Source organism: Salmo trutta, chromosome 32 (assembly GCF_901001165.1).
Source record: "Salmo trutta chromosome 32, fSalTru1.1, whole genome shotgun sequence".
Lineage (NCBI taxonomy): Eukaryota > Metazoa > Chordata > Actinopteri > Salmoniformes > Salmonidae > Salmo > Salmo trutta.
This window is the reverse complement of record NC_042988.1, coordinates 37,575,002-37,647,090: the sequence shown is the minus strand read 5'-3', so window position 1 is coordinate 37,647,090 and position 72,089 is coordinate 37,575,002. Positions and strand designations below refer to the sequence as shown.

Sequence of the window (72,089 nt, the reverse complement as noted above, 5' to 3'; positions counted from 1 at the left end):
TTATGTGTAACTCGGTGTTGTTTTTGTCGCACTGCTATGCTTTATCTTGGCCAGGTCACAGTTGTAAATGAGAACTTGTTCTAAACTGGCCTACCTGGTTAAATGAAGGTGAAGTAAAATAAATAAAAAATGTTGCACAATCCAGGTGTGGAAAGCACTTAGAGACTTACCCAGAAAGCCTCACAGCTGTAATTGCTGCCAAAGATGCTTCAGCAAAGAATTGACTCAGGGGTGTGAATACTTATGTAAATTAGATATTTCTGTATTTCATTTTCAGTAAATTTGCAAAAATGTCAATATGTTTTCACTTAGTCATTATGGGGTATTGTGTGTAGATGGGTGAGAAAATGTTTAATGCATTTCAAATTCAGGCTGTAACATAACAAATTGTGGAATATGTTGAGGGATGTGAATCATTTCTGAAAGCGCTGTACATAGGCCTACAGTACATGTGTTACCCAACATGTCATCTTGGCACCCAGAACCTAATCCCCCATGTGCACTACTTCATCTGTCACAACACAACCAGACATGTTCATTTAATCATTTTTTTATCACAATGTAAGTGTCACAACTTGCGGTCACCTCGGGACACGTGTAATCTGCTGTGCAAGATAAACTGGCAGGATAAGACAGGACATGCACATGACAGGCTCATCCGAGCAGCGGGATACCTCGGGGCAAGGCGGTGCCAAGGTCAACTCTCACACCACCTCTCCTATGGTCGTGTTCATTAGGGCATGCAATGCAATGTTTCATTCAGTTTTATCCGGTTTAGTGCCTAATGAACACCACCCTGGTCCTCTCACCTCCAGGGACTTCCTCTTTGGTTTGCATGACGTTCAAACCTCAGGGAGATCCCAAATCAGGGGGAAATGCATGCTGTGTATAGAGGCCAGGAGTTTTTCCTGTCCACATGACCTAATTAGAAGATAACTCCTGGTCCTAGTTTTAGGCTATACCTATGGCGCAGAGTTTTAGGCTATACCTAGAGCCCAGAGTTTTTCCTGGCCAGGTCACATAGTCAGGAAAAACTCCTGCCCCTTTTCTTGCACCAAAACCAATAACACACTATACAGCTGAACCCAAAACCAATAACACACTATACAGCTGAACCCAATACCAATAACACACTATACAGCTGAACCCAATACCAATAACACACGATACAGCTGAACCCAAAACCAATAACACACGATACAGCTGAACCCACAACCAATAACACACGATACAGCTGAACCCACAACCAATAACACACTATACAGCTGAACCCAAAACCAATAACACACGATACAGCTGAACCCAAAACCAATAACACACGATACAGCTGAACCCAAAACCTATAAAATATTATACAGCTGAACGCTATAGTGATCCAGCCTGGTCTCAGAGCAAAACGTATTATACAGTGCATTCGGAAAGAATTCATAACCCTTTACTTTTTCCACATTTTATTACGTTACAACCTTATTACAACCAGTGGGGCTCCCGAGTGGCGCAGCCGTCTAAGGCACTGCATCTCAGTGCTAGAGGCATCACTACAGACCCTGGTTTGATTCCAGGCTGCATCACAACCAGCCATGATTGGGAGTCCCATAGGGCGGCGCACAATTGTCCCAACATTGTCTGGGTTAGGGTTTGGCCCGGGGTAGGCCGTCATTGTAAATAAGAATTTGTTCTTAACTGACTTGCCTAGTTAAATAAAGGTTACATTTAAAATTTAAAAAACATTTCTAAAATGGATTAAATTAAAAAATGTCCTCATCAATCTACACACAATAACCCATAATGGCAAGTGAAAACAAGGTTTTTAGAAATGTTTGCAAATGTATGAAACAACAATATTTGACACCTTATTTACTTAAGTATTCAGAGCCTTTTCTATGATCCTCAAAATTGAGCTCAGGTGCATCCTGTTACAACTTGATTGGAGTCCTCCTGTGATAAATTCAACTGATTGGACATGATTTGGAAAGGCACACACCTGTCTATATAAGGTCCCACAGTTGACAGTGAAGGTCAGAGCAAAAACAAAGCCATGAGGTTGAAGGAATTGTCCATAGAGCTCCAAGACAGGATTGCGTTGAGGCACAAATCTGGGGAAGGGTACCAAAAAATGTCTGCAGCATTGAAGGTCCCCAAGGACACAGTGGCCTCCATCATTCTTAAATGGAAGGAGTTTGGAACCACAAAGACTCTTTCTAGAGCTGACCGCCTGGCCGAACTGAACAATCAGGGGAGAAGGGCCTCAGTCATTGAGGTGACCAGGAACCCAATGGTCACTGACAGAGCTCCGGAGTTCCTCTGTGGAGATGGGAGAAACTTCCAGAAGGACAACCATCTTTGCAACACTCCACCAATCAGGCCTTTGTGGTAGAGTGGCCAGTCGGTAGCCACTCCTCAGTAAAAGGCACATGACAGCCCGCTTGGAGTTTGCCAAAAGGCACCTGAAGGACTCAGACCATGAGAAACAAGATTTTCTAGTCTGATGAAACCAAGATTGAACTCTTTGGCCTGAATACCAAGCGTCACATCTGGAGGAAACCTTGCAAATCCCTAAAATGAAGCATGGTGGTGGTAGCATCATGCTGTGGGGATGTTTTTCAGCGTCAGGGACTGGGAGACTATTCAGGGTTGAGGGAAAGATGAACAAAGCAAGGTACAGAAAGATCCTTGATAGAAACCTGCTCCATAGCGCTCAGGACGTCAGACTGGGGTGAAGGTTCACCTTCCAACAGGACCACAACCCTAAGTACACAGCCAAGACAGCGCAGGAGTGGCTTCGGGACAAGTCTCTGAATGTCTTTGAGTGGCCCAGCCAGAGCCCGGACTTGAACTCGATCGAACATCTCTGGAGATACCTGAAAATAGCTGTGCAGCGACGCCTCAAATCCATCCTGACAGAGCTTGAGTGGATCTGCAAAGAATGGGACAAACTCCTAAAATACATGTGGGCCAAGCTTGTAGCATCATACCCAAGATAGACTCAAGGCTGTAATCTCTGCGAAAGTGCTTCAACAAAGTACTGAGTAAAGGGTCTTAATACTTACAAATGTCATATTTCTGTATTGTTTTTGTTATAAATTTGCAAAAATGTCTAAAACCTGTTTTTGCTTTGTCATTAGGGGGTATTGTGTGTAGATTGATCAGAGGAAAAAAATATTTAATCCATTTTAGAAGGCTGTAATGTAACAAATTGTTCGAAAAAGTCAGGGGATCTGAATACTTTCTGAATGCACTGTATTTGACTAACATTTGTGCCACGCCATTTAGTATGATATGTTGCTTTACGTTAGGTTACATTACATTGGCCCATGTAAATCCGATACACTCATTAGTATGATATGATACGTTTGTGATGACAGTAGGTTACTTAAGGCAAAAACGAAAGGAGGGTGATTGGTTGGGGTGGATGGGTGGGTGTATTACACCAACATCTAGCAACCCAAATGTTGTGTGTTTGAATCTGATCACAGACAACTTTAGCATTTTAGCTAATTAGCAACTTTGCAATTACTTACAACATTTTAGCTACTTTGTAACTACTTAGCATGTTAGCTAACCCTAACCTTAACCCTATAACCCAACTCCTAACCCTAACCTTAACCCCTAACGTTGCATATCATACTACAGCAGTTGAAGATGATATATCATACTGTACTAAACGGGTTAAAGCAAACTGGTGCGATCAAGACGTAGGATACTATACGTCCTACAATTCGTATTATGTTATATTGTATGGCCGCTATTACATTGTAGGCCAATGTAAAGTAACATATCACTCTAAATGGAACGGCTCGGATTTTGGTCAAATTTAATACGTTTTCGTCTGAGACAAGGTTGCAGCGGCTATGCCTCGGTAATTCACATTCAGATTGTTGGTGCAGTGTGTTTATGTCCTCATAATTTTTTATTTAGGTACTGTGTGTGTTTTATGAGCTCACAGTCCTGCAGTAGCAGTGTTTGCATACTGTAATATCCTCCCTGTTCACAACATGAGGGTATACTTGCAGAGTTACACACCGAGAAGCCCAGGACTATTATACTGTTTGACATGACACGTTGGCAATGTTCTGTCCTGACAGTCCTGCACTAAAAAGGAGCAGAGTGCACTTATGAGTGGAAGAGCTAAAAAGATGTGGGCTTGTATCAAGGGAGGAAATGTGGATGATTGGAAGGAGCTCATATTTGGAGTTGGATGATACAGAAGTGCAAGAGATTTAAAAAAAAACACATTAAAATCACAAAATGAAAAGGATCATTAATCTGTTGACTTTGTGTGTGAACCTACTCTGTTTTTTCTGATCCTTTATATCCTATCTATGTCGGTGGAGGTCGGTGCCCTACTCCTTTAAAAAGAGAGAGATATACTCCAGAATAGTCAGCTTTCAGAGAAGCTCTATAAGGAAGAACTCATCATCCTAAATGAATAGGATGTCTAAAGCTTCGGCCTACAAGACATGAACCAGCGTACCTACCCTTAACCACACAGCCCATTTAGACAAGGCCAGGGATATAAGAATAGCACTGTCTTCTGACCAGGTTTTGTGCTGTGAGTCCCTGAGCTGTGTAACACTAGAGGAGAAGAGACGAGAGACAGACAGTTCTTTAATGAGCTGTCACATCACTGCTGTGTCCATGGTTCTCCTGCAAATCACCTTTGAGTGTAAATGGCTTGTGAGAAGAGCTTGTAATCATCGTCATTGTAATGCCCTTCGACTCCGAGCCATGGCATTCTATTCTCAACTGTCTTTTTCTCTTTTATTTCCCTTTTGTTGTTGTCTCGGTATAATGGATCAATAAAGTTTGTTGTGTTGTATCATTATAGGTGTGAGCATCTCAGCCAACCAGGATGTGGAGACAGACATGGAGACCTTCCAGATGGAGATTGATAAGGAGAGCAAGAAGTGCATGTTTAGGACCAACGGCGGTAACTACTGGACACTGGTCTCCCACGGAGGGATCCAGTCCACAGCCACGGAGGTGTAAGTAGATCTATTTTACACTCACTAGTTTGTCATGAGAATGCACACCACAGAGTTGGCTACAGACGGCTTCCCAATTCATTCTTTTGGACATTCTTGCTAACATTATCTGTTGGACATTCAGATGTTGTTTTGCCAGAACAAGCACACCTGATTGAACTTGTCAATGAATAAACCAAATGAATTTAATCTTAGTGAGCTTGTTCTGGAATAGAACAAATATGTGCCACAGTTTAGGGTGCCTGAAGAACGGATAGGGAAACACCTCTACTAAAACAGATCTGCTACCAGAGGATATGAACAGTTTTATGTAATGTCGCATATGAGCGCATAAATCAAAACACTTTGGTTTAAACAATTATACTAGATTTAAACAACCTTCCATTAAATTCTTTTCAACTTAACGCCCCCTCTTTTCATTCTTCTCTTTCATCCCCTTATCCGGACAACCACAGGGAGGCCAACACAATGTTTGACATTGAGTGGCTCGGCCGCAGTGTAGCACTGAAGGCAAGCAATGGGAAGTACGTGTGCACCAAAAAGAATGGGCAGCTTTCAGCCGTCAGCGATTCAGTAGGTAAGTGCTTCGAGATCCAAATCTCTGATGTGATTCAGTTAGCATAGAGATCACGTTGAATGTGTCACATGGAATGTGCTCAACACGACTGAGGGACGAATGAGCACATGTCATGTGTAAAGAGAATTGGCATGTGATCAGAGGACGAAAGAGAAGAAGAATAGAAGATCAATGGTCAGAGGACAGGGATGGACTGGGACCAGACATCAGCCTGGGAATTTCTCACACTGGCCCATTTTTTTCCTTTAGGGCCCCATTTCAAAAAAGGACGTAGGAAAATTGCAATTGGCTCAGAACAAGGCAGGACGACTGGACCTTGGATGTGCACAGAGAGCTAATATTAATAATATGCATGTCAATCTCTCCTTGCCCAAAGTGGAAGAGAGATTGACTTCATCACTACTTTTATTTATGAGAGGTATTGACATGTTGAATGCAACAAGCTGTCTGTTTGAACTACTGGCACACAGCTCGGACACCAATGCATACCCTACAAGACATGGCACAAGAGGACTCTTCACAGTCCTCAAGTCCAGAACAGACTACAAATAGAAATACTAGCTCAAAAAATATAATTCTGACAGGTCCACTGGGCTAAAATCCAGAGTCCCATCTGGCATTTGACCCTACTGCCCTATTTCCTTACTGCCCTATGGCTTTACTGCCCTATGTCTCTACTGCCCTATGTCTCTACCGCCCTATGTCTGCTCTATAGCCCTATGTTTCTGCTGCCCTGTGTCCCACCCGTCCTATGGCTCTACCGCCCTACCCCTTTGTCTCTACCCCCCTATGTCCGCCCTACCCCCCTATGTCCGTCCTACCGCCCTATGTCCCTACCGCCCTATGTCCCTACCGCCCTATGTCCCTACCGCCCTATGTCCCTACCGCCCTATGTCCGTCCTACCGCCCTATGTCCCTACCGTAATATGTCCCTACCACCCTATGTCCCTACGTCCTATGTCCCTACCGCCCTATGTCCCTACGTCCTATGTCCCTACCGCCCTATGGCCCTACCGTCCTATGGCCCTACCGCCCTATGGCCCTACCGCCCTATGTCCCTACCACCCTATGTCCCTACGTCCTATGTCCCTACCGCCCTATGGCCCTACCGTACTATGTCCCTACCGCCCTATGTCCCTACCGCCCTACCGTACTATGTCCCTACTGCCCTATGGCCCTACCGTACTATGTCCCTACCGCCCTACCGTCCTATGTCCCTACCGCCCTATGACCCTACCGTACTATGTCCCTACCGCCCTATGACCCTACCGTACTATGTCCCTACCGCCCTATGGCCCTACCGCCCTATGTCCCTACCGCCCTATGTCCCTACCGTACTATGTCCCTACCGCCCTATGGCCCTACCGTCCTATGGCCCTACCGTCCTATGTCCCTACAGCCCTATGTCTCTACCGCCCTACCGTACTATGTCTCTACCGCCCTATGGCCCTACCGCCCTATGTCCCTACCGCCCTATGTCCCTACTGCCCTATGTCCCTACCGCCCTATGGCCCTACCGTCCTATGTCCCTACCGCCCTATGGCCCTACCGCACTATGTCCCTACCGCCCTATGGCCCTACCGTCCTATGTCCCTACCGCCCTATGTCCCTACCGCCCTACCGTACTATGTCTCTACCGCCCTATGGCCCTACCGTCCTATGTCCCTACCGCCCTATGGCCCTACCGTCCTATGTCCCTACCGCCCTATGGCCCTACCGTACTATGTCCCTACCGCCCTATGTCCCTACCGCCCTACCGTACTATGTCCCTACCGCCCTATCGTCCTATGTCCCTACTGCCCTATGGCCCTACCGTCCTATGTCCCTACCGCCCTATGGCCCTACCGTACTATGTCCCTACCGCCCTATGGCCCTACCGTCCTATGTCCCTACCACCCTATGGCCCTACCGCCCTATGTCCCTACCGCCCTATGTCCCTACCGCCCTATGTCCCTACCGCCCTATGGCCCTACCGTCCTATGTCCCTACCGCCCTATGGCCCTACCGTCCTATGTCCCTACCGCCCTATGGCACTACCGTCCTATGTCCCTACCGCCCTATGGCCCTACCGTAATATGTCCCTACCGCCCTATGTCCCTACCGTACTATGTCCCTACCGCCCTATGGCCCTACCGTCCTATGTCCCTACCGCCCTATGGCCCTACCGTCCTATGTCCCTACCGCCCTATGGCCCTACCGTACTATGGCCAGTCCGTTTCTGTCAAAAGACTGTGTTATTAAAGCCTCACCTGGCCGTGACCCCACTGTCAGGGGGAGCTGGGATATGCAAAAACCTAATTTCCCACTGGGCAAAAAACGGCTGACTCAACGTTGTTTCCATGTCATTTCAACAAACAAATTCAAGGTGATGACGTTGAATCAGCATGGAAAACTGATTGGATTTGCAAAAAGTCATCAACGTAAATGTATTTTGTCATTTTTTTTCTCAACTTTTAAACTAAATTCAATGTCATGGTAACATTTTTGGTTGATTTCAAGTTGAATTCATGTTAGTCAACCAAATGTAAATCAAAAATAGATGTTGAACTGACGTCTGTGCCCAGTGGGTTCCAGTTTATTATTTATTGTTATTATTTTATTATTGTTATTGTCATTATTATTGTCATTATTATTATTGTCCTTATTATAATTATTGTTGTCATTATTATGTATTGTTATTATTATTATTGTATTATTGTCATTATTGTTATTGTCATTATTAATTTTATTGTGATTATTATTATTGTCATTATTGTTATTCTACCTTCCTGTCGTTGTGTTGCAGGTGATGATGAGCTCTTCCTGATGAAGCTTATTAATCGGCCCATGTTGATCCTGCGAGGGGAGAATGGTTTTGTGTGTCATCACAAGAGCTCCAACACGCTGGATGCCAACCGATCCGTCTATGACATCTTCTCACTGCTCTTCAGCAATGGCGCCTACCACATAAAAAGTGTGTGTGTGGGTGTCTGTGTGTGCTTGCATGACACATGTTTGCATTTGTGTGCATGTTTTCATGTACCATGCATGTGTAAATGTTCTATCTGCATGTGTTCTACTGTCTTAGAGTAAAATGTGGCATAGTTCTATCAGTATTATTGTGTTCTACTGTCTCAGAGTAAAAGGTGGTATAGTTCTATCAGTATTAATACAAAGTACACCAAACGAAGTATGTCACTCTTTATCTCTAACTAACAATAACGTTGTCCACTCAGGCGTGGGTGGAAAGTTCTGGTATGTCTCCTGCAGTGGCCTGGTGTGCTCAGACGGAGACAAGCCTGAGGACTTCTTCCTGGAATTCCTGGAGCACGGGCGGGTGGGCATCAAGGGCAAGAACGGCAAGTACCTGCGCGGGGACAGCGGCACGCTGAAGGGCAACGCTGCAACCGTGGACCCCTCCTGTCTCTGGGAGTACTAACCTGACGCGACCTCCGACGACCCCTGAAGCTTGTGGAGGGGTGGAGGGAGAAGGAGAGAGGGGGAGTGTGGAGGGAGAAGGAGAGAGGGTGGACCTGGTTCCCACCTGGGTTCACAGCTTAACCAACAACGATACAGTACACAGACTGACTGGGGAACATTTTCACTACTCTCTTTTCTACTTTAGCTGCAAATGAGAGGCCGCTCCCACTTCTTTGTTTTGTTTTGGCAAAAAGTGAAAATGTATAGAAAGTTATTTCTTTGTGTTTATTTTATTATATTTTATTTGTTTTCCAAAAAAAGCATTGGTTACCTAAATGTAGTTTTTTTCCAAGTGACATTGCCAACATCAACAACAGCGAATACGTAATGAAATCTGCTAATTTTGGTCACTCACACAGCCTATACAAAAAAGCATCAGATACTGTATACCGGTACTTAAATTATTATCTGGATGCCTGAATAAAGGCAGCTTTTCACGTCAATATGTCTTTGTTGTGATGTTTACTGTTCTCTTTAACAACAGTGTATCAGTACAATGATTGCCCAACACTGCTCCCAAACATACTCACTGCTTCCAAAGAGGACATGAATCAGCTTCCAAAATGCCCAAATTAATGGTGTAGAATACCAGATCCAGAGTAGCCCAAATGGCCCTGTTATGAGTAGCCCAGAGTAGCCCAAATGGCCCTGTTATGAGTAGCCCAGAGTAGCCCAGAGTAGCCCAAATGGCCCTGTTTGAGTAGCCCATAGTAGCCCCAATGGCCCTGTTATGAGTAGCCCAGAGTAGCCCAAATGGCCCTGTTATGAGTAGCCCAGAGTAGCCCAAATGGCCCTGTTATGAGTAGCCCAGAGTAGCCCAAATGGCCCTGTTATGAGTAGCCCAGAGTAGCCCAAATGGCCCTGTTATGAGTAGCCCAGAGTAGCCCAAATGGCCCTGTTATGAGTAGCCCAGAGTAGCCCAGAGTAGCCCAAATGGCCCTGTTATGAGTAGCCCAGAGTAGCCCAAATGGCCCTGTTATGAGTAGCCCAGAGTAGCCCAAATGGCCCTGTTATGAGTAGCCCAGAGTAGCCCAAATGGCCCTGTTATGAGTAGCCCAGAGTAGCCCAGAGTAGCCCAAATGGCCCTGTTATGAGTAGCCCAGAGTAGCCCAAATGGCCCTGTTGGAATCATCTTACAATGCAATTCCTTGAAGTAATCACTGATTTGACATGACTGATGTAAGCAACCATGCATGTCAGATCAGTGATTACTTGGAGGATGTATTTAAAGAGTAGTCTAGCAGGGCCAATGTCTGGTCCCGCTACAGATTATATAGCTAATTTGAATTAATTATAACAAAGAATAATAAATATGTAATAAATATGTGGAACTCAACATCCGCTGCGCCTTGGTGTTCACCAGGTAAAGGAGTTTTGGACATGGGAAGAAGTGATGGGTGGATGCAAAACCCTTCCTTGGCGGCAGATGGAAGGTAATAATGGAGGACAGCGACGACGCCAGGGTTCGCGGCCACAGAAAGCCCAAAGACAATCCCAAGATTGGGGGGGGCACAAGAGGTGGCCGGTCGAGCCGAGGAGAGTGCCAGATCCCAAATGGCAAACTCTGGAGGAGCGTGTCGTCAGACCACGGCCACAGAAACCCCAAGATATTTTGGGGGGGGGGGGCACATGAAGCTGGCGGCTGAGCCGCGGGAAGAGCCAGAGACTGTCAGGGAGGCAATGGAGAAGTTGGGAGAGAGAGTGATGAGAGAGATGTTGTGCAAGTGGGTTCTGCTCAACATTCGACCAGAAGATCCGGTTAGCAGTCTGGTGAAACCTGTGTCGGCTCTACGCATCAGGCCTCCAGTGCGCATCCCCAGTCCGGTACGTCCTGTGCCTATTCCCCGCACTCGCCCTGAAGTGCGTGTCACCAGTCCGGTGCCACCTGTACCGGCTCCACGCACTAGGCCTCCAGTGCGCATTCACTGTCCGGAGCTTCCGGCGACGGTTCACGGTCCGGAGCTTCCGACGACGGTTCACGGTCCGGAGCTTCTGGCGACGGTCCACGGTCCGGAACCTCCGGCGACGGTCCACGGTCCAGCTCCAAGCCCGGAGCCTTCCTCTGCGCCGGTGCCCAGTCCAGGCACGGCGTCCAACCCAGCTCCAGGGCCAGAGTCCTCCTTTGCGCCGGTGCCCAGGCACGGCGTCCAACCCAGCTCCATGGCCGGAGTCTTCCTTTGTGCAGATGCCCAGTTCAGGCACGGCGTGACTAGGGGGTTCTCTAGTATGTCTATTTCTATGTTGGTGCTAATATGGTTGTCAATTAGAGGCAGCTGTTTATTTTTGCCTCTGATTGGGGAACATATTTAGGTAGCTATTTCCCCACCTGTGTTTTGTGGGATATTGATTGATTGTTTTGTGTTTGTGCATGTGCACCACGTAGTCATGTTTCGTTGTTCGTTTATTGATTTATTTGCTTTTGCTTAAAGTTTCACTTTGAAATAAATATGTGGAACTCAACATCCGCTGCGCCTTGGTCCGCTCATTTCCAAGACTGTGACAGTGTGTATAGTCTAAACAGGAATAATGCCAAGGTTGGTGATGTTTGCTGAATAGTCTCATTCATTGGCTGATTCCTCCTGCTGCCCTGGATGGAATTCTGTGATCTCCCTTAACCCATTGGAAGTCCCACCCATTTGACTACTTAAAGATTGTTAAAACCTTCAGTGGCGCTGCCCATGCTAAACTGGCTTTGTGGCAAGTGTGCCCTCTATCCGTCTCTATGGATGCCCTCTAGTGTGCCCTCTCTCCCATCCTATACCCTCTCCTTCAGCCTCTATCCTGCAATCAACTCGCCCCAAAGACTTCCAGTTCTACCATTGAGGTACCACATCTGCAACAGTTTACAGTCTGAACCAATGAAGACCAACGGTTCTGTGACGAGAGTTTGTGATCAGCACAGTCCATCCAGTAGGTAGTAATAGTGTCACACTCTAGCAGCACAGTCCATCCAGTAGGTAGTAGTGTGTCACACTCTAGCAGCACAGTCCATCCAGTAGGTAGTAATAGTGTCACACTATAGCAGCACAGTCCATCCAGTAGGTAGTAGTAGTGTTTCAGTCTAGCAGCACAGTCCATCCAGTAGGTAGCAGTAGTAGTGTCACACTCTAGCAGCACAGTCCATCCAGTAGGTAGTAATAGTGTCACACTATAGCAGCACAGTCCATCCAGTAGGTAGTAGTAGTGTATCACTCTAGCAGCACAGTCCATCCAGTAGGTAGTAGTAGTGTATCACTCTAGCAGCACAGTCCATCCAGTAGGTAGTAGTAGTGTATCACACTCTAGCAGCACAGTCCATCCAGTAGGTAGTAGTAGTGTCACACTCTAGCAGCACAGTCCATCCAGTAGGTAGTAGTAGTAGTGTATCACTCTAGCAGCACAGTCCATCCAGTAGGTAGTAGTAGTGTATCACTCTAGCAGCACAGTCCATCCAGTAGGTAGTAGTAGTGTATCACTCTAGCAGCACAGTCCATCCAGTAGGTAGTAGTAGTGTATCACACTCTAGCAGCACAGTCCATCCAGTAGGTAGTAGTAGTGTATCACACTCTAGCAGCACAGTCCATCCAGTAGGTAGTAGTAGTGTATCACTCTAGCAGCACAGTCCATCCAGTAGGTAGTAGTAGTGTATCACACTCTAGCAGCACAGTCCATCCAGTAGGTAGTAGTAGTAGTGTATCACTCTAGCAGCACAGTCCATCCAGTAGGTAGTAGTAGTGTCACACTCTAGCAGCACAGTCCATCCAGTAGGTAGCAGTAGTAGTGTCACACTCTAGCAGCACAGTCCATCCAGTAGGTAGTAATAGTAGTGTCACACTCTAGCAGCACAGTCCATCCAGTAGGTAGTAGTAGTGTAGCACTCTAGCAGCACAGTCCATCCAGTAGGTAGTAGTAGTGTAGCACTCTAGCAGCACAGTCCATCCAGTAGGTAGTAGTAGTGTTTCAGTCTAGCAGCACAGTCCATCCAGTAGGTAGTAGTAGTGTTTCAGTCTAGCAGCACAGTCCATCCAGTAGGTAGTAGTAGTGTATCACTCTAGCAGCACAGTCCATCCAGTAGGTAGTAGTAGTGTATCACACTCTAGCAGCACAGTCCATCCAGTAGGTAGTAGTAGTAGTGTTTCAGTCTAGCAGCACAGTCCATCCAGTAGGTAGTAGTAGTGTATCACTCTAGCAGCACAGTCCATCCAGTAGGTAGTAATAGTAGTGTCACACTCTAGCAGCACAGTCCATCCAGTAGGTAGTAGTAGTAGTGTATCACTCTAGCAGCACAGTCCATCCAGTAGGTAGTAGTAGTGTATCACTCTAGCAGCACAGTCCATCCAGTAGGTAGTAGTAGTAGTGTTTCAGTCTAGCAGCACAGTCCATCCAGTAGGTAGTAATAGTAGTGTCACACTCTAGCAGCACAGTCCATCCAGTAGGTAGTAGTAGTAGTGTATCACTCTAGCAGCACAGTCCATCCAGTAGGTAGTAGTAGTGTATCACTCTAGCAGCACAGTCCATCCAGTAGGTAGTAGTAGTAGTGTATCACTCTAGCAGCACAGTCCATCCAGTAGGTAGTAGTAGTGTATCACTCTAGCAGCACAGTCCATCCAGTAGGTAGTAGTAGTGTATCACTCTAGCAGCACAGTCCATCCAGTAGGTAGTAGTAGTAGTGTTTCAGTCTAGCAGCACAGTCCATCCAGTAGGTAGTAGTAGTAGTGTTTCACTCTAGCAGCACAGTCCATCCAGTAGGTAGTAGTAGTGTATCACTCTAGCAGCACAGTCCATCCAGTAGGTAGTAGTAGTGTATCACTCTAGCAGCACAGTCCATCCAGTAGGTAGTAGTAGTGTATCACACTCTAGCAGCACAGTCCATCCAGTAGGTAGTAGTAGTAGTGTTTCAGTCTAGCAGCACAGTCCATCCAGTAGGTAGTAATAGTAGTGTCACACTCTAGCAGCACAGTCCATCCAGTAGGTAGTAGTAGTAGTGTATCACTCTAGCAGCACAGTCCATCCAGTAGGTAGTAATAGTAGTGTCACACTCTAGCAGCACAGTCCATCCAGTAGGTAGTAGTAGTGTATCACTCTAGCAGCACAGTCCATCCAGTAGGTAGTAGTAGTGTATCACTCTAGCAGCACAGTCCATCCAGTAGGTAGTAGTAGTAGTGTTTCAGTCTAGCAGCACAGTCCATCCAGTAGGTAGCAGTGCAATGCATTGATTTAGTGTTGATATTGTGGTGTAGATATGGCTCTTATTACTATTCTACAGGTGTTTGTCTCCCCATATCTCTATCCCACTCTGGAGGTATCCTGAAGAGAGATATATAACCCCTATTTTAAGACATTATAAATGCTAAAACATGCTTATAACAAGTTATAAAATGTTAGATCTGCAGCAGTGGTTGAAAAAGTAGCCAATTGTCATACTTGAGTAAAATTAAAGATACCTTCATAGAAATTGACTCAAGTAAAAGTGAAAGTCAACCAGTAAAATACTACTTGAGTAAAAGTCTAAAAGTATTTGGTTTAAAATATACTTAAGTATCAAAAGTAAATGTAATTGCTAAAATATATTTAAGAATCAAAAGTAAAAGTATGAATCATTTCTATTCCTTATATTAAGCAATCAAGAAGGCAACCTAAATAACAGAATTGTATTTGTGGATAGCCAGGGGCCCACTCCAACACTCAGACATCATTTACAAACTAAGCATGTGTATTTAGTGAGTCCACCAGATCAAAGGCCATAGGTTCTCAAAATGAAACTTACTTTTGATACTTAAGTATATTTCAGCAATTAACAGTAAATTATTTAACATTCTTTATATTTAGCAAACCAGACAGCACAATTTTCTTGTTTTGTTTTTCAAGAAATAGCCAGTGGCGCAGTCCAACACTCAAATATAATTTACAAACGAAGCATGTGTTTAGTGAGTCCTCCAGATCAGTGTCACGCTCTGACCTAGGAGAGCTGTGTTTTCTCTGTTTAGTTAGGTCAGGGTGTGATAGGTGGGTGGGCATTCTATGTTTTGTTTTCTATGTTTTGGCCGGGTATGGTTTCCAATCAGAAGCAGCTGTCTATCGTTGTCTCTGATTGGAAGCCATACTTAGGCAGCCTGTTTTTCCCTGTGTTTTTGTGCAGCTGTGTGTGAGCAGCCCCAGAACGTCACGTTTGTTTCAGTTTTCACCTGTTTTCTTGTTTTGTTTGAGTTCACAAATAAAAGATGTGGAACTACCGGTACGCTGCGCCTTGGCTAATCTATGACAGGGAATATGAAGATAGCACACGTGACAATCAGAGGCAGTGGAGATGACCAGGGATGTTCTCTTGATAAGCGTGAGTTGGACCATTTTCCTGTCCTGCTAAGCATTCAAAATGTAACGAGTACTTTTCGGTGTCAGGGAAAATGTAAAAAGTACATTCTTTTATTTAGGAATGTAGTGAAGTAAAAGTTGTCAAAAATATAAATAGTAAAGTACAGATACCCCAAAAAGTAGTACTTTAAAGTATTTTTACTGAAATACTTTACACCACTGATATGCAGGCTTGGTTTAAAGTGTCACCGGAGGCACATCTGTCCAGCATGTTCTAGAAGCTCACACTAATGTGTCCAGTTGATTGTGTTTTTAAAGAGTGGATTTCCAATATATTTCGACAGATTTAACAACTCAGAGGCTTTGTGGTTAGTGTCCGCCCTGAGATTGGAAGGTTGGGGGTTTGATTTGATACTCAGCATTAAGGAGATGAATTGCGGATAAGGCCCTGCGACAGACGAGCATCCTGGGGGTTGTACATCAAGCTGCATCAAGCTACAGAAACAGGTAACAGGCTGCTGCACTAGGGCCATTCTGGCTCAGAGAAGGCTTACTTCTTTCTCCTTAGACAGATTTGATTTACAGGGGGATATAGATGAGAATGGAAGGCACAGTAGAAAAAGGTAGACAGGGATTGAACCCTGGTTCATTTTGTGTCAAGAGTGTTATCATTTGACATGGCTCTGCATCAGTTGATTGTTAATGTAGTTTGAATTGGCTGTACACTCTTAGAGAAAATGGTGGAACCTAAAAGGGTTCTTTGGCTGTCCCCATAGGACCCTCAAACTCAACTCTGGACCTCAAAGCCAGTTCCACTGCATTTTTTTATTGTTGCCCTCTAATCAGGGACTGATTTACACCTGGGACAACAGGTGGGTGCAATTAATTACCAGATAGAACAGAAAACCAGCAGGCTCCAGACCTTGTAGGTTAAGAGTTGAATACCCTTGCCATAGGAGAACCCTTTTCGGTTCCAGGTAGAACCCTTTTGAGTTCCACGTAGAACCCTTTACACAGAGCGGTCTACATGTAACCCAAAATAGTTTTACCTGGAACCAAAGGGGGTCCTACCTGGATCCAAAAAGTGTTATCCTATGGGGACAGCTGAATGAAACCTTTTGGAATCCTTTATTCTAAGAATGTACTAGTTCATCAAACAAGGCTGTACTGGTACATCTACACTGCTGCGACACAACTGACCACTGTAGGAGCTATTGAAGTTTCTTCATCCATTATCTGTTGACCAATTGAAATCAACAGGGACTTGTAGTAACACTTGATGTTAAAGCCTAAAGGGTATAATGCATTGTAAGACTTGCCATGGGCACATATGATCCCCTTACAATCATCTCATAATAAATCCTGACTGAATACCTTCCATTTTGAGTCAGTTGACACAAAGGAAGACAAAACATAATTATAAGCCTTGTTATAATGCTCATTCATGTTTATACCATGTTATAAAGCACTATATCTGCAGGCTATATTTAGATTGTTACCAGACTTGCTACTCTTATTAAGTTATTTTTTTAAACTAACATGGCTGTTTGGTTGAGGTTTGTCTTTGAGAGTCACACACCATGTAATTCCTTTTTGATCATGGCCCTGAGCTCTACAATCTCCATTAAACAGAATGTTTCTGCAGATTAGGGTTTTGACCACGCTTCTGTGATCATCAAATGGAACACATTTTGACGCTGAAAGTTAATTAAAAATTGTAAGTGAAACATCCTATTGACCTTCTTATTCTTTATGTAGTACTTTAGTATCTATAAATCAAATGCACAGTTGAAGTCAGAGGTTTACATACACCTTAGCCAAATACATTTAAACTCAGTTTTTCACAATTCCTGACATTTAATCCTAGTAAAAATCCCTGTTTTAGGTCAGTTAGGATCACCACTTCATTTTAAGAATGTGAAATGTCAGAATAATAGTAGAGAGAATGATTTATTTCAGCTTTTACTTCGTTCATCACATTCCCAGTGGGTCGGAAGTTTACATACACTCAATTAGTATTTGGTAGCATTGCCTTTAAATTGATTAACTTGGGTCAAACGTTTCGGGTAGCCTTCCACAAGCTTCCCACAAAAAGTTGGGTGAATTTTGGCCCATTCCTCCTGACAGAGCTGGTGTAACTGAGTCAGGTTTGTAAGGCCTCCTTGCTCACACACGCTTTTTCAGTTCTGCCCACAAATTTCAAATAGGATTGAGGTCAGGGCTTTGTGATGGCCAATCCAATACCTTGACTTTGTTGTCCTTAAGCCATTTTACCACAACTTTGGAAGTATGCTTGGGGTCATTGTCCATTTGGAAGACCCATTTGCGACCAAGCTTGAACTTCCTGACTGATGTCTTGAGATGTTGCTTCAATATATCCACATAATTTTCCTCCCTCATGATGCCATCTATTTTGTGAAGTGCACCAGTCCCTCCTGCAGCAAAACACCCCCACAACATGACGCTGCCACCCCCGTGCCTCACGGTTGGGATGGTGTTCTTCGGCTTGCAAGCCTCTCCATCTTTCCTCCAAACATAACGATTGTAACGACTGTCGTAGAGAGGGGACCAAGATGCAGCGTGGCACGTGTTCATGATTTTTTTATTTGAATCAAACAAACACTCGAACCAAAACAAGGGAAAACGAAAGCGCACAGTTCTGTCAGGTACAGAAAACTAAACAGAAAACAACTACCCACAAACACAGGTGGGAAAAGGCTGCCTAGGTATGATTCCTAATCAGAGACGACGATAGACAGCTACCTCTGATTAGGAACCATACTCAGCCCAAAACAAAGAAATACAAAACATAGAAATAAACCATCTCTCTCAGGTCAGGGCGTGACAACGATGGTCATTATGGCCAAACAGTTCTATTTTTGTTTCATCAGACCAGAGGACAATTCTCCAAAAAGAATGATCTTTGTCCCCATGTGCAGTTGCAAACCGTAGTCTGGCTTTTTTATGGTGGTTTTGAAGCAGTGGCTTCTTCCTTGCTGAGTAGCCATTCAAGTTATGTCGACATAGGAGACTCGTTTTACTGTGGATATAGATACTTTTGTACCTGTTTCCTCCAGCATCTTCACAAGGTCCTTTGCTGTTGTTCTGGGATTGATTTGCACTTTTCGCACCAAAGTACGTTCATCTCTAGGAGACAGAACGCGTCTCCTTCCTGAGCAGTATGATGGCTGCGTGGTCTCATGGTGTTTATACTTGCGTACTATTGTCTGTACAGATTAATGTGGTACCTTTAGGCGTTTGGAAATTGCTCCCAAGGAAGAACCAGACCAAGGTCTACAATTTTATTTCTGAGGTCTAGGCTGATTTCTTGTGATTTTCCCATGATGTCAAGCAGAGGCACTGAGTTTGAAGGTAGGTCTTGAAATATATCCACAGGTATACCTCCAATTGACTCAAATGATGTCAATTAGCCTATCAGAAGCTTCTAAAGCCATGACATAATTTTCTGGAATTTCCCAAGCTGTTTAAAGGCACAGTCAACTTAGTGTATGTAAACTTCTGACCCACTGGAATTGTGATACAGTGAATTATAAGTTAAATAATCTGTCTGTAAACAATTGTTGGAAAAATAACTTGTATCATGCACAAAGTAGATGTCCTAACTGACTTGCCAAAACTATAGTTTGTTAACAAGTAATGTGTGGAGTGTTTGGAAAACGAATTTTAATGTCTCCAACCTAAGTGTATGTAAACTTCCCACTTCAACTGTGTGTACAAAGCCCTTTTTACATCAGCAGATGTCACAAAGTGCTTATACAGAAACCCAGCCTAAAACCCCCCATCTGGGTGGTAGCTTGACTAGGAAACTTGTTGTCAGCTCCCCAATCTAGTGCCATAGGCTTTTGCTCAGTGGGCTACAGCCTTGACATGCACAAGAGCCTCATGCAACCCAGGGATCACTCCATGTCAATTGGGGACATGAGGACATGAGAGGGTGCTGAATACAATTTAATCCAATACAATAATTGTGGACCCAGCTGGTTATTGAAGTAGCCTACTACTAATACAACATTCCTCCATTCCAGGTAACCTGACTGATTTCTTGACTGGCCATTGACTGGCCATTCTAAGAAATTGTCACAATATTATTAAAAGTTCCGAAATGGAGCTCTTCATTCATTAAGTGTTTGGTGTAATGGATCAGCTGTTCCAAAATAGGCTCACTACTGAAATACAACATATATTAGCATTGCCACTGCGCATCAAAAACGTTATAAGAGAATTGAGTAGGACTGGGCTGCAGCGTCATAGCCAATGCTACAAGTACCCGGTTAGGTGTAACCCATGGCTTAAATTGAGTACATGTTAAGCTAATAGTTTACTAGATTTCATTTGAGCAAGTAGTTTATCAATACTGCACCTTGCTTTATTCTATTGGGTTTCCAATTGACAGTCCCGCCCTCTGATTGACAGCTCTCAGATGAGAACGTCTGTTTAACCTGCTCGAGATGGACAAAATAAGCGCGTTTTGAGTCCTCATCAGCATCTGAACAGAAAGTTTCCATTTTGAGTTTGAAACTAGAAAAGTTTCTCAAAGTAAAGTATTTCTCTATTGTGATTTATCTTCATATTGCTACTAAAGCCGGCTATTTTCTATAAAATGATTTCCTGGTGTCCTGCTCATTTTACTTATAGGGCCTAATGTTTACTCTCACTACTCCTACGAACTAGCGTTGGTGTACTTACCCAGGAGTGAGGAGTGGGTTACATAAGCAGCGGACCCTCTCAGTAGTGTCTAATAATACATCGGTCGGCTACTCTCTCTCCCGTTATTTACTATTTCAAAGCGCACTTGTGTTTTATTATTCGTTCCATTATATTTGACAATATCACAACAGAACCATCTTGACCAGATGTTGCCGAGGATCATTTGACAAGTCAGCACTAGATGGCGGGAGAAGAATAGAGAGCATGTTGGAGAGCTTTGCGTATTTATCCATCTCCGGTGCCCGGTCCAGAACGTTGTGTGATACGGATTTCTTTGTGACCATGACGTTCATTTGAATTGCTCACGGATTTGTTTTTAACCAAGTTTAAAAGACAATGAAGTACGGAATGGTTGTTATCACGGCTGGCTTTTCAGGTTTACTCAGCTTCAGCTTTCTTGCAGTGGCAATTGGCAGCGACTATTGGTACATCATCGATGTGAACAAGGCGAACCAGTCGGACTTGGAGGACCTGAGTTCGCATTCCGGTCTCTGGAGGATCCGTGAAGGTATGTCCACGTAATTATTCTTCTTTTTTAAGCACCCCAAATTAAATGCCATAGCCTAGCACACTTTGATATAGCGGTTCAATATTGCGCTGTGTTTTCTGGTAGATTGTCATATAACTTGAAATACATATGCCTAATTTAAACAACGGAGTCTACCTGTTTCACCACCCATGTCAGGCTGCTTCCACGACCCACTGGCCACAGACGTCCGTTCAACGTCTAATTTTAATGTATATTTGGTTGAGTTGTCAACTAACGTGAATTCAACCAAAAATGTCCTTTAGTTTAAAAGTTGGATGAAAAAAATAAGAAATTCCCATAAATTAATGACTTTTTGCAAATCCAATCACTTTTCAATGTTGATTCAGCCTCATCACATTTTTGCTTTCCTTACTTTATATTAGATTACATTTATTTAAATTCAACTACAAAAACTGAATCGAGTTTGTGGACCCAATACTGGTCCATAGCCATCTCTGTTGTATGCCAGCTAATCTCTTCCCCACCCGAGACTCATTTGCATGCACAGGACATTGCAATAAACAGGTGCACTTTAGAAGCATGTTTTATTGCACTCCTGCTCATTTACATGTTGCATATACATTATTATTATTGTTATTATTATTAATAATAATATTATTATGATTGTTATTATTATTGTTGTTGTTGTTGTTTTTGTTATTATTATTATTATTATTATTATTATTATTATTATTAATAATATTAATATTATTATTATTCACATAGCTCACCTGTATCTTTCTGGCTGTTTTTTTAACTGCATCTGTCAGCCTAGAGTATATTTCCTGTTGCAGAAAGTGTTTGCGTTCCAAATCACACCCTATTCCCTATTCCTGTTCGCGTTCCAAATCACACCCCATTCCCTATTCCCATAGAGCTCCGGTCAAAAGTAGTGCACTACATAGGAAATAAGATGCTATTTGGGACGCAGGCATAGGGGAGTGTTACTTTACGCAGGGAGCGCCTGCAGTGTCTGTTAGTGTATCAAGGCAAGTGCTACACCACACTACTGCAGTACAGTGTGTCAACAGTATCACTGCTATAGATTTGTTGATTTATGGTCTGTAAAGATTTCTGTCTGAGAGCTCAGCGGTGAAGCAGCCGTTGATGTTAGGTACACACTTAGTAACCGGATATTAGCAACCATATAGGTCTTATACAGCCATAGGTGTGTTGTGTCATAGGCCTACCTTTTGACTGGTAATTTAACGTTGTCATGTATGTCTACCAGTCTGAGCGGTCCAATATAATATGCAATATCTGCCATTTAGCAGAAGCTTTTATCCAAAGCGACGTACAGCCATGCATGCATGCCATTTTACGTATCATCTACCAGTCTGAAAGGTCAGCACATATCTTCTGTTTGCTCTTTTTACAGGGAAAAATGCCACCTCTTGGCCAATCCAGTCCTTCTTTGTGGATACCTCCAACAAAACTGACATAGAGAAGCACCTTATCAGTGAGTATGTGGCCTCTGCTATGTGGCTTCCAACGCCTTCTACATGAAGACTATATTTGAGTCCCAAATGGCACCCTATTCCCTACATAGTGCATAACGTTTAACCAGAGTCCCATGAGCCCTGGTAAAAAGTAGCAGTAGTGGAAAAATTAACAAATTGTCATACTTGAGTAAAAGTAAAGATACCTTAATGGAAAATAACTCAAGTTAAAGTATAAATTACCAAAAAAATATTATTTTAAGCAAATCAGGTGGCACCATTTTCTTGTTATTTTGATATTTACAGATAGCCAGGGGTACACACCAACACTCAGACATCATTTACAAATGAAGCATGTGTGTTTAGTGAGTCTGCCAGATCAGATGCAGTAGGGATGACTCATGATAAGTGTGTGAATTTGACCATTTTGCTGTTCTGCTAAGTATTGAAAATGTAACGAGTACTTTTGGTTGTCAGGGAAAATGTATGGAGTTAAAAGTCAATTATTTTCTTTAGGAATGTAGTGGAGTAAAATTAATCAAAAATATAAATAGTAAAGTACAGATACCCCAAAAAACGATTTGAGTAGTAATTCAAGTATTTTTACTGAAGTACTTTAAACTATTGAAAAGTAGTGCACTATATGCCATTTAGGGCACAGGTGTAGTTAGTTCTAGCTCTGTCACACCCACATACAACAGCACAGGTTGTTGAGTCTGTACGATGGGCTCAATGTTTACCAAGTGAATCAACATCATTGCACTCCACTTTGACAATACAATATAGACCCCATAAAATGAAAAGGTTCATTACTTAACATGTACAGTTGAAGTTGGAAGTTTACATACACCTTAGCCAAATACATTTAAATTCAGTTTTTCACAATTCCTGACATTTAATCCTAGTAAAAATTCCCTGTCTTAGGTCAGTTAGGATCACCACTTTATTTTAAGAATGTGAAATGTCAGAATGATAGTAGAGAGAATGGTTAATTTCAGCTTTTATTTCTTTCATCACATTCCCAGTGGGTCAGAAGTTTACATACACTCAATTAGTATTTGGTAGCATTACCTTTAAATTGTTTAACTTGGGTCAAACGTTTCAGGTAGCCTTCCACAAGCTTCCCACAATATGTTGGGTGAATTTTGGCCCATTCCTCCTGACAGAGCTGGTGTAACTGAGTCAGGTTTGTAGGCCTCCTTGCTCGCACACGCTTTTTCAGTTCTGCCCACAAATGTTCTATATGATTGAGGTCAGGGCTTTGTGATGGCCACTCCAATACCTTGACTTTGTTGTCCTTAAGCCATTTTGCCACAACTTCGGAAGTATGCTTGGGGTAATTGTCCATTTGGAAGACCCATTTGCGACCAAGCTTTAACTTCCTGACTGATGTCTTGAGATGTTGCTTCAATATATCCACATCATTTCCCCCCCTCATGATGCCATCTATTTTGTGAAGTGCACCAGTCCCTCCTGCAGCAAAGCACCCCCACAAAATGATGCTGCCACCCCCGTGCTTCACGGTTGGGATGGTATTCTTCGGCTCGTAAGCCTCCCCCTTTTTCCTCCGAACATAATGATGGTCATTATGGCCAAATAGTTTTATTTTTGTTTCATCAGACCAGAGGACATTTCTCCAAAAAGTATGATCTTTGTCACCATGTGCAGTTGCAAACCATAGTCTGGCTTTTCTAATGGCGGTTTTGGAGCAGTGTCTTCTTCCTTGCTGAGCGGCCTTTCAGGTTATGTCAATATAGAACTCGTTTTACTGTGGATTTAGATACTTTTGTACCTGTTTCCTCCAACATCTTCACAAGGTCCTTTGCTGTTCTGGGATTGATTTGCACTTTTTGCACCAAAGTAAGTTTATCTCTAGGAGACAGAACGCGTCTCCTTCCTGAGCGGTATGATGGCTGCGTGGTCCCATGTTATACTGGCGTAGTGTTGTTTGTACAGATGCACGTGGTACCTTCAGGTGTTTGGAAATTGCTCCCAAGGATGAACCAGACTTGTGGAGGTCTACAATTTTATTTCTGAGGTCTTGGCTGATTTCTTTTGATTTTCCCATGATGTCAAGCAGAGGCACTGATTTTGAAGGTAGGCCTTGAAATACATCCACAGGTACACCTCCAAAATGATGTCAATTATCCTATCAGAAGCTTCTAAAGCCATGACATAATTTTCTGGAATTTTCCAAGCTGTTTAGAGGCACAGTCAACTTAGTGTATGTAAACTTCTGACCCACTGGAATTGTGATATGGTGAATTATAAGTGAAATAATCTGTCTGTAAACAATTGTTGGAAAAATAACTTGTGTCATGCACAAAGTAGATGTCCTAACCGACCTGCCAAAACTATAGTTTGTTAACAAGTAATTTGTGGAGTGGTTGAAAAACGAGTTTTAATGACTCCAACCTAAGTGTATGTAAACTTCCCACTTCAACTGTAGATGGGCTTTTGTTGGCCTATAGTGGATACTTGACTTAATTAAGGACAAGTAGCATTTCAGGACGACGTAAAACAGACCAAGCTGACAAAGAAAGGGTTTCTTTTTTTATGGATCTTTTGGATTTACAGTGTATTCGGAAAGTATTCAGACCCCTTAACTTTTTCCACATTTTGTTACATTACAGCCTTATTCTAAAATCTATTAAATAGTTTTTTCCCTTATCAATCTACACACAATACCCCATAATGATGAAGAAATATTATTTTTTTCAAATGTATAAAAATTAATAAAATGAAATATCACATTTACAAAAGTATTAAGACTCTTTACTCAGTACTTTGTTGAAGCACCTTTGGCAGCGATTACAGTCTCACGTCTTCTTGGGTATGACGCTATAAGCTTGGCATGGGGAGTTTCTCCCATTCTTCTTTGCAGATCCTCTGAAGTTCTGTCAGGTTTGATGGGGAGTGTTGCTGCATGGCTATTTTCTGGTCTCTCCAGAGATGTTTGATCGGGTTCAAGTCCGGGTTCTGGCTGGGCCACTCGATGACATTCAGAGACTTGTCCTGAAGCCACTCCTGCGTTGTCTTGGCTGTGTGCTTAGGGTCGTTGTACTGTTGGAAGGTGAACCTTCATCCCAGTTCGAGGTCCTGAGTGCTCTGGAGCAGGTTTTCATTAAGGATCTCTCTGTACTTTGCTCTGTTCATCTTTCCCTCGATCCTGACTAGTCTCCCAGTCCCTGCTGCTGAAAGAAATCCCCACAGCATGATGCTACCACCACCATGTTTCACCGTAGGGATGGTGCCAGGTTTTCTCCAGACATGACGATTGGTATTCAGGCCAAAGGGTTCAATAATGGTTTCATCAGACCAGAGAATCTTGTTTCTCATGGTCTGAGAGTCCTTTAGGTGCAAACTCCAAGCAGGCTTTCATTTGCCTTTTACTAAGGAGTGGCTTCCTTGTGGCCACTCTACCATAAAGGCCTGATTGGTGGAGTGCTGCAGAGATGGTTGTCCTTCTGGAAGGTACTCCCATCTCCACAGAGGAACTCTGGAACTCTGTCAGAGTGACCATCGGGTTCTTGGTCACCTCCCTGACCAAGGCCCTTCTCCCCCGATTGCTCAGTTTGTCTGGGTGGGCAGCTCTAGGAAGAGTCTTGGTGGTTCCAAACTTCTTCTATTTAAGAATGATGGAGGCCACTGTGTTCTTGTGGACCTTCAATGCTGCAGACATTTTTTGGTACCCTTCCCCAGACCTGTGCCTCGACACAATCCTGTCTCGGAGCTCTACAGACAATTCTTTGACCGCATGACTTGGTTTTTGCTCTGACCTGCACTGTCAACTGTGGGACCTTTATATAGACTCGTGTGTGCCTTTGCAAATCTTGTCCAAATCAATTGAATTTAACACAGGTGGACTCCAATCAAGTTGTAGAAACATTTCAAGGATGATCAATGGAACAGAATGCAGCTGAGCTCAATTTTGAGTCTCATAGCAAAGGGTCTGAATACTTATGTAAATAATACATTTGCAAACATTTCTGAAAACCTGTTTTCTTATTGTCATTATGAGGATTTGTGTGTAGATTGATGATGGGAAACAAATCATTTAATCCATTGTAGAATAAAACTGTAACTGTAACGTAATAAAATGTGGAAAAAGTCAAGAGGTCTGAATGCCCCCTCCCACACACAGTGATGTTTCTAGGCATAAGCGACATAAGTGGTCACTAGGGGGCCCACAACCCGATTTAGTAAGTCAGCCTGGGTCTCAACGTAATGTTGAGAGTTAGAACAGTATGATACAATTTAGAAGTTTGTTAGTGCATCTGCACTTTCCTTCTTGTTATGTCAGTCACTGACAATCACTTAATTAGCCCATGTGAGCTAAGATTTCTCTACGCAAAATGTGTAGAATTGCAGGACATTAACTTCAAAGCTGCAAATCATTCTCTCTGCCACCAAGAGGGAGGCATTACATTTTTTTGCCTGTGAGGTGGGGGGGCCCCCCAACCAAATAATTGCTTATGGTCCCCGAAACGCTAGAAACGGACCAGCTCACACACACACACACACACACACACACACACACACACACACGCACCATGCGGAAATGTTTTTGTGAGATGACAATGTACAGTGATATGTATTTCTCCAGCTCACAGTAACCCTGCTTTGCATTCTGGGTCTCCCTGCAGACTCCCACAAGGTCATAGTCATCCTGCTGCCTCTCAGTCTGTTGCTGGTGGTGTTGGGAGGGATCTGTGGTCTGGTCAGCTCTCTGGCCAGGAATCCCAGCCTGCTGGCTGGCTCCGCCTCCTACTTCCTCTTCTGCAGTAAGTCATTTCTGGAGCATCCCCTGGTGTTCAGGCCTGGATTGTGTTCATTAGGCACTAATTGGGCAACAACGGACTGAAACGGGGACTACATGGACTTGTCCAATGAGAAACACTCTTTTTATTTTTTGTATATATTTTTTTTAATTATGTTGTGTGCCCTAATGAACACAACCCTGGTTTTCAGACAAGGCTTAACATAGTATTTGTGTTTGATTGAGCTTTCCCAGCACAATGGAAACAATAGAATAGTCCAAAAGTGCCAACTCTGCCCACCTGGCACTCAAGGTGAATCTTTTGAAATAAAATGTGTTTTCATGGTGTTCTGGAGCTTGTGGCAGTGAAATGGTTATTTTATATTGATTCTATGTTGTACTGATGTGAATGTCTTGTTCAATTGCTTTAGGCTGAAATTGTACGGTGCATGATACTGAAAGGTTAAAGACCAGTGGGGCATTTTCTAGCTGTCAGTGTGTGTGGGTGTGGGAGGATTTGAGTACAAACATTCTCATACTGTTGTCTTTATTTAATTGAAGGTCGCTTTCAGCTTTCAAATAAACTCAGTTTTCTTTCTGAAACAGGCTTAAATAACCTCATTCAAGGATTTTTAGAGATGACAGCAAATATGTTTTGAAAGGTTGAGATATTGCACTGAATACTTTCAGTCAGGGTCGGTTTAATGCAGGGGCTTCCCGGGGCTGAAGCCCCTGAGCCCAAGCCCGTAGATCCAGCCACAGGAGTTTAAAATACACCAGAGAGCATCATTTAGCCACAGCAGATGAATAGTTCCTCCCCCCCCCAAAAAACAACTGTGGATTAATTAACCTCTCTAGGGTAGGGGGCAGTATTTGCACGGCCGGATAAAAAACGTACCCGATTTAATCTGGTTATTACTACTGCCCAGAAACTAGAATATGCATATAATTATTGGCTTTGGATAGAAAACACCCTAAAGTTTCTAAAACTGTTTGAATGGTGTCTGAGTATAATAGAACTCATATGACAGGCAAAAACCTGAGAAGATTCCTTACAGGAAGTGGCCTGTCTGACCATTTCTTGGGCTTCTACACTCTCTTTATTGAAAACTGAGGATCTCTGCTGTAACGTGACACTTCCTACGGCTCCCATAGGCTCTCAGAAGATGAATGATGTCTTTGCAGGCCCTGGCTGAAAAACAGTAGCGCATTTGGATAATGGTCGATCAGAGAACAATGAGACTGAGGCGCGTGCACGAGGCGACACCATGTTTTTATTTTTTCGTCTTTGAACTAAAACAGGGTTTCCCGGTCGGAATATTATCGCTTTTTTACGAGAAAAATCGCATAAAAATTGATTTTAAACAGCGGTTGACATGCTTCAAAGTACGGTAATGGAATATTTAGATTTTTTTTTGTCACGAAACGCGTCGGGCGCGTCACCCTTTTTCACCCTTCGGATAGTGTCTTGAACGCACGAACAAAACAGAGGATATTTGAACATAACTATGGATTATTTTGAACCAAACCAACATTTGTTATTGAAGTAGAAGTCCTGGGAGTGCATTCTGACGAAGAACAGCAAAGGTAATCAAAATTTTTTAATAGTAAATCGGAGTTTGGTGAGGGCCAAACTTGGTGGGTGTCTAAATAGCTAGCCTGTGATGGCTGGGCTATCTACTCAGAATATTGCAAAATGTGCTTTTGCCAAAAAGCTATTTTAAAATCGGACATAGCGATTGCATAAAGGAGTTCTGTATCTATAATTCTTAAAATAATTTATGTTTTTTGTGAACGTTTATCGTGAGTAATTTAGTAAATTCACCGGAAGTTTGCGGTGGGTATGCTAGTTCTGAACGTCACATGCTAATGTAAAAAGCTGTTTTTTGATATAAATATGAACTTGATTGAACAAAACATGCATGTATTGTATAACATAATGTCCTAGGATTGTCATCTGATGAAGATCATCAAAGGTTAGTGCTGCATTTAGCTGTGGTTTGGGTTTATGTGACATTATATGCTAGCTTGAAAAATGGGTGTCTGTTTATTTCTGGCTGGGTACTCTCTTGACATAATCTAATGTTTTGCTTTCGTTGTAAAGCCTTTTTGAAATCGGACAATGTGGTTAGATTAACGAGAGTATTGTCTTTAAAATGGTGTAAAATAGTCATATGTTTGAGAAATTGAAGTAATAGCATTTCTAAGGTATTTGAATAACGCGCCACGGGATTCCACTGGCTGTTGAGTAGATGGGACGATTTCGTCCCACATACCCTAGAGAGGTTAAAGAGCGACTGCCTTTTAAAAGCCAACTAATCCTTTTGAGGCATCAATATGAGTCAGAAACAGTTATTCTAGTGTCATAATTGACTTCAAAGTGTAAATAGAATAATTTTGGTCGTGAAGTCAGTTTTGTCTACAACAGAGTGTGTAACATCTGTGCATCACACTGGGTAAATGAAGGTTGGGTTTTGATTTGACAATGTCCTTTTGACCACTAACATGGGGTGAACAGCTGTGATGATTGCTCTCTATCCAATAGCATTGACAGTGAGACAGGCCTGCCCAGAAGCTCTTGACTTTTTACATCAGACAACACGTTGTGCATTTTATTACTTGAGAAATACTGCAACAAATACCTTAGTTAGATGTAAAATTGTGCAACTACAACATCCTTGGCCAAAACGTCAACATTTATTACAGATTTCTTGAGTTATTTTAGATTCATTCTTGGGACTTTGAGGAAAGGAAATAGGCTTCCGCGTCTACAGTGTCACATGGGGGACAAACATCAATAACCAAACGTGAAATCGGTCAGGAAACTGAAATCTTGTTTATCGAATGAGCAACAGAAAAAACATGACCAGTCTGCGTGTTCAGTGGCTCTTTAAGTTGTATCACAAACACATCCAGGTAACTGCTAAAATAAAGGAAACACCAACATAAAGTGTCTTAATAGGGTGTCGGGCCTCCACATGCTCCCAAAAGAGCTTCAATGCGCCTTGGCACAGATTCTACAAGTGGACCTAAACCAGCATCCCAGGGGCACTGCAGCAAGGCACTGAACCCCTAACTTGCCCCAGGGGCACTACAGCAAGACACTGAACCCCTAACCTGCCCCAGGGGCACTGCAGCAAGACACTGAACCCTTAACCTGCCACAGGGACATTGCAGCAAATCACAGAACCCCTAACCTGCCCCAGGGGCACTGCTCTGCGGCTGACCCTTTGCTGCTTCCAGCTTCTAGGACAGGGCTGTTCAACTCCGGTCCCGAAGGTCCAAAACACTTCTGTTTCTTGTTTCTACCTGGTAGTTATTAATTGCACTCACCTGGTTTCCCAGGTCTGAACCAGTCCCTGATTAACAGGAGAGGATGAAAAACAGGAAAATTTTGTCCCTCCAGGACCGACATTGAACAGCCCTGCTCTAGGGGAATAAAACAGCCTTGAACAGCCCTGCTCTAGGGGAATAAAACAGCCTTGAACAGCCCTGCTCTAGGGGAATAAAACAGCCTTGAACAGCCCTGCTCTAGAGGAATATAACAGCCTTGAACAGCCCTGCTCTAGGGGAATAAAACACCCTTGAACAGCCTTGCTCTAGGGGAATATAACAGCCTTGAACAGCCCTGCTCTAGGGGAATAAAACAGCCTTGAACAGCTCTGCTCTAGTCGTCAATAACAGCCTTTCTGGAAACATAGATGCCTTTGCTGGGAAGGCATGAGTTCCTATCTAGCCCCTGAAAAAGAGCGTAGGTTCGCAATCTCACACAAAGAAGACATCTTCATTCATCAGTTTTTTTTCTTTCTTGCAGCAGCAGAATAAACATGGCATTATGAGAGTGTCAGGTCTCGTCATGTCTAACCCTTACATTTTTATCCCTCCAAAAAAACTGCTCTTGGTCTACCTAATGGAGATAGGAACACCTTACGTGTTGCTCACTTGACAAGAAAAAAGCTTTCCTTGTGAATAGCTTCTGATGACAGCACTCAGCACCTCCAGACAGAATAAAATATGAGATCTAATCCAGCTGAGACTGAGTGAAGTGCTGTGATGAAGAAGCAAAATACACACACATTTCAAATCGGCCCCACAGTGAAATAAAATAAAACCATGAATATTTCTGCAACACTTTCTGTGAGGCACACATACTGTATATAAAGCATTATAAGTAGGCTAGTATATTATTTCGTTTTTACTTCTTTACCTAAAAAAGATTCCTTTTTTGTTTGGGGAAAGGAGCCATGTTATTTATGTTCCTTATCCCAATGCAGGTTTGATTAATCCTCAGCCAAGAATGCACATAAAGATAGTATTATGGCATTTCTATATTATTATAGTAGTAGTTTTATTACATTACATGTAACTTACCTATAGAGTACTTGACTGTATCTACTCCCCCAATACCAGTTCTACCTACTTGGGCGAAAGCCCACTACTCAGCAGTAGTCCAGAGTAGGATGGTACAGTCCTACTCCAAGCCTCTACCATCACCGTACACTTCTGCCATCACCTCTGCCATCTCCACTGTCTCCGCTTTTTGACTTCTCAAACTCAACACCTGGCATTTCACTCACACACACACACACACACAGAGATGAGTTAATTTGCAATTGCCAACTTGTTATGAGAAACACTAACATAGAGCAGCCAACTGTGTCAGCTGTCAAGAACAGATGTATCTTACTGAAAAAAACACGCCTTTCCTCCCACTGACACTACAACAGATCATTCTCTTTCTGAATCCACATTCTGATCAAATCTTATTGTGTTACACAGCTGATATCATTGCTGGTATACAGCTACATTGTCTTGGTTCTGATCAGGAGGAGTGCTTAACAGCAAAACCGTGCATTTAATTGGATCATTTTCAATATTTGATGGAGCATTGATCAGAGGGTGGAGTGATTGCTGATCACGGTAGTTGGGGGGAAATACCCTGTGGTAATGGCAAGGAATCAGACTGGCTTGGCCTGATTGAACCAGGATATCAGAGTCTACTGGGCTGTTTTGACCTGATTGAGCCAGGATATTAGAGTCTACTTGGCTGATTTGGCATGATTGAACCAGGATATTAGAGTCTACTTGGTGGCTTTCCACACAGTTGATAAGCAACCTTGTTTTTATGTCTACTTTTCCGATATTTGTTTCCCTATGCTATTACTTACTCTGGGCCTGTTTGAACTAGGCCTTCAGAGTGCTACTGGGCTATGCTATTACTTAGTCTGGGCCTGTTTGAACTAGGCCTTCAGAGTGCTACTTATTTTTCACTCTGGTCTTCAGGCAGCAGGCTGGTTTGAATGAATGTTGTGATGAAAACACAAAGCACTATATTTTCCAGTATTTTTCTCCTACCTGTCCAATATTACAGACATTACAGAGATCCATCTGTTCTGTCTTTGTACTGGATGTGCACACCTTGTACTTGAGACAAAGATAGACTCACTCAAACAAAACACACAAACTCACACAGACACACACCTCATACACACACAGACTCCTGTACTCACACACATGCGTATGCCCATTCTCACAAACACACTCACATACACACACACACACACTCACAGAAACACAGACACAGACAAGGCTGCTGTCCCATGTACTGCTACACGGTTTATTAATACACTGGATTCTCAACAGAGCTCACTGTAATATATCTGCTGCTGTACATATCATTATTCATATATATGTTTGGTGTATATACTCATAGATTACGTTTGGATTAACGATAGTGTTATTTGGGTTGTTTAACTAGATAAGTCCTAACACTCATCATTTAACTAGATTAGTCCTAACACTCATCATTTAACTAGATTAGTCCTAACATTCATCATTTAACTGTGTACGACACCAATTGATTTGATCCTAGAATATAACATTAGATAGGTCTACATTGGTGTCACAAACATAACGATGCTGACTGTTGTCAATCCAAAATCCAATGCATGACACCATACCTAGCCAAGGCATGTTTTTTTGTCCTGTTCAATTCAATGATATCACCAAGCTAAATTAGAAGGGCTTATTCTATCTACAGGATCAATATTCGAACTACTGAGAAAGTTTGGGCTAGCAGGTTCATAAAAATGCTGCAAGCTAAGACACATGATCATGGACAATGCCACACACCCACTCTACAGCAGGGTATGAAGCACAGGAGCAGCTTCAGTAGCAGGTTCATCCTGCCCAGAAGCTCCACAGAGAGGTTTAGACGATCATTCTTACCCACAGCCATGAGGCTTTTCAATGATTAACTGATTTACTATGTCTTCTTATTAAATAACAACATTTTGTAACTCCTTGAATTGGATTGTATCTTTTATGGCTACTAAGGTGCAGGTGCCTTCATATCTGTCTTAATGTGTGTTTTTGATCATATGTTTGTCATTGTTATGTATTGATGATGTTGACTGGTAAAACAATTTCCCAAGTAGGGAGCAATACAGTACTACTCTACTCTCACAACTGAGGGAGTTTTGTCTGACTACTGAGGGAGTTTTGTCTCACAACTGAAGGAGTTTTGTCTCACAACTGAGGGAGTTTTGTCTGACAACTGAGGGAGTTTTGTCTGACAACTGAGGGAGCTTGGTCTGACAACTGAGGGAGCTTGGTCTGACAACTGAGGGAGCTTGGTCTGACAACTGAGGGAGCTTGGTCTGACAACTGAGGGAGCTTGGTCTGACAACTGAGGGAGCTTGGTCTGACAACTGAGGGAGCTTGGTCTGACAACTGAGGGAGCTTGGTCTGACAACTGAGGGAGCTTGGTCTGACAACTGAGGGAGCTTGGTCTGACAACTGAGGGAGCTTGGTCTGACAACTGAGGGAGCTTGGTCTGACAACTGAGGGAGCTTGGTCTGACAACTGAGGGAGCTTGGTCTGACAACTGAGGGAGCTTGGTCTGACAACTGAGGGAGCTTGGTCTGACAACTGAGGGAGCTTGGTCTGACAACTGAGGGAGTTTGGTCTGACAACTGACAATGTCCTAATATAGATGCCATGAATGGGCTGGATGTTTATGTCTTCTACGTGGTAGGAGGTATAGCTCTATTCAATCAGATTCACTTTAGCATTAAGACAATCCCTGGAGCCTTGTTTACAAGTTCCAACACTGGATGTGAGATGTAATCTACACCTCAGTTAGGATGAGAAAAATCCTCATTATTTCATTGATTTGACTTTAACATTATTTCTATATAGACTACCCTTTCTCCTTCGCAACTTTTAATGTGAGTGGAGTGGGTGTGGATTCAATTATTTCACCAATTTGACAGCTCCAACGCAGTTCTATCTTCGACACCAGTCTATAAGGAACATAGACCATTGACAAATGTCCCCCACCTCACTCTGAGGAACAGTTTCCTTGAGAAGTCTGGCAGGTTCCGTAATTATTGCTGTAGGCTAGCTTGTCCAGAGTTCAGCTGGAGAGCAGCCAGCAGTAGTAAACTAGTAAACACAAAATCCGTCACATAATATATAAGATTAGCTGAATGCCACAAACCTAAAGGAATATAATTTAATCCTGGTTCAAGTGGAAAATCATACTTGTGGATGAAGCACGCAAACTAAAAAGGAAGATGTTTACTCTGGGATAGTAATAACTGTTGAAATCCTCCTCCTTATATTGGGATGATAATTTCCTCTAAAGCACCCATTCCAATTACAGCTTTGTAAAATGGAATCTATATCTTTGTATCTAGGTAACTCTTGGGTCACACCTGGACATTATTACAGGTAGCTAAGAGTACGGCGGCTAATAGAACACCCCTGAAAAGCCCTACCAGCCTACCATTAAATGGAGGTAAGGAGCTGGTTAATGGGATGAAAGGAACACTGCATCACCACCACAGTAGCTAATGGCTCTGCCTAAGTAACAGAGTTTGAAATGTGGTGGTTGGAGCCATCCATTTGGTATCCCCGGGTGGCTCAAACCGTTGGAACGAATCAAGGGGAAGTGGTACTCGCTATGAAAGCAATGTGACATCCGTAACACCTGCACTGGGCCTATTTTAAGGCTGTCCATGTGGAGAAGGTGAATGAAGGGTATCCATGCAAAAGGAAATAGATTAAATAGGTTTAATTGAGCTTGAGGACCGAGCTTTCTGAAAATTCCTACATTTGGCTTTAGAGTGGGAAGTAATGACAAGCTAGAGAAAGGCAGGGTCATAATATAATATATAATATATTAATATAATAATATAACAATATATGCCATTTAGCAGACGCTTTTATCCAAAGCAACTTACAGTCATGCGTGGATACATTTTACGTACAGTATGGTAAATGTGTCCCAATTTGAAGCGGTACTGTATTCCAAGACTATAAAACACAGAGGCTGTTCACTCATAGTGTACCTCTCTCCTGTTTGTTCCTCTGAGATTCGGTAGCTGTTTTTATTTCTATCAATAAAACAATTATTATCCTCTTTGAAACCAGTAACAACATTCCACAGCCGAAATAGAAATAGTATTTATTTATTTATCTTGCTCCTTTGCACCCCAGTATCTCTACTTGCACATTCATCTTCTGCACATCCTACCATTCCAGTGTTTAATATTGTAATTACTATTTATTGCCTTACCTCTCTTGTCCTACCTCATTTGCACATGATGTATATAGATTTTTCTACTGTATTATTGATTGTATGTTTGTTTATTCCATGTGAAACTCTGTTGTATGTGTCGAACTGCTTTGCTTTATCTTGGCCAGGTCGCAGTTGCAAATGAGAACTTGTTCTCAACTAGCTTACCTGGTTAAATAAAGGTGAAAAAAAAGATATAAGTCAAAACTGTAACTCGGCCACATGAACATTCACTGTCTTCTTGGTAAGCAACTCCAATGTAGATTTGGCCTTGTGTTTTAGGTTAATGTTTTGCTGAAAGGGGAATTAATCTTCCAGTGTCTGGTGGAAAGCAGACTGAACCAGGATTTCCTCTAGGATTTTGCCTGCACTTAGCTCCATCCTGTTTCTTTTTTATCCTGAAAAACTCCCCAGTCCTAAGCAATTACAAGCATACCCATAACATGATGCAACCACCACTATGCTTTAAAATACAGAGAGTGGTACTCAGTAATGTGTTGTATTGGATTTGTCCCAAACAGAGCACTTTGCATTCAGGACAAAAAGTTAATTGCTTGGCCACATTTTTTGCAGCATTTACTTTAGTGCCTTGTTGCAAACAGGATACATGTTTAGGAATATATTTATTCTGTACATGCTTCCATCTTTTCGCTCTGTCAATTAGGTTAGTATTGTGAAGTAACTACAATGTTGTTGATCCATTCTCAGTTTTCTCCTATCACAGCCATTAAACTATGCAACTGTTTTAATGTCACCATTGGCCTCCTGGTGAAATCCCCGAGCGGTTTCTTTCCTCTCTTGCAACTGTGTTAGGAAGGACGCCTGTATCTTTGTAGTGACTGAGTGCATTGATACACCATCCAAAGTGTATTTTTTTTTATCCATCTACCAATAGGTGTCCTACTTTGCTAGGGATTGGAAAATCTCTGTGGCCTTTGTAGTTGAATCTGTGTTTGAAATTCATGTTAAACACTATTATTGCACACAGAGTGAGTCCATGGAACTTATTATGTAACTTCTAAAGAACATTTTTACTTCAGAACGTATTTAGGCTTGCCATAACAAAGGCGTTGAATACTTATTGACTCAATACATTTAAGCTTTTCATTTTTAATTAATTGGTAAACATGTAGAAAAACATATTTCCATTTTGAAATTATGGGGTATTGTGTGTAGGCCAGTGAGCAAAAATCTCAATTTAATCAATTTTAAATTCAGGCTGCAACACAACAAAAGTTGGAAACAGTAAAAGGGTGTAAATACTTTCTGAAGGCACTGTAAATATACATTTAACATTACCCCCAAGACAGTGAGGACACTTAACATAATGACTTTCCCAGAATCAAAGAAAAAGAAGCACTTAGATGTCTGCAATGACCCTTGAGGTTTATTACAGATAAACAGACAGGCTTACATGTATTAGGGACACACAGGCAAGCTCATGTTTCTGTGTGTCAGACTTCTCCCTCAGGGCCATGACATTCCCTTGTGACTGACAAGTATATCTATTTGACAAGTATATCTAAAGTTTTTCATAATCTGAAGAGTTTTGAATCTTGAGAAGTGTCATGTCTAAATCTAAGTATGCTTCAATAAGATTCATGTTGCAACAACATATTTTAGTTTTGTACAGAGGAAGTGGTCCATCAAAATTGTAAATCTCTTCCAAGGCCACATTTGTAACAAACGCACGTCTACCGCTACCTTGTCAGCAGAACATCAGTGTAATTGGCCCTAATTCACTCTCAAAGGCGCTGCTTGAATTGATTAATGTAAATCATATTTACAAATTAGGTACAGCCTCCACCCCTTGTATTTAAAGAGGAAATCCAAGATTCAAAAATCAACAAAGTGGTTTCCCCGCCACTTGTTTGGATAACCGCCTCAGGGATGGGGCTGGAGAAATGTAACCACTCTCACATTCATAGAGAGAGCTATGGATGTAATGACTGACCATCCATGAGATCAAACGTCTAGTTAGAACCATGTTTAGAGGATATATATATATAAGGCTAAATGATATATATATCATTTACATTGTTTACAAACAATGGAGTAAAACAAGCTCATATTTTGGGTTCTGATGGGGTACGACAGTTAAACTAACCTCAGAATCACCTTAATTCGCCAGGCACATTTAGATTCACATGCTCAGAATTGTACTTGGTGATATGGTGCTGCTAGGGATAACATTTAGAGACAGACAGTGTACACAAAGTTTACATATATTATATTCAAGTAGGTTAAATAAAAATAAATAAATAAAAGTTAGAGTGAACATAGACTAAAAGAGAGCTATATGAGGCTTCTGAAAGTTCTTCAATGTCTATACAGTCTATCATAAATACAAAAATATTTTTGTTCCCATGTTGTATTTGGATGTATTTTGTATGTGTATTATAATTCAACTACTGTTTGCACTGTAACTGTGGAAAAAAAATATACAAATAGTTATGAAAAATAAAAAAGTCTAAATCATGGATGTACCAATCACAGATTGCCCCTTTAACACCTTGTGACATGTTCAGGTTATGATCTGTTGTAAAGTTAGACGTTTTCAGAAAACACCTCCCTCTGCTTGATTATTCAGCTCATAGTCCAGTTAATTAGGGCTATGAGCTGAGCGTGAAATTAGATCAAGTCTGGAATTTAGATGGGTATTTAAAAAGCCAGGCTATTCTAATAAGGGGCACAGATGTTTGTAAATGGACAATCATTCTAGCTTTTTGTGCCCCTTGAATGTCTGTTCTTTGTTCGTGTGTAAATGCCACACGGTTCAAAGATCTAAATATAATGATTGATCATTATTGCTGTTTGTGAATTCATTTCACGTACTATGCAATAGCTATTTTTTGTCTGTGTGTTAAAGTCGTTATGACATTGGACTAGTTGTTTCATGTATTGCATTTACAATGGACTAGTTGTTTCATGTTTTGCATTTACAGCTGCACCATCGAGAGCATCCTGACCGGTTGCATCACCGCCTGGTATGGCAACTTCTCGGCATTTGCCCGTAAGGCGCTACAGAGGGTAGTGCGTACGGCCCAGTACATCACTGGGGCCAAGCTTCCAGCCATCCAGGACCTCTATAATAGGCGGTGTCAGAGGAAAGCCCAAAACTTTCAGAGACTCCAGTCACCCAAGTCATAGACTGTTCTCTCTGCTACTGCACGGCAAGCGGTACCGGAGCTCCAAGTCTAGGACCAAAAGGCTCCTTAACAGCTTCTACCCCCAGCCATAAGACTGCTGAACAATTAATCAAATGGCCACCGGACTATTTACGTTGACACTCCCCCCTCCATTTGTTTTGTACACTTCTGCTACTCACTGTTTATTATCTATGCATAGTCACTTCACCCCTACCTACATGTACAAATTACCTCTAACCTGTACCCCCGCACTATGACTCAGTACCGGTACCCCCTGTATATAGCCTCGTTATTGTTATTTTATTGTGTTACTTTTTATTATTTTTTACTTTTGTATATTTGGTAAATATTTTCATAACTCTTCTTGAACTGCACTGTTGGTTAAGGGCTTGTAAGTAAGCATTTCACGGTGTTAGGTTCTTGTTTTCCAGAGTAAATAACTCACGGACACTAGAGAAGCTTTAACCAAGTTTAATTCCTCCCAAAGGTTCTGTACAACTGTATTCAGACAACCCAACACTTCTCCCATCCAGATATATATATCCCAGTTAAGACACTCCTCCTTCTCTCCAATCCGTATATCTTACGGTTTAACAGGAAAAGAGTAACAAGATCCCAAACCTTTATTACTTCCTTCAGGTGACCTGTCCTCACCTCCTGACCTCAACCCCTCCTTCATCTAATCCATAGATGTCCATCTGTCTTTCCTGTATCAACACGGTGCTCTGCTCCCGTCCCCCAACACATTCCAACACATTCCACAGCTATCTGTCTTTCTACAGATATTCTATGCTTCTTCTCTATCATTTGTTATATCTCAATGTTCAAAATGTTGAATCCAACAACGGTAAGGTCTACACTTTAACTAAATGCATCAATTATCTATTATACCTCACAGGGTATAGTTAAAAACTGATTAGGTAAATAGGTTGAATTCCATGGATAGTAGTAGTGGGTTTCTGTGGACAACAAGCTTGAACAAGCTAGCTCTATGATGGTAATCCTGACCTCGGTGGTCTCCATTGGAAAATGGAGGAAACAACGAACAAAGCCTGCGGTTGTCATATTGCCTGTTTGTCTTTTGTTTATGGGAAAACAACTAGACTGTGGGTATACTGTGAAATTGAGTGTTGAGATGTCTGGGATATTAGCTCAGCGGTCGAGAGATGGTCTCATGAATCATTTGCTTTTGCCCTCACAGCTATAACAGGTCTTATACTGTAGTAACAGATGGGGATTTGTAACCTCACTCCCCAGCTTGAAGTGCCTCTAGCCACGCTGCTGAATTTATAGCTATTCACTAGTGTAGTTGGCTAAGACGTTATCAAGGAGGGCGGTCAGGTGTGTTTGTGAGGCAGCGGTCCAGGGTTCTAGTCTCGGGGTGAGTTGGCTAAGACGTTATCAAGGAGGGCGGTCAGGTGTGTTTGTGAGGCAGCGGTCCAGGGTTCTAGTCTCGGTGTGAGTTGGCTAAGACGTTATCAAGGAGGGCGGTCAGGTGTGTTTGTGAGGCAGCGGTCCAGGGTTCTAGTCTTGGGGTGAGTTGGCTAAGACGTTATCAAGGAGGGCGGTCAGGTGTGTTTGTGAGGTAGCGGTCCAGGGTTCTAGTCTCGGTGTGAGTTGGCTAAGACGTTATCAAGGAGGGCGGTCAGGTGTGTTTGTGAGGCAGCGGTCCAGGGTTCTAGTCTAGTCTCGGGGTGAGTTGGCTAAGACGTTATCAAGGAGGGCGGTCAGGTGTGTTTGTGAGGCAGCGGTCCAGGGTTCTAGTCTCGGGGTGAGTTGGCTAAGACGTTATCAAGGAGGGCGGTCAGGTGTGTTTGTGAGGCAGCGGTCCAGGGTTCTAGTCTCGGGGTGAGTTGGCTAAGACGTTATCAAGGAGGGCGGTCAGGTGTGTTTGTGAGGCAGCGGTCCAGGGTTCTAGTCTCGTCTCGGTGTGAGTTGGCTAAGACGTTATCAAGGAGGGCGGTCAGGTGTGTTTGTGAGGCAGCGGTCCAGGGTTCTAGTCTCGTCTCGGTGTGAGTTGGCTAAGACGTTATCAAGGAGGGCGGTCAGGTGTGTTTGTGAGGCAGCGGTCCAGGGTTCTAGTCTCGGGGTGAGTTGGCTAAGACGTTATCAAGAAGGGCGGTCAGGTGTGTTTGTGAGGCAGCGGTCCAGGGTTCTAGTCTCGGGGTGAGTTGGCTAAGACGTTATCAAGGAGGGCGGTCAGGTGTGTTTGTGAGGCAGCGGTCCAGGGTTCTAGTCTCGGGGTGAGTTGGCTAAGACGTTATCAAGGAGGGCGGTCAGGTGTGTTTGTGAGGCAGCGGTCCAGGGTTCTAGTCTCGTCTCGGTGTGAGTTGGCTAAGACGTTATCAAGGAGGGCGGTCAGGTGTGTTTGTGAGGCAGCGGTCCAGGGTTCTAGTCTCGTCTCGGTGTGAGTTGGCTAAGACGTTATCAAGGAGGGCGGTCAGGTGTGTTTGTGAGGCAGCGGTCCAGGGTTCTAGTCTCGGGGTGAGTTGGCTAAGACGTTATCAAGGAGGGCGGTCAGGTGTGTTTGTGAGGCAGCGGTCCAGGGTTCTAGTCTCGTCTCAGTGTGAGTTGGCTAAGACGTTATCAAGGAGGGCGGTCAGGTGTGTTTGTGAGGCAGCGGTCCAGGGTTCTAGTCTCGGGGTGAGTTGGCTAAGACGTTATCAAGGAGGGCGGTCAGGTGTGTTTGTGAGGCAGCGGTCCAGGGTTCTAGTCTCGGTGTGAGTTGGCTAAGACGTTATCAAGGAGGGCGGTCAGGTGTGTTTGTGAGGCAGCGGTCCAGGGTTCTAGTCTAGTCTCGGGGTGAGTTGGCTAAGACGTTATCAAGGAGGGCGGTCAGGTGTGTTTGTGAGGCAGCGGTCCAGGGTTCTAGTCTCGGTGTGAGTTGGCTAAGACGTTATCAAGAAGGGCGGTCAGGTGTGTTTGTGAGGCAGCGGTCCAGGGTTCTAGTCTTGGGGTGAGTTGGCTAAGACGTTATCAAGGAGGGCGGTCAGGTGTGTTTGTGAGGCAGCGGTCCAGGGTTCTAGTCTTGGGGTGAGTTGGCTAAGACGTTATCAAGGAGGGCGGTCAGGTGTGTTTGTGAGGCAGCGGTCCAGGGTTCTAGTCTCGGTGTGAGTTGGCTAAGACGTTATCAAGAAGGGCGGTCAGGTGTGTTTGTGAGGCAGCGGTCCAGGGTTCTAGTCTTGGGGTGAGTTGGCCTAAGACGTTATCAAGGAGGGCGGTCAGGTGTGTTTGTGAGGCAGCGGTCCAGGGTTCTAGTCTTGGGGTGAGTTGGCTAAGACGTTATCAAGGAGGGCGGTCAGGTGTGTTTGTGAGGCAGCGGTCCAGGGTTCTAGTCTTGAGGTGAGCTTGTTAGGGATGAAGTGGTTCAGCTAAGCAAGCACAGTGATATCCGTCACACTTACTATGACTGCGGTATGTGGTTTTCTTACCAACCTTAGTTGAATGCACTGACCAGAAGGTCAGAATACTGATAATTACAACTCTGAGGTCAAGACTAGATAACCTTGTACATTTTGTTGCATGACAGCTGTGTGCTAATACCTCTAGCGGATCACAAATGTCTTTTCCCACAATCCTCTCACCTCACCTCCTCTTGAAACCCATTGGAAGAGATGGTACGAGGGGAGGGACCTCAGATCTTCTCCAATGCTTTGTTATGCATCCAACATAATCATGATAAATGATAAATAGATATCAAATCCGGACACATCCAAGAGTCAATCTATATTTAGAACAATGAAGGAAGTACTTGATCACTCACTGTATTTGAGTAACTTGGATTCATTCCAATGAACGTTCTAGAGCAGCAAACTAGGCAGCTTTTGGCGGAGATCGCATTCATGGTAAATACTGCAGATGATGGCAAACATGTAAATGAACTTTAAAAAGTGTGTTGTCAGCTGTCTAGTGTGCTGCTCTATAATGTGCCTTTGATTGAATCCCGGCCAAACTTTGACTATCTGTCTGTATCCATCCAGGTCTCTTCACCCTTTCCGGGTTGAGCGTTTACGTCAGCTACTGCCAACGGGCTCGGGAGCTGTTGGAACCTGAGATTCTGGCCAGCGTCCATGTGTCCTATGGCTGGTCGTTGGGTTTGGCCTGTCTCTCCTTCAGCCTGGAGGTGACCGCAGGCCTGCTGCTGATGCTGGCTGCACGTATGGCCCATCTCATGGGACATGACCATGGAGTCACCATTATCGCCATGGCCTGAAGAGGGAAAGAGAAAGGACTGAAACTGGAAGGGACTTCTGGAAGGGTCCATTCATAATCAGTCATTTTCATTCTCTGTTGCCAAACATTTTAAAATGTTGCCCTAATGAACATGACCCCTGACTGTGACCAAACTCCCCAGTGCATTGCAACTCCAAAGGACTGACTTGGATGTTGCATGTTCTAGCTTTCTCCTCTGAGCTACTGGTCCATATTAGGACAGTCTCAGAGGCAAAAGAACTTGGCTCCACAATTCATCCCTCTCTGGACACATGGTCTCATTATTGGGGGCAGCAGTTCTATTTTGCTAATTGAAAGATATTTGCAAGGCTCCAATCATACACACGTGCACACAACAATACACTCTTTCTGGCAATATTACATAGCAAATCACTAGATTCGAATACTAAAAAAGAGAAATGCTTTCGCATCCTCAATGGCTGGAGGGCAACAGTAGTTAATAATGCTTCGATTACTTAGCACCTCTATTTCCTCTTTGGTTTCCTCAGGGTTCACAGCCCAGAAGCTACTTTCAGCACATTCCATACATTGTCACAATCTACTAATTTATTAATGTTGTGGCTCTTTGCTAATCAATGAGTTGTTGTGAGATGAAAAAAGACACAACGTTAATAATCACTTGGACATTATTGCTGTAGGAAGTTTGGTTTTGGTTTCTCAGTCCACTTGTCTCTATAATTGTGTATCGTAATGATAATAGGCATTGTAGAATTTAATTTGGAAAAAAGGAAATGATCCAAGTTTCAAAATGCTTTAAGCTAATAATTGTCTAGTAGACAGATACCTGCCTTGTACTTGCATCATGGCAGTCTTGTTTGTGTTATGTTCCAACTCCTTTCAAACCTTGCTACAGTAACATTAAATCATACTGACTATGAGGGCTAACAAAGGAAATTGGTTTGTTGTGTATGCCGCACCACATTCTAAATGACCCTAACATACGCAACTCCTCACCCTCACAATGTAGAACAATGATCATTAGTCTGAAATACTGGCTCAGTGGGCTATTTTAGTCCCACACACAGTAGCTGCCCTCACTCACAAGTTCCCCTGGGTTTTCCACCTGCCAATAGTGCCAAAGGTCAATTGCATACCAGTAGTAATAAAGGACTAAAAACAGGTTCATAAAACCAACCAATCTGCAGAGAGAGATCAGCTACTGTATGTACCAGAAACAAAAACCTTCCTAAAGAGAGAGATCAGCTACTGTATGTACCAGAAACAAAAACCTTCCTAAAGAGAGAGATCAGCTACTGTATGTACCAGAAACAAAAACCTTCCTAAAGAGAGAGATCAGCTACTGTATGTACCAGAAACAAAAACCTTCCTAAAGAGAGAGATCAGCTACTGTATGTACCAGAAACAAAAACCTTCCTAAAGAGAGAGATCAGCTACTGTATGTACCAGAAACAAAAACCTTCCTAAAGAGAGAGATCAGCTACTGTATGTACCAGAAACAAAAACCTTCCTAAAGAGAGAGATCAGCTACTGTATGTACCAGAAACAAAAACCTTCCTAAAGAGAGAGATCAGCTACTGTATGTACCAGAAACAAAAACCTTCCTAAAGAGAGAGATCAGCTACTGTATGTACCAGAAACAAAAACCTTCCTAAAGAGAGAGATCAGCTACTGTATGTACCAGAAACAAAAACCTTCCTAAAGAGAGAGATCAGCTACTGTATGTACCAGAAACAAAAACCTTCCTAAAGAGAGAGATCAGCTACTGTATGTACCAGAAACAAAAACCTTCCTAAAGAGAGAGATCAGCTACTGTATGTACCAGAAACAAAAACCTTCCTAAAGAGAGAGATCAGCTACTGTATGTACCAGAAACAAAAACCTTCCTAAAGAGAGAGATCAGCTACTGTATGTACCAGAAACAAAAACCTTTCTAAAGAGAGAGATCAGCTACTGTATGTACCAGAAACAAAAACCTTCCTATAGAGAGAGAGCAGATGCAGGTTGAGAGAGACGATCTTCAGACAAGTTCTCTGTGCTAGGTGAGTTATAAACCCTGAGAAATGAGTTAACTGTCATAAAAGTTGTGTGTCAATGTGGGTGTTTTTCAGTCTGTTCCTCTGTTCTCATCAACAGATCAACCTTCTCAACAGGGACGGAGGAATTTGGAATCCAGTTTGTACTTCATCTCTATTGAGGTGAAATCCTGGGATGAGAGCAGACAGGGTGATCATAAACAGCTGAGAGGAACAGGTGAGAGAGACAGAGAGAGACAGAGAGAGACAGAGAGAGGAGAGGGGAGATGAGAGGAAAGGAGAGGGAGAGAGAGCTGAAGTATCATATGTGAGTGGGCAGAGTAGAAAGTCAGTGAATTATGTTCATGATTTTTCTCTGCTATTATCAGGTATTTATCCATGCATTACACAGGCATGAATTCTAACTTTCCAAAAATTGCCCGGTTATCCAGAAATCCTGGTTAGAACATTGCCGGAATCATGGGGTAATTAGGGAATTGCCGGATTTTTGCAACGCTATACCGATGTTAGCTGATTTATTCCAGTGTGTCCAGGTCCAGGAGTGAAGAACAATGTTATCGCCTAAATAAAGCGTTAATCATTAAAAGCTACTGGACATTGGAGGTTCTCTGTATTGTTACAAGGGGAGCGGACAGTCTAATAACTATCATGGCAGGGAGGACTGTGCTGAACGATGGTCGTATTCTTCTAGCCCAGAGGAAAGCTTGAGTGATACACTGTGCAGTGAATCGCACTTCTGGATCTGTGAGAAAGTATCCATCACTCAAACACCAATCCCACACAGTTCAACTGAAGTTCAACCGAAGTGAACTACTCCCTTATATAAAATGACATCCGTGTCATCTTACCTGGGTTTTTATTATGCTCAAACTCCTTTCAAACACTCATGTTGCAAACATTAAATTGTGTTGACTCTTGGGGCTGAAAATGGTTTCTCATACTAATTAATCACACCTTACTCACGTATCACCATGTGGAATGGCAATATGTGTGAGACTATACACTCAAAGTGACATGATAAGTGAAAACATGTTGTGGAGTATGGCTGAATCAAATGTTTATCACATGGTACACCTTTAGCTATGTAGTCAGTGTGACTCATAAACCAACATAGTTATAGGCCTACAATATACTGTATGTAGTCAGTGTGACTCATAAACCAACATAGCTATAGGCCTACAATATACTGTATGTAGTCAATGTGACTCATAAACCAACATAGCTATAGGCCTACAATATACTGTTTGTAGTCAGTGTGACTCATAAACCAACATAGTTATAGGCCTACCATATACTGTATGTAGTCAGTGTGACTCATAAACCAACATAGTTATAGGCCTACCATATACTGTATGTAGTCAGTGTGACTCATAAACCAACATAGTTATAGGTCTACAATATACTGTATGTAGTCAGTGTGACTCATAAACCAACATAGTTATAGGCCTACCAGATACTGTATGTAGTCAGTGTGACTCATAAACCAACATAGTTATAGGCCTACAATATACTGTATGTAGTCAGTATGACTCATAAACCAACATAGCTATAGGCCTACCATACACTGTATGTAGTCAGTGTGACTCATAAACCTACCATATATGTAGTCAGTGTGACTCATAGACCTTCTGTACCATATATGTAGTCAGTGTGACTCATAGACATACAGTACCATATATGTAGTCAGTGTGACTCATAGACATACAGTACCATATATGTAGTCAGTGTGACTCATAGACCTACCATATATGTAGTCAGTGTGACTCATAGACCTACCATATATGTAGTCAGTGTGATTCATAGACCTACTGTACCGTATATGTAGTCAGTGTGACTCATAGACCTACTGTACCATATACAGTATGTGGTTAATAAATATGCTACAGCTGCAGCATTTGGCCCTGAAATTCTGTGTAAAGACCTTAATCGAATAATATGAATAAAAGTGTTTACATCCCACCAGGCAAAAATACATTGAAGCAACATTCTGTGAATGTCATCTGTCAACTCACTGACATTGAACATCAATTTGGTTAAAAACGCACAAAGTGGTCAAAGTACACTAATTCTCACCCGATTTTCAACAGGATTTTAAGGGTTTGTCACGTCCTGACCAGTAAGGGGTCATTTTGTTATTATAGTATGGTCAGGACGTGGCAGGGGTGTGTTTGATTTATGTGTCTTGGGTTTTTGGATAATGTTCTATGTTGTCTATTTCTATGTTTGAATGTCTATTTAGTCTATTTCTATGTTCAGGTTTGGTTTGGCCTGAACATAGAAGCAGCTGTTCTTCGTTGCTTCTAATTGGAGGCCATATTTAAGTAGGGTTTTTTTTTGTCTCTGTGTTTGTGGGTAGTTGTTCCATGTATAGCTGTGTAGCCTTACAGGACTGTTTTTCATTGTTGTTTGTTATTTTTGTTAAGTATTCATGTTTATCCAAATAAATAAGGAAGATGAGCACGATACCCGCTGCGCCTTGGTCCACTTTTTACGACGCATATGACAGAACTACCCACCAAACGAAGACCAAGCAGCGGGGTTTGGAGCACCAGGGAGAAGGATGGACTTGGAGTGATGAACGACGATTCTGGGAGGACAAACTAAGGGAGCTAGAGGAGACCAGGAGGCATCCCCAAAAATGTTTTTTTTTTAGGGGGGGGGCACACGGGGAGTTGGGCAGAGTCAGGATGCAGACCTGAGCCAACTCCCCGTGCTTATTACAGGGAGCGACGGATCAAGAAAGCACAGAGCTATGCGGAAATGCGCACTGTATTGCCCAGACGCATTCAAAGGTCAGTGCAAACGGTGAAAGCTCCTCAGTATGGCCAGGCTAAGGTGAGCACTCAGGTTGTGCAGGCCGTATGCTCCAGACCTCCAGTGCATCTCCAGGGTCCAGTTTACCCTGTTCCTGCTCCTCGCACTAGCCCTGAGGTGCGTGTTACTAGGCTGGCGCCTCCAAAGCCAGCCCCACGCATCAGGCCTTTAGTGCGCCTGCCCAGTCCAGTACATCCTGTTCCTGCTCCTCGCACTAGCCCTGTGGTGTGTGTCCCTAGTCTGGCGCCTCCTAAGCCAGCCCCACGCACCAGGCCTTTAGTGCGCAGTCCCCGTCTAGAGCTTCCGGCGACAGTGCCCCGTCTAGAGCTTCCGGCGACAGTGCCCCGTCTAGAGCTTCCGGCGACAGTGCCCCGGCGCAGCCAGAGTCGCCCGCCAGTCCGGCGCAGCCAGAGTCGCCCGCCAGTCCGGCGCAGCCAGAGTCGCCCGCCAGTCCGGCGCAGCCAGAGTCGCCCGCCAGTCCGGCGCAGCCAGAGTCGCCCGCCAGTCCGGCGCAGCCAGAGTCGCCCGCCAGTCCGGCGCAGCCAGAGTCGCCCGCCAGTCCGGCGCAGCCAGAGTCACTCCTCAACCCAGAGCCTTCAGCGGACAGGTTAGGTTGGGGACTAGGGCCAGAACCAGAGCCGCCTCCGTAGGGGGGAGTTTGGGGAAGGGGGGGTGTTTGCACAGGAACCGTTGGTGACGGTGGCCACCCTCACTTTAGTTTTGGTTTTTGTGTTAACCTAATTGTAGCATCAATGTATTCTTCTTTGAGCAGACAATCTGCCAATTGGGCAATTTTCTAATAGTGTTTGTCTTTGTAAATAGCAGGTGCAAACTTGGCAGAGGGAAATGTTACTCAAACCAGCAAAGCTATAAGAAAATGTTTTTTTTCTCCTCTAAGGCCGGGATTCAAACAAACATCACAGAGCTGGTAGAACACCTCAATTGACAATTAATAAAGGCAGGTCTGTGGAGATATTGGCTCCATTCAATTGTAAATTATGCCGGGTTCACGTGCTAGTCAAGGAAACTTGAAAATGTCTGCCTTGCTAACTGGTTATAGTTATACATGTGCAGCATTCAACCTCTATATTATTGACTGTATGTTTGTTTTACTCCATGTGTAACTCTATGTTTGTGTCAAACTGCTTGCTTTATCTTGGCCAGGTCGCAATTGTAAATGAGAACTTATTAACTTGCCTACTTAGTTAAATAAAGGTGAAATAAAAAAAACAGTAAGCAAGTCAGACATTTCTGAGTTTCCTAGTTCTAACACGTGAACGTGGCATATTCTAAAGTGCAGTGTGATGTCTGCACATTGTGGTTTGTTTGAATCCCGGCCTTAGTTTTACATCTGTAAAATACACTGACATTATACCCACAGTATCGCATTGGAATAATCTTGTAACCTCTCTTTTAAAATGTTGTGAAGTCAGTGCAGGTTACCATAGCGCATAAAATGCTAATACAGTATACTATTATGTGCAAACTGGTTCTAAAGTTTGATAAATCTGACCATATTATGTTCAAAATTATGTACAATTACCACAGTATAAAAAGCCTAAGCTCTTGACCTTACGAGGTGGCTGGCACAAAGACAGACAGACTAATGACGCTGTAAGTTTCAACTGAATTGTAGCCAACTGTTTTAAGCCTTTGGTTCTGCTCACTGGGCAAATTAAGCTTTATGCAAATAAACAATGCCGTACAACATCACCACCACAGCTTTTAAAACCCCAATTTGTTCCAAGCTCATGTAAATTAGAAAATGAAGCTTTAACAATATATAATGCCTAACAACAACACAACAGTATGTGTGCATTGTGCTGGTGAAACCAGATGAGGCTTATGTAAAGCTATGTTTCTCCAGCCATTCCTATGGAGACACTCCTATGGTGGGCACATTTTTGGTTTAATCGAGCACCAACACATCAGATTTTACTAATGAAGGGCCAGTGCTGAGTGCTGTTAGTGCTGGGCTGTTAGTGCTGGGCTGTTAATGCTGGGATAGATCAAGAAAATGCACCATCTAAGTCCCCCGGGAATGGATTACAGGGAACCTAAGTCTTTTCACACTAGTGAGCCAAACCAAGCTGAGACAAACCAAGCTGAGACAAACCAAGCTGGTCTATGCTAAGCGGTCTGGTTACACATCCACCACAGTTGCTGGAACTGTGCTTAAAAGGACCAATGTGAAAAGAAAATAACCGACCCAGCACGGTTTGGTTTGGGTCGGCACGCGTGGTAGTATGAAAAGGGTACAAGTGAGTCACCAGGCAGCGAGGTCTGCAGGATTGTCAGGGGAGTCACCAGGCAGCGGGGTCTGCAGGACTGTCAGGGGAGTCACCAGGCAGCGGGGTCTGAAGGACTGTCAGGGGAGTCACCAGGCAGCGGGGTCTGAAGGACTGTCAGGGGAGTCACCAGGCAGCGGGGTCTGAAGGACTGTCAGGGGAGTCACCAGGCAGCGGGGTCTGCAGGACTGTCAGGGGAGTCACCAGGCAGCGGGGTCTGAAGGACTGTCAGGGGAGTCACCAGGCAGCGGGGTCTGAAGGACTGTCAGGGGAGTCACCAGGCAGCGGGGTCTGCAGGACTGTCAGGGGAGTCACCAGGCAGCGGGGTCTGCAGGACTGTCAGGGGAGTCACCAGGCAGCGGGGTCTGCAGGACTGTCAGGGGAGTCACCAGGCAGCGGGGTCTGCAGGACTGTCAGGGGAGTCACCAGGCAGCGGGGTCTGCAGGACTGTCAGGGGAGTCACCAGGCAGCGGGGTCTGCAGGACTGTCAGGGGAGTCACCAGGCAGCGGGGTCTGCAGGACTGTCAGGGGAGTCACCAGGCAGCGGGGTCTGCAGGACTGTCAGGGGAGTCACCAGGCAGCGGGGTCTGCAGGACTGTCAGGGGAGAACAGTGAAGTTGTGTTTGGTCATATCTCTGAATGTCATTGTTTGGACAGATCAGCATTTGACAGATTATTTCCCATCTAATTGTTTGATCATCGTCAGCTCTACCTGTGTATGATTGGCCGGGCTTCAGGGGGGCCCTGCATCGCCGCAGTAGCCTACTGTAAGTCGCTCTGGATAAGAGCGTCTGCTAAAATGACTAAAATGTAAAATGTAAAATGTAGCCGCCACCTCAAACCATCACATGGAATTCCAACAGGAACTAAGCCCTTATGATCCCCCTGGAAGTGGGAGGACACTGTTTGTTTGTTTGCAGCAATGGTATTGGTACAAGATCCCGAGGACTTGAACTCGAAGGTTTGGCCTACACACTAGTGTGATTCCAAGCCATTCAATATGCAGAGGACAGGGTAAGTCTAGCTATCGCTGTGAAAAAAACAGTGGGTAGTCATTGATATAATAGGGCTCCATGGGACATAAAAAAATCATAAGAGATTCTGCAATAATGGCCTGCACCACTGGTGTGAACATTTACAGTTACTTGCGAAATACTGCACACGTACAGCGAGTCAGAATCCCCCCATTTATGACGCACTCCAATTCAATGTCCAGTCAGCTCTTTGGCTGCAGGCACCCGAAGTCTTCTTAGTGTTAAAGGGCCAATCAGCAGCTGCTACATCAATTTTTGGACTTATAAATGAGTTATATGTACCCATTGATTCCTGAAGAATATAACTTATTAAAATGCCTCATGAGCTTAATTCAACTGCCGTACCCCACCAGAACCCAAAACATGAGCTTGTTTTATTCCAATGTTTGTAAAAAGAAAGTATATACAGTATGTATAAAAATGTTGTATGGACACATACTATATCAAGGATGGTCAGTCCTTGCATCTATACTTCTGTCTATGAATTTGAGTGCTTCCATTTCTCCAGCCCCATCCCTCAGCTTTTTACTGAACCAGGGGCAGGGAGGCCACTTTGTTATTGTTTCTACTGCTGATTGCCGCTTTAATTAAGGTGTCAGGTGTTGACTAGAGTGGTTGCTGTGAATGAATGACCAGAGCATGGCAATGGGGCTCTGGCAGCCATGCAACTATAGATTAGGGCAGTCCAAATCACATTCAACTATAATGGAGCCTGCGTAATATTTCAGCCCTCTCTCTCGCCGCATAATAATACCAAGGCTGACAGGGAGACATCGCTGTCTTGGCAGCGGCACTCACAGAGTTTTGGCAGTGTCATGACTTCCGCCGAAGTCGGCCCCTCTTGTTCGGGCGGCGTTCGGCGGTCAACGTCACCGGCTTACTAGTTACCACCGATCTATGTTTCCCTGTTCGTTTGCTTTTGTCTTAATTATACACACCTGTTTAGGATTCCCTGATTATGTTCATTATTTAACCCTCTGGCTTCCCTGTTTGTCTTGTCCGTGATTGTTTCCTGTTTGTCTTGTCCGTGATTGTTTCCTGTTTTGTGGTTGTTGGTGTTTCTCCCAACCATGTATTATTGCTGTGGGAGAAGTTTGATTATAGTTTTGAGTAAACACGTTTTGTTTGCACTCATCCCTGTGTCCTGCGCCTGACTCCGATACTTCTCCTAACGAAAGCATTGCAGGCAGAGTGCTGCTATTTTAACTTGGGTATCTGCCATTCTACTATCTGTGGGGAAACAAAATTGCCTTACAAAGTTGTGTTGCAGATACACACACCTGTGTTGCGGATAGCCACTGACCACACTCCACAAGCCTGTTGCCGGGTAGGAACACATGACTTCCAGAGCTCCATCTAACCACGCTCCACAGGCCTGTTGCCGGGTAGGAACACATGACCTCCAGAGCTCCATCTAACCACGCTCCACAGGCCTGTTGCCGGGTAGGAACACATTACCTCCAGAGCTCCATCAAACCACGCTCCACAGGCCTGTTGCCGGGTAGGAACACATGAGCTCCATCTAACCACGCTCCACAGGCCTGTTGCCGGGTAGGAACACATGACCTCCAGGGCTCCATCTAACCACGCTCCACAGGCCTGTTGCCGGGTAGGAACACATTACCTCCAAGGCTCCATCTAACCACGCTCCACAGGCCTGTTGCCGGGTAGGAACACATGACCTCCAGGGCTCCATCTAACCACGCTCCACAGGCCTGTTGCCGGGTAGGAACACATGACTTCTATGGCTCCATCTAACCACGCTCCACAGGCCTGTTGCCGGGTAGGAACACATGACCTCCAGGGCTCCATCTAACCACGCTCCACAGGCCTGTTGCCGGGTAGGAACACATGACTTCCAGGGCTCCATCTAACCACGCTCCACAGGCCTGTTGCCGGGTAGGAACACATGACCTCCAGAGCTCCATCTAACCACGCTCCACAGGCCTGTGTCCGGGTAGGAACACATGACCTCCAGAGCTCCATCTAACCACGTTCCACAGGCCTGTTGCCGGGTAGGAACACATTACCTCCAGGGCTCCATCTAACCACGCTCCACAGGCCTGTTGCAGGGTAGGAACACATTACCTCCAGAGCTCCATCTTCCTATTGCATGTACTTTCCAGCGCCATTACTGAGCCACTGACCTGATTACCTGTTCCGTTACAATACAGAATTGTCTTGAAAATGACTGCTGCAATATTTAGTCTACCTAACACATCACATTCAACAGACAGGCATGCAGGGAGACACTGCATGTCTTATACATTGTTTGTGTTTCACCTCAGAAGACCTCTGCTATTCTCTGCTGGTTTAATAGCTGTGGAGGTGTCCTGTAGTTGACAGGTATGAAAGGGTACAGTACATGTAGAATTGGAATTCATTGAAACTCTTACTGCAGCAAACATGAATTGAAAAGCAGAATTCTTCCTGCTTAAAATATGAATTATTCAAATTAGTTTTGATTTGTCTCCTTTTGTTCCCCAGGCCTTGTCATATCAATCACAATTTAAAAATAAGAATTTCTAGGTTTAGTACAGAGCAGCTTTGATTTAGTACAAAACAAACTTTTTAAGCTCTGCCTCCCTGTCACAGGATTGGTGTCACGTTGCAGAAGGATGGGAACCAGGCACAGCAATAAGTAATAGGGCTTTTAATTGACTACCCAAAACAAGAGTAGGTGTAAACTTTGAAATAATTCGAAATAAAAACCAAATAAAACCGAGCACAGGTACTTGCAAGACCAGCGGACATAGGACAATGATCGACAAGGACAATGAGGAACAGAGGGCACATATATAACAACACTAATCAGGGAGAATGGGAACCAGGTGTGTGTAATGAGACAGTACAGTCCGGGGTTGGTGGTGATGATCCAGTTCAGTGACACCTAGAAGGCTGTTGACAAAGACCTCCCGAGCTGGTGAACAGAATGAGCAGCAGTACCGGGGGGGATCCGTGACAATTGGAGGCATTTCCGTTGGAGGCTAATTTGCACTCCACCATATTTGTCACACACTAATAATTGTGATAAAGGCTCAATGACTCTTACTGACTTACTGTAAGTCTTCTGATACACCGCATTAAACACACCACTCTCTCAAACCAGAAACAGAAATTGTCTCGTGGTTCATCAGCTAAATGAAATCTGCTTCAGATGTGCAATGAGACGTGCTTGAAATAATGTGGCCCTTTAAAATAAACAGACTTCATTACCGGAGTATCTTTAAAATCAGTAGATATTTGCATCGTAGAGGAAGTAGTTTGTTGGCATTATAAGTGATTGGTTGAATTTTCTTGTATAATCAAAATTGAAAGGTTCAGCACAGTTGAAAAATATATGGCAAAAAGAAATCCAATAAGAATAGAATTCTACTATATACTGAAAGAGCTTCCACCTGTGGAGCTGTGGAATTCTGTTCTATACCCAAAGAACTTCCATCTGTGGAGCTGTGGAATTCTGTCCTATACCCAAAGAACTTCCATCTGTGGAGCTGTGGAATTCTGCTCTATACCCAAAGAGCTTCCATCTGTGGAGCTGTGGAATTCTGCTCTATACCCAAAGAACTTCCACCTGTGGAGCTGTGGAATTCTGTTCTATACCCAAAGAACTTCCATCTGTGGAGCTGTGGAATTCTGTCCTATACCCAAAGAACTTCCATCTGTGGAGCTGTGGAATTCTGCTCTATACCCAAAGAGCTTCCATCTGTGGAGCTGTGGAATTCTGCTCTATACCCAAAGAACTTCCACCTGTGGAGCTGTGGAATTCTGTTCTATACCCAAAGAACTTCCATCTGTGGAGCTGTGGAATTCTGATGTAGGTGTTTAGTGGATCTATTCAACCATCACTGCTCATCTGAGGTAAAGATCATATAGGGCAGGCAATGAATACATTCTCCACACCTCTTCTTATCCATCCCTTCTTCCTGACACGACATCTTTTTTATCCCCCATCTTTATACATTTCATACCACTTCCAGATCTAAGCTGTCTGGCTGGGCGCTTCAGTGAGCCATGTGGGCTCACTGTCTCCCGTGCTGATTCAGAGTGGGGTCTAAACTCACGTCTCAAGATGGATTGGTCTCATAAAGCGCAGAGGGACATGATCCCTGGAGGGGTGTGAATAAGCTGTGTTTTGTTTTATAACCACTCCACTTGAAGAGTTAATTAGCAAAGAAGGCCTTGGAACGCTCAGTTAGACCCAACACTATGCAAGTGTTATATAATCGAAAATCGTAGGCTCAGATTGCTTTTCCCCCTCTAATAGCTTTCCTTGAATCACACGGGAGGAGGAAGAAAATGGCTAGGGGCTAAACTTGTATAGAATAGCTCATCCACAAACCAAAGTGTACTTTACCCATTCAGCAAAATGATTATGGCCCAAATCCGGCCCATATCTACAATAGCCTAGTTTGGACCAGGTGAGGCCGGGCTACTTTTAATTTGTCCTGATAGGCTTGTAACTCTGTGCCTGGTTCAGGTGTTTCAACTGGTCAGGGCTTGAGGACAACATCACTTCATACTCCACCCAACCCCAGGATCTACCCCGCTGCACCCATCCACTTTCTCCCATGTTGTTCATTTAGAAATTCCGTGCAAATCTCTTTCTGCTGATCTTGGCTTCACACTTTTCTCGGCTTGGCCTGATGGACTGTAGGAGTTGGCCGGGCTATTAGGCAGATGTTTAAACATAGATTCATGCGTGCACCAATTACCAATAATTACCATACCAAAGACTGTATAAATGGCACCCGATGCTCATCTGCTTGGTGCTCAGCATTTAGGAGATAGACTATAGTGTTCTGTCCAGGGGGTGTCCAAGGCTAATTATGTACCTTTTCAGGAACTGAGAAAACAGTGAAAAGGGAAAACCACTAGCACTCACTGGCTCACCTGGAGATACATGTAACTTGCAGTGGTGGAAAAAGTATCCAATTGTCATACTTGAGTAAAAGTAAAGATACCTTAATAGAAAATGGCTCAAGTAAAAGTGAAAGTCACCCAGTAAAATACTACTAAAAGTATTTGTTTTTAAATATACTTAGCTATCAAAAGTAAATGTTAATTGCTAAAATATACTTAAGTATCAAAAGGAAAAGTATAAATCATTTCAAATTCCTTATACTAAGCAAACCAGATGGCACCATTTTCTTGTTGTTTTTTTAATCTACAGAAAGCCAGGGGCACGCTCCAACACTCAGACATCATTTACAAACGAATCATATGTTTAGTGAATCCGCCAGATCAGAGACAGTCGGGATGACTAGGGATGTTCTCTTGATAAGTGTGTGAATTAGACAATTTTCCTGTCCTGCTAAGCATTAAAAATGTAATGAGTAATTTTCAGTGTCAGGGAAAAAGTAAAAAGTACATCATTGTCTTTAGGAATGTAGTGAAGTAAAAGTAAAAGTTGTCAAAAATATAAATAGTAAAGTACAGATACCCCAAAAAATGACTTAAGTAGTACTTAAAAATATGTTTACTTAAGTACTTTACACCACTGGTGTTGTGGTGTTAGAAACCAGGCTATTTACCACTTACCACCCGGCCCAGTTTCCACTTACGGTCCAGGTCTGGTTGCCATTGGCCTAATGCTTACATTTCGACTAAAAGTGGCCCAGCAGTTACATACCTCAAGCCAGAGCTGGCCCATAAGAAAGGTTCCAGTGCATCCTTACACAGTGTGCATCTTCCACATTCGGACCAGATCTTGCCCATATGATGCATTGCGGTACCAGCACTGAGCCCTCTGCCGCCAAACAACCAGAACAGGCCAGTATTGTTGTCTGGGTACCATTATAACACTTGTTGAAATCTGAGAGGGCAGATTCCTTTCTTGAATTCAGATAAATGAAGAATGTCACTAAGAGAAAGCCATTGGCTCAAATGATCTCATCTTCAGGATTTATTTAATTGGAGTAAATGGCATTTTATATTCTGTGGCTGTCCCATGTTAGACTTTATCTCTACAGACCAGCTATGTGGATTTCTCTATAGCCTATTGTCATTTTGTAAGTACTTTTGATTATAAATATATAATGAATATATAATGAATAGAGAAAATGCATCCACTGGACAAGAACTATGACAGATAAATGTGCTCTAGCTGAATCTAGCACTAAAACACCAGCCATATGTTGTTGGTTGTTGTATACTGTCCCTAAAGAAATGATATGAAACAATGGTAGTTAGTAGAAGATACCATATTTCCAGTGGGACAAAATGAACGTCTTCCGTACGTCGTGAGATGTGAGGCTGTCCTAAAATGTACACCATAATCCTTTTTAAATTAGTCATATTACTGCTCCTAGGCTGCTTTTTGTCTTCCAAAATAACACTCACAGTGGGACCACTGGTGAGATAAGAGCCATGCTTCAAGAGAAGGATGATCCAACGCAGAATCCACTCACAAGTGATTTGATTCAAAAAGAACTCCTGAACTTAATCTGTTTGTTATCCTGTTACTATTAAATTTTCTGTGGGGGTCATTTTTATTGCCAAGGTTATGTTGAAAGTGTTTCTTGAATCTCCATGATTAAAAAAGCATTGTGAACAGAATCACCACTACTTATGTTCTAATTTATACATCCTCCCTGTAGTCCTCATGTCCCCTGACCTCTATGACCCTCCCTGTAGTCCTCATGTCCCCTGACCTCTATGACCCTCCCTGTAGTCCTCATGTCCCCTGACCTCTATGACCCTCCCTGTAGTCCTCATGTCCCATGACCTCTATGACCCTCCCTGTAGTCCTCATGTCCCCTGACCTCTATGACCCTCCCTGTAGTCCTCATGTCCCCTGACCTCTATGACACTCCCTGTAGTCCTCATGTCCCCTGACCTCTATGACACTCCCTGTAGTCCTCATGTCCCATGACCTCTATGACCCTCCCTGTAGTCCTCATGTCCCCTGACCTCTATGACACTCCCTGTAGTCCTCATGTCCCCTGACCTCTATGACCCTCCCTGTAGTCCTCATGTCCCCTGACCTCTATGACCCTCCCTGTAGTCCTCATGTCCCCTGACCTCTATGACACTCCCTGTAGTCCTCATGTCCCCTGACCTCTATGACCCTCCCTGTAGTCCTCATGTCCCCTGACCTCTATGACCCTCCCTGTAGTCCTCATGTCCCCTGACCTCTATGACACTCCCTGTAGTCCTCATGTCCCCTGACCTCTATGACGCTCCCTGTAGTCCTCATCTTCCCTGACCCCTATGACCCTCCCCTAACCCCTATGACCCTCCTCTAACCCCTATGACCCTCCCCTAACCCCTATGTCCCTCCCCTAACCCCTATGACCCTCCCCTAAACCCTATGACCCTCCTGCTCTCTCACCCTCAGGCTCCATGTAGTTCTCATGTCCCCTAACCCCAATAACACTCCTCCAACCTCTATAACCCTCCTCTAACCTCTAACCCTCCTCTAACCCCTATAACCCTCCTCTAACCCCAATAACACTCCTCCAACCTCTATAACCCTCCTCTAACCTCTATAACCCTCCTCTATAACCCTCCTCTAACCCCTATAACCCTCCTCTAACCTCTATAGCCCTCCTCTAACCTCTATTACCCTCCTCTAGCCTCTATAGCCCTCCTCTAACCCCAATAACACTCCTCCAACCTCTATAACCCTCCTCTAACCTCTATAACCCTCCTCTAACCCCTATAACCCTCCTCTAACCTCTATAGCCCTCCTCTAACCTCTATAGCCCTCCTCTATCCCCTATAACACTCCTCCAACCTCTATAACCATCCTCTAACCTCTATAACTAACCTCTATAACCATCCTCTAACCTCTATAACCCTCCTCTAACCCCTATAACCCTCCTCTAACCCCTATAACCCTCCTCTAACCTCTATAGCCCTCCTCTAACCTCTATAACCATCCTCTAACCCCTATAACCCTCCTCTAACCTCTACAACCCTCCCCTAACCTCTATAACCCTCCTGCTCTCTCACCCTCAGGCACCATGTAGTCCTCATGTCCTCTAACCCCTATAACCCTCCTCCTCTCTCACCCTCAGGCCTCCATACAGAACTGGAGCAGAGGAACAATTCAATGGTCTGGCAACCGTCTCTTCCTGTATGTTATAGTAATAACAATAATAACATGGCATCGTTGTGAAAGTGCTGTAGAAGAGGACTTGATGTCGCTACATTTTTAATTTCCATCCACTTATTTCTTGAAAGGTCAAAGGTGTTCCTGTGTGTGTGCAGAGTCACTTGTCTACTCTAACAATATGCTCCCCCACTACAGACCACGGTTCAATGCCTGTCTTCCCTTCTGACCGTCCCTCCCACTTACCCTATCTCTCCTCTGTTTCATTACTGTCTGATGAAATAACAAAAAGGTGATCGTGTGTGAAAAGGTTTTCTAGGCCCACCTATAGAGCCTAGACTCTATGTTTGGCCTGAGGGGCACAAAGCTAGAGTAATAGAGGTCAAGGGTTAATTATACCAGTATTAGGAATTAATATGTTTCACTGTCGCCACAGCCTGTAAAGTGTATATTATTTTTTTATTTTATGGATTATTGCTAGATGATGGCTAATGAACTTGGTGACAACAAGAGAGTTTGTCACACTAACGATGTACAGTTGCTGGCACAGACATTTGTGAAAGTAACTGTTGAACTCATGCATCTGTAGTGTAGGATTGTTACTATTTATTCTCAGAGAAATACTGCCTCATTTTAAATATAATGGTTTAAACAATTACATTTCTGAAATCAAATTCAATGTCAATTTCACAAATGCTGAAATACTCTGCCCTTTACAATGTTATTGCCACTAGGTGTCATGGTAACACTGTTTATTCATTCCTATGTTCACAGTCCTTTGGCCTCAACCAGCTGTCTGCATTCACCAAGATGTCATGTATCAACTATCATCTGGGTCATTCAAACAGTGTACAGTGGTAGACCTATTCACAGTTCTATTCTAAATGAGAATAGGGTCAGAAATTAAGATCAGGCACAACATATTTTTTTGAGAAAGAGACATACACTACCGATCAAAAGTTTTAGAACACCTACATGTAGGAAATAGTAAAAATAAAGCAAAACCCTTGAATGAGTAGGTGTTCTATTTCCTACATTGTAAAAATAAAAGTGAATCAAATCAAATCAAATCAAATTTATTTATATAGCCCTTCGTACATCAGCTGAAATCTCAAAGTGCTGTACAGAAACCCAGCCTAAAACCCCAAACAGCAAGCAATGCATGTGAAAGAAGCACGGTGGCTGGGAAAAACTCCCTAGGAAAAACTCCTGAGAAAGGCCAAAAACCTAGGAAGAAACCTAGAGAGGAACCAGGCTATGAGGGGTGGCCAGTCCTCTTCTGGCTGTGCCGGGTGGATATTATAACAGAACATGGTAAAGATGTTAAAATGTTCGTAAATGACCAGCATGGTCAAATAATAATAATCATTGTAATTGTCGAGGGTGCAACAAGCACGTCCGGTGAACAGGTCAGGGTTCCGTAGCCGCAGGCAGAACAGTTGAAACTGGAGCAGCAGCATGGCCAGGTGGACTGGGGACAGCAAGGAGTCATCATGCCAGGTAGTCCTGAGGCATGGTCCTAGGGCTCAGGTCCTCCGAGAGAAAGAAAGAAAGAGAGAAAGAGAATTAGAGAGAGCATATTTACATTCACACAGGACACCGGATAAGACAAGAATACTCCAGATGTAACAGACTGACCCTAGCCCCCCGACACATAAACTACTGCAGCATAAATACTGGAGGCTGAGACAGGAGGGATCAGAAGACACTGTGGCCCCATCCGATGATACCCCCGGACAGGGCCAAACAGGCAGGATATAACCCCACCCACTTTGCCAAAGCACAGCCCCCACACCACTAGAGGGATATCTACAACCACCAACTTACCGTCCGAAGACAAGGCCGAGTATAGCCCACAAAGATGTCCGCCACGGCACAACCCAAGGGGGGGGGGGGCGCCAACCCAGACAGGAAGACCACGTCAGTGGCTCAACCTACTCAAGTGACGCACCCCTCCCATGGACGGCATGGAAGAACACCAGTAAGTCAGTGACTCAGCCCCTGTAAAAGGGTTAGAGGCAGAGAATCCCAGTGGGAAGAGGGGAACCGACAAGGCAGAGACAGCAAGGGCGGTTCGTTGCTCCAGCCTTTCCGTTCACCTTCACACTCCTGGGCCAGACTATACTTAATCATAGGATCTACTGAAGAGATAAGTCTTCAGTAAAGTCTTAAAGGTTGAGACTGAGTCTGCGTCTCTCACATGGGTAGGCAGACCATTCCATAAAAATGGAGCTCTATAGGAGAAAGCCCTACCTCCAGCCGTTTGCTTAGAAATTCTAGGGACAATTAGGAGGCCTGCGTCTTGTGACCGTAGCGTACGTGTAGGTATGTACGGCAGGACCAAATCGGAAAGATAGGTAGGAGCAAGCCCATGTAATGCTTTGTAGGTTAGCAGTAAAACCTTGAAATCAGCCCTTGCCTTAACAGGAAGCCAGTGTAGGGAGGCTAGCACTGGAGTAATATGAACAAATTTTTTGGTTCTAGTCAGGATTCTAGCAGCCGTATTTAGCACTAACTGAAGTTTGTTTAGTGCTTTATCCGGGTAGCCGGAAAGTAGAGCATTGCAGTAGTCGAGCCTAGAAGTAACAAAAGCATGGATTAATTTTTCTGCGTCATTTTTGGACAGAAAGTTTCTGATTTTTGCAATGTTACGTAGATGGAAAAAAGCTGTCCTTGAAGCAGTCTTGATATGTTCTTCAAAGGAGAGATCAGGGTCCAGAGTAACGCCGAGGTCCTTCACAGTTTTATTTGAGACGACTGTACAACCATCCAGATTAATTGTCAGATTCAACAGAAGATCTCTTTGTTTCTTGGGACCTAGGACAAGCATCTCTGTTTTGTCCGAGTTTAAAAGTAGAACATTTGCAGCCATCCACTTCCTTATGTCTGAAACACAGGCTTCTAGCGAGGGCAATTTTGGGGCTTCACCATGTTTCATTGAAATGTACAGCTGTGTGTCGTCCGCATAGCAGTGAAATTTAACATTATGTTTTCGAATGACATCCCCAAGAGGTAAAATATATAGTGAAAACAATAGTGGTCCTAGAACGGAACCTTGAGGAACACCGAAATTTACAATTGATTTGTCAGAGGACGAACCATTCACAGAGACAAACTGATATCTTTCCGACAGATAAGATCTAAACCAGGCCAGAACTTGTCCATGTAGACCAATTTGGGTTTCCAATCTCTCCAAAAGAATGTGGTGATCGATGGTATCAAAAGCGGCACTAAGATCTAGGAGCATGAGGACAGATGCAGAGCCTCGGTCTGACGTCATTAAAAGGTCATTTACCACCTTCACAAGTGCAGTCTCAGTGCTATGATGTGAAGACATCAAAACTATGAAATAACACATATGGAATCATATAGTAACAAAAAAAGCGTTAAACGAATCAAAATATATATTCTATTCTATTCTTCGAATAGCCACCCTTTGCCTTGATGACAGCTTTGCACACTCTTGGCATTCTCACAACCAGCTTCATGAGGTAGTCACCTGGAATGCATTTCAATTAACAGGTGTGCCTTGTTAAAAGTACATTTGTGGAATATCTTTCCTTCTTAATGTGTTTGAGCCAATCAGGTGTGTTGTGACAAGGTAGGGAAATAACAGTCCATCATTCATTTAAGACATGAAGGTCAGTCAATACGGAACATTTCAAGTGCAGTCGCAAAAACCATCAAGCGCTATGATGAAACTGGCTCTCATGAGGACTGCCACAGGAATGGAAGACCCTGAGTTACCTCTGCTGCAGAGGATAAGTTCATTAGAGTTACCAACCTCAGAAATTGCAGCCCAAATAAATGCTTCACAGAGTTCAAGTAAGAGACACATCTCAACATCAACTGTTCAGAGGAGACTGTGTGAATCAGGCCTTCCTTCATGGTCGAATTGCTGCAAAGAAACCACTACTAAAGGACACCAATAAGAAGAAGAGACTTACTTGGGCCAAGAAACACGAGCAATGGACATTAGACCAGTGGACATTTGTCCTTTGGTCTTGAGTCCAAATGTGAGATTTTTGGTTCCAACCGCCGTGTCTTTGTGAGAAGTGGTGTGGGTGAATGGAAGATCTCAGCATGTGTATTTCCCACCTTAAAGCATGGAGGAGGAGGTGTGAGTGTGCTTTGCTGGTGACACTGTCTGTGAGTAATTATTTATGAATTCAAAGCACACTTAACCAGCACGGCTACCACAGCATTCTGCAGCGAGACATCCCATCTGGTTTGAGCTTAGTGGGATTATCATTTGTTTTTTAACAGGACAATGACCCAACACACCTCCAGGCTGTGTAATGGGCTATTTTACCAAGAAGAAGAGTGATGGAGTGCTGAGTCAGACGCGCCTCCACAATCCCCCGACCTCAACCCAATTGAGAAGGTTTGGGATGAGTTGAACCGCAGAGTGAAGGAAAAGCAGCCAACAAGTCTCAGGATGGTAAGTTGGTGGTTGGAGATATCCCTCCAGTGGTGTGGGGGCTGTGCTTTGGCAAAGTGGGTGGGGTTATATCCTGCCTGTTTGGCCCTGTCCGGGGGTTTCATCGGATGGGGCCACAGTGTCTCCTGACCCCTCCAGTCTCAGCCTCCAGTATTTATGCTGCAGTAGTTTATGTGACGGGGGGCTAGGGTCAGTCTGTTACATCTGGAGTATTTCTTTTGTCTTATCCGGTGTCCTGTGTGAATTTAAATATGCTCTATCTAATTCTCTCTTTCTCTCCTTCTTTCTTTCTCTCTCTCGGAGGACCTGAGCCCTAGGACCATGTCTCAGGACTACCTGGCATGATGACTCCTTGCTGTCCCCAGTCCACCTGGCCGTGCTGCTGCTCCAGTTTTAACTGTTCTGCCTGTGGCTATGGAACCCTGACCTGTTCACCGGACGTGCTTGTTGCACCCTCGACAACTACAATGATTATTATTATTTGACCATGCTGGTCATTTATGAACATTTTAACATCTTGACCATGTTCTGTTATAATATCCACCCGGCACAGCCAGAAGAGGACTGGCCACCCCTCATAGCCTGGTTCCTCTCTAGGTTTCTTCCTAGGTTTTTGGCCTTTCTATGGAGTTTTTCCTAGGGAGTTTTGCCTAGCCACCGTGCTTCTTTCACATGCATTGCTTGCTGTTTGGGGTGTTAGGCTGGGTTTCTGTACAGCACTTTGAGATTTCAGCTGATATACGAAGGGCTATATAAATACATTTGATTTGATTTGATTTGAATGTCGGAACCGGTACCAGAACCCTAAGCAGGGGACTTTACATCTTACTTTGCAGCACATCACACAACACATTGTCTTTCATTTACACTTCAAACGTAATTCCATTTTCATCTTAATACACGTTGCACAACACATTCTAACTAGCTAACGTTATTACCCATGTACAGTGCATTCGGAAAGTATTCAGACCCCTTCTCTGTTTCCACATTTTGTAACATTACAGCCTTATTCTAAAATACTTTTTTCCTCATCAATCGGCACACAATACCATATAATGAAAAGGCAAAAAGAGGTTTAGACATTTTTGCAAATGTATTAAAAATAAAAAAACATACCTTATTTACATAACTATTCAGACCCTTTGTATGAGACTCGAAATTGAGCTCAGGTGCATCCTGTTTCCATTTATCATCCTTGAGATATTTTTACAACTTGATTGGAGTCTGTGGTAAATTCAATTGATTGGACATGATTTGTAAAGGGAAACACATGTCTATATCAGGTCCAACAGTTGACAGTGAATGTCAGAGCAAAACCCAAGCTATGCGGTCAAAGGAATTGTCCATAGAGCTCCGAGACAGGTTTGTGTTGAGGCACAGATCTGGGGAAGGGTACCAAATAATGTCTGCAGCATTGAAGGTCTCCAAGAACACAGTGGCCTTCATCATTCTTAAATGGAACAAGTTTGGAACCACCAAGACTCTTTTTAGAGCTGGCAGCCGGCCAAACTCAGCAATCGGGGAAGAAGGGCCTTGGTCAGGGAGGTGACCAAGAACCCGATGGTCACTCTGACAGAGCTTCATAGTTACTCTGTGGAAATGAGAGTACCTTCCAGAAGGCAAACCATCTCTGCAGCACTCGACCAATTAGGCTTTATGGTAGAGTGGCCAGACGGTAGCCACTCCTCAGTAAAAGGCACATGACAGCATGCTTGGAGTTTGCCAAAGGCACCTAAAGGACTCTCAGACCATGAGAAACAAGATCACTTGGTCTGATGAAACCAAGATTGAACTCTTTGGCTTGAATGCCAAGCGTCACGTCTGTAGGAAACCTGGTACCATCCCTACGGTGAAGCATGGTAGTGGCAGCATCATGCTGTGGGGATGTTTTTCAGTGGCAGGGAATGGGAGACTAGTCAGGATCGCCGGAAAGATGAACCGAGCAAAGGACAGTGATCCTTGATGAAAACCTGCTCCAGAGTGGTCAGGACCTCAGACTGGGGCTTAGGTTCACCTTCCAATAGGACAACGACCCTAAGCACACAGCCAAGACAATGCAGGAGTGGCTTGTCGGGACAAGTTCTGAATGTCCTTGAGTGGCCCAGCCAGAGCCCGGACTTGAACCCAATCGAACATCTCTGGTGAAGCCTGAAAAAAGCTGTCCAGCGACCCTCCCCATCCAACCTGACAGAGCTTGAGAGGATATGCAGAGAAGAATGAGAGAAACTTCCCAAATACAGGTGTGCCGAGCTTGTAGTGTCATATCCAAGAAGACTTAAGGCTACCAAAGGTGCTTCAACGAAGTACTAAGTAAAGGGTCGGAATACTTATGTAAATGTGATATTTCAGTTTTGTCTTTTATACATTTGCCCAATTTTGTTTTTTTTAAGTATCTAAATTTGAGGGAAATTAAAATATATATATATCTTAGAATAAAGCTGTACCAACAAAATGTTGGAAAAGTCAAGGGGTCTGAATACTTTCTGAATGCACTGTATTTCTATTTTTGTTTGCCATGAGCTAACCTAACTTAGCAGGCCTGAGAGGAGTTCCCACATCCAGATGTCAGTAATTTCTGGGAACATAGGCTAACCATGAGAAGATCACAGTTCTCGCTTCTAATGTGTTGTTGTTAGTATGTCAACCCTACTTCAGATTTCATTGAATCTCAATACATTTTCATTGGATCTCCAAAATGTCTATGAAATTATAGCTATATGATTCGCTGACACAAGTGGACAGTTTGCAGATCCAATGAAAAGGTATTGAGAGCTCTTGTGTCTGCGAATCATAAATAGGAAGAAGGGTGTAACTTACTAAAACAACAACACATTAGAACCGAGATGATATGTTCATGGCAAACCAACAACATGTATAGCTAATAATGTTAGCTAGTTAGAATGCTTTTAAAGGGTTCGTGAAAGATAAGTTATTGTGTGATGTGCAGCAAAGAAAGCTTAATCATTTGAATTGCTCCTGTAGCTAGCTAACTAGCTAACAATACCTAGATCTAGATATAATCTAAAATAGATCTGGTACTTTAACTTTCTTGCTGGTGTTTGGAAACATATGTTTTTGTGTTTTGACCTGAATGATTTGAGGTAGAGCCTACTGATGCACCCATTTTACCAACAACCATATCAACAACATGTGCAATACATCCAACTACTAACAGATTTAATTATATTAGAAAATGTGATTTTTATAAATCTTTCTGGAGTATAATCTATGTACTAACAACATTCAGACACTGAAACAAACAACATTCTAAAAATGGACCTGCAACAGAGCATCTCACCTGTTCCCCTCTGCTTTGGATGATCACCAGGTCTCCTCCTCTATTCAGACAGTCCTGTCTGCTCTCCTCCCAGGTTTTAGACTCAATGGAGAGGAAGTAACAGCTGCAGTCAAACTTCCTCCATCCATCAGGACAACTGCTTCTCGCTGTTTCACAACACAACACAATAATAATAATGATAATAACAATAATAAAACTAGCATAAATAATAATAATAGCAATAATAAAAAATAACGGCAATAATAATACATCTTATTATTACAATACTACTACTACTACTACCACTACTACTACCACTAATAATAACAGTAATAATAATAATAATAATACTAACAATAATAATAGCAATACATGTCACATGCTATACATCACGATTCACTGGACTAGATATTAATGAGTAATTAAATATATAGCGCAGAACGAAAATAAATACCAGCTCACTGACCACAAGTCAAATTCCGAACCAACAGGTCTCTCTCCCTCTGTAACTGGTCTCTTTCTGCAATCAGATTGTTGTAACTGGCCTGTAACAGGTCTCTCTCCCTCTGTAACTGGTCTCTTTCTGCAATCAGATTGTTGTAACTGGCCTGTAACAGGTCTCTCTCCCTCTGTAACTGGTCTCTTGCTTCAGTCAGATTGTTGTAACTGGCCTGTAGCTGTTCCCTCTCCTCAGTCAGGTTGTAAAATGCTCTGTCATCTGTAAAGAATCAAAACATCTGAAAGTTACTGAGTAAAACACCAGGTCTTTAGTAGCCAACACTTATAACAAGATGATAAGCAATTAACATATGAACTCACAGTAGAGGTACAGTCCTATGATCCCAGTCAGTAACATATGAACTCACAGTAGAGGTACAGTCCTATGATCCCAGACAGTAACATATGAACTCACAGTAGAGGTACAGTCCTATGATCGCAGCCAGTAACATATGAACTCACAGTAGAGGTACAGTCCTATGATCCCAGCCAGTAACATATGAACTCACAGTAGAGGTACAGTCCTATGAGTCCAGCCAGTAACATATGAACTCACAGTAGAGGTACAGTCCTATGATTCCAGTCAGTAACATATGAACTCACAGTAGAGGTACAGTCCTATGAGTCCAGCCAGTAACATATGAACTCACAGTAGAGGTACAGTCCTATGAGTCCAGCCAGTAACATATGAACTCACAGTAGAGGTACAGTCCTATGATCCCAGCCAGTAACATATGAACTCACAGTAGAGGTACAGTCCTATGATCCCAGTCAGTAACATATGAACTCACAGTAGAGGTACAGTCCTATGATCCCAGCCAGTAACATATGAACTCACAGTAGAGGTACAGTCCTATGATCCCAGACAGTAACATATGAACTCACAGTAGAGGTACAGTCCTATGATCCCAGCCAGTAACATATGAACTCACAGTAGAGGTACAGTCCTATGATCCCAGCCAGTAACATATGAACTGACAGTAGAGGTACAGCCAGTAACATATGAACTCACAGTAGAGGTACAGTCCTATGATTCCAGCCAGTAGGAGAACACTCAGCAGCCCCAGACACACTGTAGAAGCTCGTAAACGTCTCTTCTCGGTTTGCTCAGACTCTGTGGACACATAAAGGAAGTGTGTGTGTGTGTGTGTGTGTGTGTGTGTGTGTGTGTGTGTGTGTGTGTGTGTGTGTGTGTGTGTGTGTGTGTGTTTGGACATTACCTGAGAGTTCAGCTCTTGGTCTGCTCCTTGGGGTAACATCCTCAGTCATGTTTCTGAAGTCGTCAAACTTGATGGTGTCTGGAGTTTCATAAATGTCTTCATAGATATTGTCTCCTCTATTATAAAAGTGGTCCCCTGAAACACTTTGTTTTCCTCTAACATCTTCATTGGCATAAACAATGTCCCCAGACATCTCCATGGTCTACCACCGTCTCAACTTGAGAGCCGTCCAGTCAGTCTGGGGCTTACTATATGTGATACCAACTGGGCACCAACTGGTTGTATAAACGTTGTTTCCACGTCATTTCAATGAACCAGGAGGCTGTCATACCAGGAAGAGAAGGAAGAAAACAAGGTTTTCTGGAAAAGCCACAAACAAATTCATCCTCCATTTCCTTTCACATTTCCATTTTGGACCATTTATTTACTTTTCTGTTGCCTCGAATGTGTTGCCAATGGCTCTCCTCCTCGCTCCAGTGATGTCCAGCACTGTAGTTGCTCAGTCATCTGCAAAGGATCAAAACTTCAAAAGGTACTGATTACAAGACAAGGAAATGAATAGTCAACATTTCTAACAAGGTAAGAAATGAATATATGAACTCACAGTAGAGGTACAGTCCTATGATCCCAGCCAGTAACATATGAACTCACAGTAGAGGTACAGTCCTATGAGTCCAGCCAGTAACATATGAACTCACAGTAGAGGTACAGTCCTATGATCCCAGCCAGTAACATATGAACTCACAGTAGAGGTACAGTCCAATGATCCCAAACAGTAACATATGAACTCACAGTAGAAGTACAGTCCTATTAACCAAACAGTAACATATGAACTCACAGTAGAGTTACAGTAGAGACTGATAAAAAAAATGGTGATACCCTGAATTAAAATAGTGTTTGTCTGCCATTGTAATTACCCTGACTGAAATCCACACACCCTTCTTCAGGCTAATAACCACCTGTCGATAAAAAAACTGATCCCAGCCAGTAACATATGAACTCACAGTAGAGGTACAGTCCTATGATTCCAGCCAGTAACATATGAACTCACAGTAGAGGTACAGTCCTATGATCCCAGCCAGTAACATATGAACTCACAGTAGAGGTACAGTCCTATGATCCCAGCCAGTAACATATGAACTCACAGTAGAGGTACAGTCCTTTGATTCCAGCCAGTAACATATGAACTCACAGTAGAGGTACAGTCCTATGATTCCAGCCAGTAACATATGAACTCACAGTAGAGGTACAGTCCTATGATCCCAGCCAGTAGGAGAACACTCAGCAGCCCCAGACACAGTGCAGCAGCTCTTAAAGGTATCTTCTCTGGTTGCTCAGACTGTGGATACATACAAGAGGTGTGTGTGTGTGTGTGTGTGTGTGTGTGTGTGTGTGTGTGTCTCTGTGTGTGGGTGTGCTGTGCATGCATGCATGCACATGTGAATGCATAGATTATATGATTACAAATGCATATTTCTCACAGATCCAGGGTAGCCCTGCAGCACACAAGTTTTAATTCCTGGTCTCGTAACTGCGTCCAAAGCATGCCACAGTTCTCCCTTCTGCCACCATTAGGCTCACCAGGACCAGTACCTACAAAATACAAGACAGGAAAATAGTTTGCTCACGCTTCAGAAGTGTTAAAAAATCCATTGTCTGGTAACTGCCCCTTTCCTCCCCCCAGATTCTGCATAAACATTATAAGTAGCTGCTGCTTACCCTCCCCCTCCCTTCAGGTTTCTCTTTATTCAGCCTCTTCTGAACTCTCAACCAATATGAACCACATGATGATGTAGTGTCACAGTATCCACAGAAGATGGCGCCCCTCCTCGGTCGGGCGGCGCTCGGCGGTCGTCGTCGCCGGTCTACTAGCTGCCACCGATCTATGTTTCTGTGTTCTTTGGTTTTTGTCTGTCTAGGTCCGCACCTGTTTCTTGTCTGTCATTAGTGGGGGGGGGTATTTAGTTTGGTCCTTTGGGTTTGTTTTTTGTGCGGGAGTAATTGTATGTCAGCGGGCAGTGTTTGTGTACGCTGTTGTTGTGTGTTCCCAGCGGAACACGTTGGATTATTATTATTGCCGGGCTGCGCCCCGTGCGTATTTTTCATTCGTGGATTACCTGTTTTCCCTTTTGGGTATTGTGCGCACCCTGTGCCTTTTTGACCACCGAGTGTTCGGTGTAAATAAACTTTGGCACTACTGGACATAAGTCTCCTGCGTTTGACTCTGCCCCTTCCTCCTGCCCTTAAGGATCTGTGACATGTAGGCTGTGTGTCTGCCTCATATGTGTGATTAGCTGAAATAAAAACCCTGCAGCAATTTCAATGAACATTCCAGAAATATATATCTATTGTAGGCTATCTATTAGAATGTAAGCTACAACCTTCTGTGTCTGTTGTAACTAAGGAGAGTGGAGTAGCACAAGCAGGATGCTTTGGGGCCAAACTAGGGGTGGGCACCAATATCAATAATTGAATATGATATAGTTTGATCTCGTTATGAGTGAGAAAAAAAAAAAATATATATATATATATATATATATATATATATATATTCAGCTTTCATTGCCGTGAAATTGTTGGTGATGGTTAAAATGGTGGTGTCATGAAAATTCTTACACAGGGACACTAAGTCAATCTTAAATGAAACATTGTTTATTGTCAGCGCGCTTGAGAGGTTCCAACCAACTCAATGCACCATAGTACACATGTATATCAGGAGTCCCAGCAGTTGTCTTATAGACGGCTGTACACAGACAAGTTATATTTGCATAATTAATTAATCATTACCGTTTTGTTTCATTCACGTAACCCACCAATACTGGTTCATAACATGTGACTGACCATTACCTCACGAGGGTTCTCATCTCTAAGCTGAGACCTTGAAACTGACATATCTTTCGCTTGTTCTCAGAACACGGTCTGGGTGTACTGCCAAATTGCAGCTACTGATAAGAGGATTTGTTCAGTCAACCACTTGCGTGAACACAGAAATTGGTTTATAGAACAGCACATGAATAGAACACAGAAATGAGTTATAAGAAAGCACAAACATTAAAATTCCATTACAGTGGCCTCCATTGCAGTGCCCCACGGTCCATAACAGGGAACAGGTATCAATAAACATGAATCTGATGCTGAATCTACATTCTTTGTAAGGCGTTAATCCAGTCAATGAAGCAGTCTTTGTCAAGGCACAGATCCCTCTCTGAACAGGTTCACTTTTTAGTGTAGAGCCAATACACACCCAGGCAAACACACACACACAATCACACACACACAGACAGACACACGTGCATGCACGAGGTACTGGTAGGGACAGCTCAGGGCTTCGTGGCTTCCCTCTTCTCAGTTTCTGGTTGAGGTTTAGGGTTGGGCAAGGGGCATTATAGTTCACCTTTTCTTGTTGTACTCAACTTGACTTTTATTAAAAAACGATCCTTTATTTGGTAAAAAAAAAATACAGGTTTAGGGTAAGGTTTATGGTATAGGGTTGGGAATAGGATTTAGACCCGGTTTAGGGTAAGGAGTTTGGATTGGGGAGGGGAAAAATAACATTTTTTTTGTGATGAGCTTTGTTTTCCTTTGTCCAACAGGAGCGGGCAGAGAAGGTTAAGCACAGGTGAGGTCCTCTCCAGAGCAGCGATACTCCGTGCACTTCAGGTAAGTTATCATGTTTTTAAAGGCCACACGTCAAATTTGCAGTTTCACATGTGAAATAGCTGTTTTCACATTTGAGC

At 43.4% G+C, this 72,089-nt stretch overlaps 3 protein-coding genes across 4 annotated transcripts in view; 2 read left to right on the top strand and 1 right to left on the bottom strand.

Annotated features, from left to right (window-relative positions):
- The window catches only part of LOC115171826 (fascin-2), a 21,742-nt gene extending 12,097 nt beyond the window's left edge, over window positions 1-9,645 (top strand). Inside the window, exons 2-5 of the mRNA XM_029728996.1 lie at window positions 4,829-4,985; window positions 5,441-5,562; window positions 8,348-8,515; window positions 8,778-9,645. Of these exons, the coding sequence (XP_029584856.1) occupies window positions 4,829-4,985; window positions 5,441-5,562; window positions 8,348-8,515; window positions 8,778-8,980 (650 nt within the window). The 3' untranslated portion in view covers window positions 8,981-9,645. The remainder of the gene's footprint in view (window positions 1-4,828; window positions 4,986-5,440; window positions 5,563-8,347; window positions 8,516-8,777) is intronic.
- A 5,548-nt stretch (window positions 9,646-15,193) lies between these two features.
- LOC115171825 (transmembrane protein 235) lies at window positions 15,194-43,619 on the top strand. Its single transcript, XM_029728995.1, has 5 exons — window positions 15,194-15,334; window positions 20,444-20,548; window positions 21,948-22,028; window positions 26,655-26,792; window positions 42,478-43,619. The coding sequence occupies exons 1-5, from the start codon at window positions 15,259-15,261 to the stop codon at window positions 42,708-42,710; spliced, it is 633 nt and encodes a 210-aa protein (XP_029584855.1). The 5' UTR covers window positions 15,194-15,258; the 3' UTR covers window positions 42,711-43,619.
- Window positions 43,620-66,429: 22,810 nt separating this feature from the next.
- On the bottom strand, window positions 66,430-69,668 carry LOC115170635 (C-type lectin domain family 12 member B-like). 2 transcript variants are annotated; one of them, XR_003871082.1, is made up of 6 exons: window positions 69,592-69,668; window positions 68,781-68,859; window positions 68,353-68,674; window positions 68,145-68,246; window positions 67,101-67,352; window positions 66,430-66,801 (listed from the first exon to the last, which is right to left on the bottom strand). XR_003871082.1 is itself a non-coding variant. In XM_029726883.1 (5 exons), exons 2-5 carry the CDS (start codon window positions 68,549-68,551, stop codon window positions 66,584-66,586), a joined length of 771 nt encoding a protein of 256 aa, XP_029582743.1. In that variant the 5' UTR covers window positions 68,552-68,674; window positions 68,781-68,974; the 3' UTR covers window positions 66,430-66,583. The 2 variants fall into 2 exon arrangements, 1 of the variants encoding a protein (XP_029582743.1); XM_029726883.1 differs by lacking the exon at window positions 69,592-69,668 and having other exon boundaries at window positions 68,781-68,974.
- Between the last annotated feature and the right edge of the window lie 2,421 nt (window positions 69,669-72,089).

Coding starts and splice junctions, on each gene's coding strand:
- LOC115171825 (XM_029728995.1), top strand. CDS start 15,259: ATGACAGGGAATATGAAGATAGCACACGTGACAATCAGAGGCAGTGGA. Junction 20,549..21,947: donor TCTCTGGAGGATCCGTGAAG/GTATGTCCACGT, acceptor CTCTTTTTACAG/GGAAAAATGCCACCTCTTGG. Junction 26,793..42,477: donor CTCCTACTTCCTCTTCTGCA/GTAAGTCATTTC, acceptor GTATCCATCCAG/GTCTCTTCACCCTTTCCGGG.
- LOC115170635 (XM_029726883.1), bottom strand. CDS start 68,551: ATGGAGATGTCTGGGGACATTGTTTATGCCAATGAAGATGTTAGAGGA. Junction 68,247..68,352: donor ACCAAGAGCTGAACTCTCAG/GTAATGTCCAAA, acceptor ATGTGTCCACAG/AGTCTGAGCAAACCGAGAAG. Junction 67,353..68,144: donor CATAGGACTGTACCTCTACT/GTGAGTTCATAT, acceptor GATTCTTTACAG/ATGACAGAGCATTTTACAAC.